Source organism: Aegilops tauschii, chromosome 1 (genome assembly GCF_002575655.3).
Source record: "Aegilops tauschii subsp. strangulata cultivar AL8/78 chromosome 1, Aet v6.0, whole genome shotgun sequence".
In the NCBI taxonomy this organism is placed as follows: Eukaryota; Viridiplantae; Streptophyta; class Magnoliopsida; order Poales; family Poaceae; genus Aegilops; species Aegilops tauschii.
Genome location: NC_053035.3, coordinates 24,748,482 through 24,820,329, shown reverse-complemented (window position 1 = coordinate 24,820,329; position 71,848 = coordinate 24,748,482). Strand labels below are relative to the sequence as shown.

The 71,848-nt window shown below is 45.8% G+C and overlaps 4 protein-coding genes across 4 annotated transcripts; 1 reads left to right on the top strand and 3 right to left on the bottom strand.

Moving 5' to 3' along the window:
* Positions 1-43,307: 43,307 nt before the first annotated feature.
* LOC109787351 (uncharacterized) lies at positions 43,308-44,922 on the bottom strand. Its single transcript, XM_020345911.4, has one exon. The coding sequence runs from the start codon at positions 44,617-44,619 to the stop codon at positions 44,053-44,055; it is 567 nt and encodes a 188-aa protein (XP_020201500.1). The 5' UTR covers positions 44,620-44,922; the 3' UTR covers positions 43,308-44,052.
* Positions 44,923-49,048: 4,126 nt separating this feature from the next.
* LOC109787356 (uncharacterized) lies at positions 49,049-53,227 on the bottom strand. Its single transcript, XM_020345914.4, has 5 exons — positions 52,464-53,227; positions 51,776-51,907; positions 51,197-51,359; positions 50,500-50,546; positions 49,049-50,418 (listed from the first exon to the last, which is right to left on the bottom strand). Exons 1-5 carry the CDS (start codon positions 53,159-53,161, stop codon positions 49,251-49,253), a joined length of 2,208 nt encoding a protein of 735 aa, XP_020201503.1. The 5' UTR covers positions 53,162-53,227; the 3' UTR covers positions 49,049-49,250.
* A 124-nt stretch (positions 53,228-53,351) lies between these two features.
* On the top strand, positions 53,352-55,466 carry LOC109787357 (uncharacterized). Its single transcript, XM_020345915.4, has 3 exons — positions 53,352-53,664; positions 53,770-53,827; positions 55,040-55,466. The coding sequence occupies exons 1-3, from the start codon at positions 53,387-53,389 to the stop codon at positions 55,097-55,099; spliced, it is 396 nt and encodes a 131-aa protein (XP_020201504.1). The 5' UTR covers positions 53,352-53,386; the 3' UTR covers positions 55,100-55,466.
* Positions 55,467-56,339: 873 nt separating this feature from the next.
* On the bottom strand, positions 56,340-62,872 carry LOC109787358 (glucose-6-phosphate isomerase, cytosolic). The gene is made up of 24 exons (XM_020345916.4): positions 62,720-62,872; positions 62,497-62,578; positions 62,333-62,409; positions 62,146-62,227; positions 62,011-62,058; positions 61,624-61,779; positions 61,445-61,541; positions 61,298-61,340; positions 60,997-61,064; positions 60,808-60,892; positions 60,674-60,722; positions 60,393-60,465; positions 60,257-60,317; positions 59,114-59,180; positions 58,980-59,036; positions 58,832-58,885; positions 58,614-58,742; positions 58,220-58,283; positions 58,042-58,115; positions 57,906-57,959; positions 57,728-57,796; positions 57,003-57,092; positions 56,762-56,869; positions 56,340-56,617 (listed from the first exon to the last, which is right to left on the bottom strand). The coding sequence occupies exons 2-24, from the start codon at positions 62,545-62,547 to the stop codon at positions 56,570-56,572; spliced, it is 1,704 nt and encodes a 567-aa protein (XP_020201505.1). The 5' UTR covers positions 62,548-62,578; positions 62,720-62,872; the 3' UTR covers positions 56,340-56,569.
* Between the last annotated feature and the right edge of the window lie 8,976 nt (positions 62,873-71,848).

Here is a 71,848-nt window from a genome sequence, read left to right as displayed (position 1 = left end):
TATCATGATCCCATCCTAATATTTGGATACAATTTATATCTTTAATCAATGTGTAGAGCAGTCTTTTACGTGTAGTTTCACTCTCCATCGGTGGTCTCTCACACATGCTCACACACTCTCTCCCGAGGTGTCTTTCTCGCACACAAGCTCTAGATATAACCCTCCCTCCCTCTCGTAACCATTTACAACTGTTTTCACTAACCTTTATCACAAGCACTATTCCTCTCGCAAACATACACACGCACAATCCTCATCGACCCTTTCTATATACATGGACCTGCCTACGTGTCTCATGTACGCACGTTATCTTTACGCCTGTCCCTCACGCATTGTCTCACACCTCTCTTCCTAATCGACGAGTACGATTCTAGCAGAGCATTCTGTAGGATGCCCCTTAAAGTTAGGTTGGATGAATACTAATATCAGAGATAAATGGGTTACCTTAGTCCGAGAACCTAGGGTTACAAATCCTAGCCGGCTTTGTCAGTGGACACAGAGTCCTTCACAATTCTGCTATCTTTGTCTTGTACGACTAGTCATCCATGGGTCTTCCTAAATGCGTCACGGGCCGACCAATGTGGCGCAGTACGGAACCGAATGAAGGGCCTCACCTCGACCCACCGGACCTCACGCGGTGACACACCCTCTGCCCCCACGTCTCATTATCTTCTCACACCCACACATACCAACACAAACACCACACACACAGAAAATTTCTCCTGGTGCCTCTATTCCCTCCCCCCTTGCATATACACACTCAAGGGAATGGAATCTCTTGTCGTGACGTCATATTCGTCTCTCTCTCTAGACCACTCTCATTTCTCGTGCTATCTCTCCCACGCCCCCCTCCCCCGTCGGCCCCTCTATCCATGCCTCTCTCGAATATGTAATACACACGCATACCTCTCTAGGCCCCGCGAAATGCATCAACTACACATTCACACATGGGACGCGGATCGGCTTGGTATACCACTGACACGTGGGACCGCATGTTAGCAAACCGCCAGGACAACGTCCTCCGAAAATAAGAAGCCTAATCCTAGACTTACAAAGGGCTACGTAGCTGCTACGTATACTTTCCATCTAATCTATATATGCCCACCTTATTTTCAGGTGGGGTGGGCCTAATCCTCTCCATTAATCCAATCAAATAGTCCCACATCACATCAGTTCGTAACTTTACGTAAACCATTACGTGGATGTAGCATTGCTCAAATAAGAAACCTCCCCCGCCATCCGCGCAGCAAAATCACCTCCTTTTTACTAATCTTGATTCTATAATTTTTTAGATCAATATAATTGAGATTTGTATAGATAGCACACAGGAGCAAAACCAAGTGGTACGGTTAAGGGCCACAAGCCAAATGTGAAAATAGCTTTTGGCATCGTGGGAATCATTGTGGACGGTGTTGCCAAAGCCAAAAAGATGGAACCGAAGCTCCCTGATTGATTGATTGAAGGAATAGAAAAATGCAACGTCTCTCCTCTTTCTCCCATGCTTGGACGCATGTAGTACAGTATAGAGCACAGAGTCTACTCCCCTGTCCCTTCTATCACAAATCACAAAGCAGTGAGGCGTCAAATCACAAAAGCACGGACGAAGCAACCATCATTTCACTCTTCGCTGACTCCGTTTCTCCATCGTATTCTTCGAGAAACCATCTCACCACACTAGTACTCCTAGTAGTACTAGTAAAGGACTTCCTGGATGCAAATAAGGTGGTTGTCTCGGCTTGCAGGCGGCACTTGCGAACGACTTACCGTGGTCTCCCTCAACGGTGTTCTCCATCGAACGCACTTCGCCAAACCACCAAAAAAAGATATCGTCGACGTCACCGCAATGGGGAAGGAAGTCAAATATAGTTACTACCTCCATTTTTTTGTACACAAGGCCAGTATATCAAAATTACAATTTGCAAAGGGCCACTAACACTAATCGAGGCAAAATTGATGGGGTTAGCAACCAAGGACATTAATATCCCCTGCATGCATGCGAAAGTGAGAAGGTTGGTTTGCATGGCGCTGCATTAATCAAGCGATGAGGAGTGAGATGGTTAGCTCTTTGGTCTTTGGAGAAAAAAATACACATTAATTGACACGTGAAACGAGGATTTGTATCGATTAAATTCCGCGAAGGAAAACCCCGCCTTTCTTTTTTAACACTAGTACTCCTAGTATGTACGTACTTATCCTGTTTGGGTCTAGGCCTTGCATTGCCAAACTTCGCCACACATTTTTGCCAAGCTTGCCTAAAGTTTTCTAAATGAGAAGGAGGTACACTTGCGCACGGCTGTCGCGGTCGCACCGCACCCACACGGTCGCTCCTGCACGCCGCGGTCGCACCGCACCCTCACACAGTCGCTCCTGCACGCCGCAAACCCAACCAAGGGAACGCACCCTCACTCACACGTGTTGTCGCATGTGAACAAACCAAACTCAGCCATCCTATCGCTGACACATAATTTTCGTTCATAGAGTATGTTTATCCAAACGCATGTTGGGGAGTATCCGTACGGCCCGTGCGGTGGTCTGTTGGGGAAGAAGAAGAGGTGAGGAAGAAGGAAAGAAGGGTTAGGAGACGTAGGATATTCATCCAACCGCCTGAAATGGTAGACTGACCCAAGTCAGGCGACTTGCATAACAAATATATGTTTTTACACAGCAAAAGATCCATAAAAACAACAACATAAAGAAAAACTATCACTGCTCGCGGAAAGAGACGGCCTCGTCGTCTTTGGCAGCCGGTGCGAACCAGCCGTCGCTGCCGACGTGTGTCTCCGCACCGTGGTTGTCCTCGGCCTCCAGCTACTCGTTCAAGCGGAGCGTGCGGGCGCTCTGCACGGACGAGAGCATAGCCCGGTTCAAGTCGAGGACGTCTGGTTCCGCCTGCAGGAGGGCCTCGATGGCAGCGGCATCCGAGCGCTCCGCGTCGAGTCGAGCCTCCGCCGCCCGGTTCAAGTCCAGGACGTCCGGTTCCGCCTGCAGGAGAGCGTCGATGAGAGCGGCATCCGTGCGCTCTGCGTCGAGTCGAGCCTCTGCCGCCCGGTTCAAGTCCAGGACGTCCGGTTCCGCCTGCAGGAGGGCCTTGATGGCAGCGGCATCCGCGCGCTCCGCCTCAAGTTGAGCCTCCGCCGCCCGGTTCACATCCACGACATCCGGTTCCGCCTGCAGGAGAGCCTCGATGGCAGCGGCATGCGCGCGCTCCGCGTCGAGTTGAGCCTCTACCTCCCGGTCCTCCTTTAGTATCGCCATGTTGAACCGCTGGTCCGCCTGCACCATGCGGGACTCGGACGCCGGCACGAAGTCGACGTCCATCTTCTCATACCCATCGGGGGCCTTCTGCGCCGCGACCTCCGCCATGAACATTGGATCGGCTTCCTCCTCCTCGTAGCTTGGCTCTAGAGAACTCGGGGATTGGCCCGCCGCAAAGCGAGCTTGGGAACGGAGGTCTGTGGCGCCGACCGCCGCCGTGATTTCTGCGCGGCGCTCCGGCGTCAGCATCTTGTAGTAAGTGATCTTGCGGCGCACCATGGCTTTCCGGCGAACTAGGGGACGCTTGATGCGGGCTAGGGGATCGAAAGGTGGGGGAATGGGCTGGAGATTTGGTGTGGTTTTAGGGCAGTGGCTGGGGTAGGCCGAGCAGCGAAGGTTCTGGTGTGAATAGTGGTTCCGGTGACGACCGGTCAATCGGTTTTGACTATACATTGCTCTTGTCGCGTTCGCGTTGCAGCCCGGCACGCTGGACCCTCCATGTCGCTCACCGAATGGAACGCGCTTCGTATTGCGTTTTCGCTCGCTTGTGGGACCGCAGTTGAGAGCAAACCGACGTCCCTCCCCCTCCCCCGCCCGCGTCATTTATTATACCACCACTCCCTCCGTTTTATGCAGAGTAAATAAAAACAGAGGGAGTATACTACGGATGAGGATCCCCTGATGTGGCTGAACCCATTGAGTAACTGACATGCGGGGCCTAGCAAGCATGGGGTCCGCCAGTAAGTGACCGAAAGGGAGGGTAAGGCAGGGATACCTACGTCAGAGGATCCACTTCCACTATACTACTTTGACCAAATGTTAGAGTAATAATATATGACATGCAACTTACACAAATGTTAGAGTAATAATATATGATATGCAACTTACACAAAGCATACATGGTCTAATGCATTTTTCGAGGCTAAATTTGACCAAACGTTAGAGTAATAATATATGACATGCAACTTACACAAAGCATACGGTCAAATTCGTATGTGAAAGGAGTTTCCAATGATATAATTTTCACATTATACATCTCATGTACTATTAATCTTGTCAATAGTCAAATTGGAAACCATCTCGAGTACAAATCTAGGAGTACATACGAATCTAACAATATTGATTGGGCATTGTTGAATGTTGATACCTTTTTGATCAAAGTAGACATACTTTGACTACACATAAAACTTATATGTAAACTAGAAAGGATAGGGGGGTATATTGTACGTTCAAAAACGAAACGAACATTGAATACCCTTTATATATGATTTGCGGATGCTATGATCACCGGTTCAAAATTTTGAATCCGCCTTAGGTATCACGTGCCCCCACTCGTTCCCTCTCGATTTCATCTCGGGGTCTGGAGATCTATTGAAAGAGCACTAGGGTGGGTACATGCGAATGATACTCGGCGGAATGTTCAAATGAGGCATGCGGGAGGATGGACTCGACTGGAGGGCGACATGATCGATGGAGAAGAGGGTTGGAGATGAATGAGAAATAAGCAAACGCCACATGATTATACTTGAACGGCTCAAATAAACAATAAGTTGTTCTCGCTTGGCCTACATAGTGAAAGGCCTAATGCGCAACGCGGAGCACTGACGCTCGAATATGGCCGGGAAAACAAGGAAACCGACATGTGGGGCACACCCGTCGGGACGACGTAGCGCAGACTAGTCCAATGGAGGAGCTAGCCCACGACCTCCTCGCCACCGACAACCGTTCATGTGGGTCGTTGGGGCCAACAACGGGGCGCAGCTCCAGCACCGCCTCTGGACATGGCGACCGCGGTGAGCGACACGCTCATATCGTCGCTAGACACGGTCGATTTCAATGTGCCGAGGGTGGCGTTAGTGCTGTGGCACGACCAACGGTATGTTTGGTTTGTGCCCAAGGTTGCCCCATCAAAGCATTGGGTAGCCAAAATTTTGGTTGAGGTATTGGTTGCCCATGATTTGGCCGACATTGGCAAGAAAAATGAACTAGAGTTGGCTAGAGTTCATTGGCATGCCAAAGAAATGGCAACCATCCAAACAAAGACAAATCTTTGGGTCATGACCAAAATTTTGGTTGAGGTATTGGTTGCCCATGATTTGGCCGACATTGGCAAGAAAAATGAACTAGAGTTGGCTAGAGTTCATTGGCATGCCAAAAAAATGGCAACCATCCAAACAAAGACCAATCTTTGGGTCATGACCAAAATTTTGGTAAGGTGCACTTTGGCCACAATCCAAACACACCCCAACACCCGACTCATCGAGGATGCACGGGGCGCCGCGACGCGTCCGCGAAGTGGTGTAGCGCGGCCAACTGCATCCTCTAGACCTGAGACCATGCCGGGTCGTCTTGCTTTTTCAATGACATGCGGGGATCGCATGTGAGCAAAGGGCATCTCCAACGTTGCCACGACCGCAACTGACTACCCTGGCACACCAAAACCCTCGTCCCTCACGCCGTCGCGCGGTGCGTTCCCAGCCAGCGCCAGCTGCCCGCATTCATGCCGTCCGTTTGTATGTCGTCGTTAAGAGGCTCGGTGCCTGAGGAACCAACTCCGGTGACTTAATGACGCACCCGGACGCTTGGCCTCACCGGAATGCGCTACTTAAAGCGGCAACGCTCAGCTAACCTCCACACCATAGCGCATCATCCTCCTACCAGGCACCACATCCCCCACGACCGCAAGTGCGAACGCTCTGCGGGAGAGCTTGTCTTCGGGGATGAAGCTCGAGGTCACCGCCCTCGCTCAAGTCGCCTCTCGCGACGCAATAGCGGCGTAGCCGGACGCAGACGCGACCGCACAAGCGGTGGCCACGCTGGCGGCCGACGACGGGAGCACCGCCAGCCACGCGTCCTACTTGTCGCTGTCCAACGTCCGGCACCGCCGAGGTCGGGGACTCCTCCGAGGATGAGTAGGGCATGGGAGGCGGCAGGGCATGGTGTGCCAACTAGCCGGTCTGTATCCCGTGTTCTACTCTTCCTCGCCGGAGACCGCACCTTCACTTCACGGGTCTTGAACCCCGCCCCCGTACATAGAGATCGCACATGGAGGACGTCGGTCGCCGCCGTAGAATAGGTTTAGGGTCGGGTTTCTTTTATTTTTCTGTCCTATAAAAGTTCGAAATGTAATGAAAACCTGTCGTGTTTGCATTAATCTCGGCCGGTGTATATGAACTTTCACAATAATATACATATTGTAGGAGTACTAGCAAGATGCCCGTGCGTTGCACGGACGATCAAGATCTTGTGGGAGAAAAGGATGAACGAGGGAAAGCCTTATCTGCAAATGTGGAGAGGAGTGCGGGTAAATTTTCATAGTTTCCTTCCTATCCGTTAGATATAGATCGGGCGGCCTATATTGCAGGATGACAGGCACACCATCATCACCAACTCTGCTTTTTATTGAACCGAGACAAATCTAACATGCGAAGTAAAATAAACACATAGGGTCTATACATACACAAATTATCCTAGGCACTCCAATAGTACGTCCACTACACATTCACGCATTTCACATCTTTCTACATCTACGGGAACCTACGAAAGGGTTAACGTAAATTGCCTCTCTCTCTCCACCCCTGATTTTCATGGTGGTGGGCCACTCCCTCCCCCCAATCTACAATCAACAGCTCACACGTTTCACATTACGTTAATTACGTAACTGGGATTACGTAGGTGTAGCATTACTCGTCCTAAAAAACCCAACTAAGCCAACCTCCCAGCATATCGCGCGGGAAAAGACCCGGCCGCGCCGTTTTAGTCGGGATTACCGGATTACTAGTAGTAGTATCGATGGATCGCGCGAAGCAACAGATTTTTCTTTTGAGGGGGCAAAGCACCTAGTTTAAAAGGAAAAAAGGCGGTACACTCACAGCACTCCTGTCGCGGTCGCACTGCACCCCACACACGTTCGGTCCTGCACACGACTCACGCAAACGGAACGCGCTTCGGGTTGCCTCTTCACTAACACGTGGGACTGCACTTGGAGAAACCGACCATGCGCCAAACCCCCCCGCCCACCGCGCGAAAATCCTCCCCCCCCCCCACACCCAAAAATTCCCCCCAAATCCGATTCAACCGCCCTTCGGCCAACTAGCCAATAATATTCCCCAAACCCCCCTCTCCCCTGTCCCCCTCCACTCCATTCGCTCCGCCAAAGCCGCCCTCCCCGCCGCGCCGATATGTCAGCGCCGCGGTTCGGCGATCCTCTCGCTCCCACAGTACGCTCTCGTAGACTGCCGTCCTCTAGCCGCGCCGCCACCTCTGGCTACGTTCTTGTGGAGGCGCACGGCGGTCAGCGCTGCCACCGCTAACGACGTTCGTGTGGAGACGCACGGCGGTCAGCTTCTCCCACGGTACGCGCATTCTAGACTGAGGCCCCGTTCATGTCGGTGTAGCGCTGAATGTTAGCTGATAGACGCTGTTAATCTCACTGTTTGCCGAAGTAGTTTACTGTCAATATGCTCTGCTTAAGAAGGTTCCTTGCCCTGCTCTGCACTCAATCTGCTTAGCTGAGATGGCATGCCAAGGCCGATTAGTTGCTAAAATATCCTGCCATATATTTATTGTGACATAGATTGCCATGGTCTAGTAGCCAATCTGTTAGGTGAAATAGCTCTACACCGTTTTATACTCGATCCTTGTTGCTGCGATGTCCTTCGATAGTTTGATGGCTGTGTGCTCGGCCTCATTGACTGCTGAAACAGCCTGCCATAATTTGGCACTCAAATCTGTTTGCTGAATTAGCTTTGCATATATTTCGTTACTTAGATCTGCTCGTCCAAATATCTTGCCATAGCTTTAGTCATCAACCTAGGTATTTTTTTCTGGACTTCATAAAAAGCATATATGTTTTTCCTATAATATCTAGTAGAAGAACTAATTTGTATGTCTAACAGATGGACAGGACGTGGATAACTTCTGCTCGAAGATTCTCCGCTGCATATGTCGAGGGGGTTGAAAACTTCATGAACTTTATCAGAGCTGAGTACGGTGGTCCGAAATCAGATGTGCTCTGCCCGTGTAGCAGTTGTATGAATTCAGTTACAAGACTCCAGTCAACTGTGCAAAATCATCTACACTTGTATGGGATGTCGGTCACATATACTAGGTGGGTTCATCATGGTGAAGCTGTGAACGTCAATGTTATTGACTACGTGGAAGCAGCAAATCACCATCTTGATCTGCCTGATGCTCAGGTGGAAGAGGAGGAGGAGGTGGTGGTGGCGGAGCCAGTGAGTTTGACCAACATTGAAACAATGCTACGAAATGCTCGTGCATTCCGTGAACTTTCACCTGCAGAAGAAAAACGGTGGGCCCGCATGTTGGAACAATGCAACGTTGTTGTCACCCCAGGAAATAAGCTGTCAGTATTCTCAGCTATGGTCACCTTTCTTCAGGTGAAGACATCTGAGCGGATGACCAACAAATCATTCGATGCGATGTTGGCTGCTTTCCGCAAATCTTTCCCATATGCGTCTGAGCTGCCACACACCTACAGTAAAATGAAGAATTTCCTTCGTGCAGTTGGAATTGGATATGATATGATCCATGTTTGTAAGAATAATTGTGTTATGTTCCGGAAGGATTATGCCAACTTAAGTGAATGCCCGAAATGCAAATCATCAAGATGGAAAGATGGCGATGCTGTGAAGAGGATTCCTCATAATGTTCTGATACATTTTCCAATTACACCAAGATTGCAGAGGTTGTTTCATGATGCTGAAACAAGAGAGGATGTACTGTGGCATTCTAGGAACCAGGAGTACAGAGATCAGAATGTAATGAGCCATCCATCTCACGGTAGTGAGTGGAAAAGCTTCAATGATAAACACAAAGAGTTTGCTGCTGACCCGAGAAACATTAGACTTGGCTTAGCTTCAGATGGATTTAACCCATTTGGCCACCAGAGCGCCACATATAGCATGTGGCCAGTGCTTGTTATCCCTTACAACATGCCTCCAAATGTCTGCACCAAAGATTCAAACTACATGATGGCCTTGCTCATCCCAGGTCCAAAAAGTCCTGGAAAGGATTTTGATTTGTTCATGGAGCCTCTTGTGGAGGAACTTCAACAGCTATGGAAGGGTGTTCTCACTCGAGACCTATATAGCAGCCCACTAGCTGATTTCTTTCTGCGTGCTGTTATAATTTGGTGCATCCATGATTATCCGGCTTTGGGCACTATGTCAGGGCGAACGACACATGGTTACAATGCATGTGTTCGCTGTGACAAGAATCCGTTGTCATACGCAATACTTAGCAAGATCTGTTACATTGGACACCGTCGTTTCCTTGCCAAGGACAAGCCGCATCCTAGAAAATACCGAAGACATGTGTTCAACGCAAAGCATGAAAACCGTGATGCGCTAAAGAGGCTCACCGCCGATGAGTTGCAAGTGGAATTAGAGAAGGTCAGGCATATTACACCAGGAAACCATCCTGGTAATGGTAGCGGGAAAAGGAAGCGTGGCAGGGTAGAAGAGAGATTATTGTTTACCCGCAGGTCCACTTTGTGGGACTTGGAGTATTGGAAAGATTTGGATCTGTGGCATAATCTTGATGTGATGCACATCGAGAAAAATATATGTGATAGCATTATCGGCACACTTCTTAATATTGAAGGCAAGACGAAAGATACCTTAAAATCTAGGATTGATTTGACACACCTGGGTATCAGAAAGGATTTGCAGGTGCAAGATGAAGGTAAACCATGGGATATGGCACCAGCTGTGTACGTCTTGGACAAGGTAAAAAGAAAAGAATTCTGCGAGGTCCTGTCACGTGTGAGATTCCCACATGGATTTGCTTCAAACCCTGAAAGGAGAGTCAGTGCAGATGGAAACAAGGTACAAGGGTTGAAAACTCATGACTGCCACGTCCTACTTCAAAGGGTTTTACCTGTTATCCTTAGAGGATTGGGCCGTCCTGACTTATACAGAGCAGTTGCAGAGTTGGGACAATTCTTCAGGGAACTCTGCAGTAGGAATATCAGGATAGATGCTTTGGAGCGTCTTAGAGACAAGATACCGACTATCCTATGCGACCTTGAGAAGATATATCCTCCAGCCTTCTTTGATGTGATGGTGCATTTGGTTGTTCATCTACCTGATGAGGCACTACTTAGAGGTCCAGTACAGTATGGCTGGATGTACCCTATTGAAAGGCGGCTAGGCACGTTCAAGGGCTATGTTAGGAACAGAGCTAGACCCGAGGGTTCCATTGCAGAGGCCTACATTGCTACAGAAGCGTTGACATTCTGCTCAAATACATTGAAACAGCTGATCAGCTTAGCAAAGAGGTGGGTGAAGAGAATCCCGGGCTCAATGTTTTCGATTATTCTGTTCGAGTTACAGGGAAGAGTTGACAAGAGGACAAACCTAAAGATTTGGACAAAATGGTTTGGTATGTGTTGAATAACTGTCCTGAGATACTACCTTATATCAAGTAAGTGCAGTACTGCAGCTTATACATCGTAATCTACTAAACTTGCAGCACATTCTTATATATTTAGATGTTTGACGCGATCACTATGTTTTGCAGCATCTACAAAGAGGAGTTACTGCCGCAAAATCCAAGAAACATTGACAAACTGGTTATGGCAGGGTTTGCGAAATGGTTCAAGAACCATGTAAGCTTTTGAAGTGCACTGTCAGTTTTTTTAATATACTGAGTACATAAGATGATCAGCTTGTCTATTTTCTAACCATATGTTAAGAAGATGCGGGAGGATGGGCAGGCAGTTGATGATGCCCTTTACTCACTAGCAATGGGTCCTGATACTCGGGTAAGACATTATGAATCTTGCATTGTTGGAGATGTGCGCTACAACACCCTTGCACGAGACGAAGGCAGGAAGACACAAAACAGTGCCATCATGAGCACGGATACGTATGACAAAGAGAAAACTGAAATGTATGCTAACATAACAGACATTTTTCAGTTGCAGTATATCTCCAGTTTCGAGGATCATCGGTGTGTGGTTCTGTTGTGCTTTCGTTGGTATAACCTGTTTTCCAGGATCGCAAAACCCAGAGCTGATGATTATTTCAAATCCATCAATGTCAAGGCGGCGTACCAGACCAACGAGCCTTTTATTTTGGCAAATCAAGCAACACAGATATTTTTCCTGGAAGACACATTTGCACGTAGCGATGACTGGAGAGTATTGCAAAGGTTTGGGCAGAGGAATTCATTTAATGAAGTTGCACAACAAGATGATGCTTACACTGCTCCTGATGTACAAGATAACACAGATGTTCCTAATATCTTTGAGAACCATCACGTCAATGACGCCGGCGAAAAGATTGCCTTTCGTGTTGTGGACATACAAGAGTTGATCAAGAAGCCAACGTTCGAGGACGTTGAGGACGAAGAAGAAGATGACACCATGGGGAATTACGATTCAGACTGATACACATGGCGAAGATGTTGACGCTGCTGTTGCGGATGATGATTACATTGCTTTTGTCGTATTTGCCTGTCAGAAGACGTTTTTTATCTACTATGTGAAATTGTGTTTGCTATGACAACTGAAACCTGATGAACATGTTGTTTAGTATTTTGTTGTGAGAACATCACTTGTTATGTATGCTGATTTGTGTTTGGTGATTGAATGACAACTAAAACATGATGACATTGTTCTTTAGTTGTACTCATATTTGGCTGTGAAACTTGAATTTGATGACATAGTTTGTTGTTGGACTGCAATTTGCTCGACGTCTTCGAATGAGAACAAAGCTGACCCGACATGGCCTCTGCTATTTATTTATTTATATGAGAAAAAGGGGATACCCCCTGATTTCTGTTAATAGAAATCATTAGATGTTCACAACACTACGCCCAGTCTGCTACACAGGTTTCATTCATTACTAGTTTCAGCAAAGTGCTCATGTCGTAGCCACTGAATACATCACGAGTGCTACATACACTGTAAATAAAGAGACAATCATCCTAAAGAGCACATCGATTTTGCCCATTATCTTCACAAGCTCTTTCATCTCCTCATTGCTGTCAAGGCCGTTCAGCAGCTGCTGCTTGGCCATGATCAGAGGAACTGCATCTTTAACCTTCTGCTCTGCATCTTCCTCTTCTGCCGTTCCTTCAGTTACTTGTCCAACACCCCAACCTGCTGGTATTGGGATTCCTCGGCTAACCAAATAATCAGCGTAGTTGCATTCCCCCATATCAGCGACAGATGACTCTGCATGATTTGCAGCAGTGGCACCACACCAACGGCAGCGGGTTGCGATGAGCAATCGGCTGCGGTGCACGTGCCGGCGGGGGTGTGATGAGACCCACAGGCGATGGTACGGGTGGCGACTTAGCGCATATCTGGTTGTTGCCTGCTGAAGAGCAGGTGGATGAGCAGCCAGCGGACATAGTTGCTGCGGCCAGAGATTCTGATGCTAGGCAGAGTAAGTAGAGAAGAGGAGAAGCGAACGTTGGATATGTCAGTTTCATTACTTGCAGAGTAGCATAGCACCATATATAGTCATAGTCTAGGTTTGGATTCGAACCAGCTACAGGAGCACGTCTTTCTTTTTTCTAAAACTCGGCAACGTCTCTTTACTGGTACACTAGCTTGTTCTGTACGCCTTCCCAAGTCTTTGATTTTTCTTTCCCTTTTTTTGCGAGGAAGGAAGGAGGACAAAATTGAGAGTTCCTGGGACTCGAACCCAAGACCTCTCGGTTGAAAACCAAGGGTGCTAGTCACTTATGTGGCGAACGTTCCCTGTGAGGAGGACGGCACACGAACGCATTTTCCTCGCAGTTTTCTTCCTATATATAAAAAAGTATGCTACTTGGTGTCCGCTTAGTCAACAAACAATTGTGCCAACCTTGACCGTTGGATTGACATTCAACATATGTCGCGTTTCTTCAGTCTCTTCTTCCTCGAGCCGCCAAAGCCAAACCAGCGCCGGCGGGACCGCCTGCTCCCGCCTCCCACGGCTGGCTGTGATCTTCCCCGGCTCCTGTTCTTTCCCGTCCGAGGCCTCACCATCGTCCTCCGCCTTGGTTCGCTCGCCGCGGCGCCGCCCTCCGGTGTTGTCAACATGGTCAACAACCGAGAGGAATAAGGAGATGACTGTACATGGTGAGGATGACAGTAGGGACCCAGCAGCGCGCGCAGTAATTTTGTTTTTTCGGGACGGAGAAGGGTATCAACTGGGTTGTGCGGGACCCGTGGCCCGTCTAGAACAGGCTTTTATTTCATATGTTTAGCACATGACCAGCCCAGTTTATTTTTTTCCTTTCTGAAAATGGCTAGCCAGCTATTTTGTTTTTTGCAGAATAACCAACGTAGGCCTACTTGCTTTTCTACGCCCTGTTGGGCCGGAAATCTTTCAAGACGAGGAGGGATGCATTTTGCCCAAAAAATGGGCTATAAGTAATAAGAAATGGGCTATAAGTAATAATAAATGGGCTGTAAAATGAAAAAATACAGCAAACAGGCAATTAGTTCCAAAATACTGTTTTCTTTCGGATTTTGATATTTTAAATTTCATTGTTTTTGTGCGGGTAAAATTTCATTGAATTTAAATTAAGGTATATTTAGATTTAAAATTAATTTCAATCTGGCTAGAAATTTCGGGCTGTATGCTGTTTGGGACAGATTTGGAGGCTGACTTGTGGGTCTACTAGGTTGACGTGTACTTTTGCTTTCTCATCTTAGTCCACAAACAATTCTAGCAGCAGTGACCGTTGGATGTTAATCCAACAGCCATGCTGCTTCTTCAATATCTGATCTTCTTGCTCCAGCCGCCCAAACCAGCTCCGGTGGGACTGCCTGCTCCCGCCTCCCGTGGCCGGTTGTGCTGCCGCACAGGCCGCACCGCCCCACCCTACTTCATTGCTGGCCAGGCCATTCCTCTACTCACCCACACCTCCTGTTATTTTCCAGCGACGGCAGCCGGACCAGTAAACCCTCGTACTCCCCACCGCGTGGGCAACCATTGCCGAGTCTTCCCCGGCTGCGTGTCGTTCCCTTCCTAGGCCTCGCCGTCGTCCACCGCCATGGTGCTCTCGGCGCGGCCTGGTCAACATGGTCAACGAACGACATCCATCGGCCGTGGACTGTACGCGCAAAATAATGATTCCTCCACCTGACAGATGGGACCCACCGGAAGGGCCTCTGTATTTTGTGAAAAAAACGTTCCCCTGCTGACATGTCGGACCCACCAGCTATATCTTCGCACGCAAGGAAGTGCCTCCTTATTACGCACAAAAAAATGAATACCCCCCTGCTAGCTGGGACCCACCATAGTGGGAGGATGACTTGTGGGCCAACTAAGTTGACGGGGGCGGAGGGCTTTGTCAACTTAGTCAATATGAACGATTCTAGCTCCAGTGACCGTACGATGTCCATCCAACGGCCGTACTGCTTCTTCAACCTCTGGTCTTCTTGCTCCAGCCGCCCAAAGCAGCGCCGATCGTGCTGCATGCTCCTGCCTCTCGTGGCCGGCTGTGCTACCGCGGAGGCCTCACCGCCCCCTACTCTTCCCACCGCTGGCCAGGCCCTACGGAGACGGTAGCCTCACACCGCAGCCGAACCAGTGAACCCTCGTACTCCTCTCCGCGCGGGCTTCCACTGCCGCGTCTTCCCCGGCTCCGTGTCGTCCCCTTCCTAGGCCTCGCCGTCGTCCACCGCCGTGGTGCTCTCGGCGCGGCCTGGTCAACGTGGTCAAGGAACGACTTCCATCGGACGTGGACTGTACGTGGAGAGGCTGACAGCTGGGTCCACGGCCGCAACAAGGAAGTGCCTCCTTATTACGCGGAAAATAATGATTCCTCCACTTGACAACTGGGACCCACTGGACGGGCCATTGTATTTCGCGGAAAAAACATTTCCCCCTGACTGCTGGGACCCACCAGCTTCATCTTCGCATGCAAGGAAGTGCGTCCGGGCAAAAAAACGATTCGCCCTCGAGACTGCTGGGACCCACTAGCTACACCTTCGCACGCAAGGAAGTGCGTCTGGGCAAAAAAAACGATTCGTCCCCCTGATTGCTGGGACCCACCGGCTACATCTTCGCACGCAAGGAAGTGCGTCCGGGCAAAAAAAATGATTCGCCCCCCTGACTGCTGGGACCCACCAGCTACATCTTCGCAGGCAAGGAAGTGCCTGACAGTCGGGACCCACCTGGTCGAAGCGTACATAGCGTTGTCATTCTGGTCACGAACGTGTATGTACATACTGGTCGATGTAGAGGCGCGCACGTGTCGTAGTAGAGGCGCGCACGTAGCATGTACACGTACGTACAGCGGGCAAGAAAGAAAATACGGCCACGTATGTGTACATACGGGCGGGGTCTCGAACGCCTACTTGCGCATACGTATGGCCAGGGCTCGTGTACATGGCTGGGTCGGAACGGTGAAACAGTGTCGTCGTCGTGTTCATGGGGAGGCAATGGAATGCGTCGTGTTCATGGGAGGCAACGGAATGCGTCGTGTTCATGGGGAGGCAACGGAATGCATCGTGTTCATCGGGAGGCAACGGAACGCGTGGGAGCCAACCGGCTGGGTCGGAACGGAATGCGTGGTCGTGTTCATCGGGAGGGCTTGGACGGAACAGGCGATGGAAACGAGGCCTGGCGTACCGCAAAACGGAGGAAACGGACCTCCTACGTTCGGAACGGGGTCCTGTTGATCGGGAGGGGTGTGGTGTACCGCAAAACAGAGGAAACGGACCTCCTACGGTCGAAACGGGGGTCCTGTTGATCGGGAGGGGTGTGGCATACCGCAAAACGGACGAAACGGACCTCCTACGGTCGAAACGGGGGTCCTGTTGATCGGGACTAGTGTGGCGTACCGCAAAACAGACAAAACGGACCTCCTACGGTCGAAACGGGGGTCCTGTTCATCGGGAGGGGTGTGGCGTACCACAAAACGGACGAAACGGACCTCCTACGATCGAAACGGGGGTCCTGTTCATCGGGAGGGGTGTGGCGTACCGCAAAACGGGACTCCACGGGATACTGTTCATCTCCACCGTCGACCTCCTCCAGCCTCCACGGGCTACCGTCGACCTCCTCCAGCCTCCACGGGCTCCTGTTCATCCAGCCTCCACCGCGCGCTACTCCACCGTCTACTGTTCAACCACCCCTCCACCGTCTAGTGTTCATCCAGCCCTCCACACCACGGGGTCCTATTCAACCACCCGTCCACGGGCACCCCTCCACCGTCTACTGTTCATCCAGAGGCAATGCCACCGCTCACTGTTCATCCAACCCCCCCCCCCTCGGCAACGCTCACTGTTCATCCAATCGATCGGCTTCAGTTAGCAGCAGTAGCGAAGGAATCGCTCGATCGGGTTCAGTTGATAGCCATCGATCGATCGCTCGGGTTCAGTAACGTGTAGCCTGCAGTGCAATCGCTCGGATTCTGTTAGAGCCCAACGCCTCACTCGGGTTCAGTTAGAGCAAACGCCTCGCACACACGCGCGTACATGTATGAGAGAAACACACATCGCTCGGCCCCCGACCTCCCACCGTAACCGGGAACTCCCCGAAATTTTCCTCCCCCTCGCTTCTACCACGGTTTTTTCCGTCATGGATGGCCCAAAGAATGTCATGCAGCTGCGTCTCCGGCCCGCGCAAGACGAAAAGCCCATTTTCTGTCATGATTTTTTATCATAGAATTAGGAGCCCACCACATCTATGATGATACCGGGTTTTGTCACAATTATCGTCATAGAAGTGTCATATGTATGACAGAAAAAAAATTCGTTCGGCCCAAAATGTTACGGATGTGTCTTTTTTTTCTAGTGTATGTCACAGAGCTGATCGGTCATGAGGGAGAGTAGGCAACCCATGGCCGTGTCCGAAGACACCTCAAAGTCACGTTGTTGGTCCTGCGTGAGTGGCCTCTCAACGGCGGGTGAAATCACCCACCACAAGTTCATGCTCATAAGCCAAAACTTCACATGGGTTTGCCATCTTTTGAAGTTCTCACCCTCAAACCTCTCAGGTTTCATCACATCGCTTGGTCTAGCCATTGCACAGTTATAATGTTTCTGGACTGTTGGAAATATAGCATGTACTACAATTAATATAATTCCGAATTTATGTGATACTGATGACAAGGACAGATCTAAAAGATTTATACATGCAATCACGTAGATGAAATCTAATAGAGTAAATGAAAATGACATGGACTGAAGTCCCACAACAAGATCACATAAAATATGACCGATCTCAAAAGGATTTCTAACAGCGGGGTTGATGAAAAGATCGCAGTGATGACGGAGATGTCGATGGAGAGTTGATGATGAAGAGATCGCAGTGCAGATGGAGATGTCGATGGAGAGTTGATGATGGAGAGACCGCACTGCAGACGGATGTAGTGGAGGAAGATGGAGCAGTCGTGCGGATGCACTGCCCAGAAACTTTATCGCCCAGCTACTTGTGCAGGTCGCCGATGCCGGGGAAAGTCCGGAGACTACTGCTCTCCTCGCCCTGCTGCACGACAGGGAGAGGATCGGTGAAGGTCGACGGCAGCGGCGCAGATGAGAATGGTTTAGGGTTTTGTTTTGCTTGAGTGTCTCTATCGAGAAGGACGTCTCCCTCTTATAGACTCGGATGGATAATCCCCATGCAGCACGATTTGCCTATATCCTAGGATCCGCCCCCTGGGATATCTCCATCACGAACAATCCTGTAACTGCACGTAAACGTGCAAGTCTATCCTCGGTTCGTGCATGAGATAGACACGGGTGGATAAGAGTAAAAACTGCGCGATGAAAATAACAAAAAATATTCATTTTATCCACAGTCGCGCTCGCCCAAAGTCACAAGTCATGCGTAATTAAACACGAATGAGCACACGCGCGTGTGTGGTGTACACTTTGCATCTTTAGTCATCCTAATCAAGAGAACCATGGAAGGCCCCTTATATGCAGGTCAAACTCTTGCTGCCTTAGCAATGTGGGACTAAACTCCCACATGGCTGTCCACCCCCTTGACTTCTCTCCAATTCTGAAATGAATTTGGGCTCAATCTAAGTAGAAGGCCCATTAATTCCAACAGTCCCCACCAAGAAGTCAAGGTCTGCAAATTGTTCTCATCTGGCTTTTATATACTAGTTTTAAAGTATAGACCCGTCTCGATTGAACTATACCTAGCACTCCATGATCCACTCATCTTACAACTAGGCAATGGACAGTGCCTTGAATTGCCAATCTGGTGTAGAAAAGATTCACCTGAAGGCATCACTAATACCAGGCCGCCTTGATCCACGCCTAAGGTTTGGAGCGTTACGGTCGTCCTCCCTAGTCCTTTAATGAGCTCATTAGAGATCACCCAAATCTCATGTACTGCGACCTCACAGCTAAGCTCACATAGGTGTGTTCTTTCAAGAATACCCTGCAGGACGGTATCTTTCCGAAGTGTTTCGGCCTTAGAACATATTAAGACAAAAGTCAGCCTCCCATGCAGTACTTAGAGTACTCATCTCTGCTAGAAATGGAAGATACATATGTACTCTCTCCACATCACTCAAGAGTTCACGCAGCCACTCTGCTTCATTAGTGGCTGAGTCAAGTGCTACAAGTTCAGCCTCCATAGTAGACCTCGTCAAGATAGTCTGCCTGCGAGACCTTCAAGAGATTACAGCACCTCCAAAGTCACAAGTCACGCGTAATTAAACGCGAATAAATGCGAAATGCGAGCGCGCGCATGTGTGGTGTACACTTTGCATCTTTAGTCATCCTAATCAAGAGAACCATGAAAGGCCCCCTGATATGTAGGTCAAATTCTTCCTCCCTTAGCAATGTGGGACTCTCCCACATGGATTTTTTTTAGACAATCTCGCGGAGCTTTATTGAAACTGCATCAATGTTTACAGGGATGAAAGAGAGATTGCCGAGGTATCCTAACCAAACATGGCGACCCACTCCTAGCTTGAAAACATGCTTCACTAGATTGTGAGCTTCGAAATTCGAGCTCCTAAACTCATGACCAATATTACAAACTGTGAAAGTGGCACTATGCTCCATGATTTCATGTAGAATGGCACCATAGCTTGTTGGGTTCCTTTGCTTGAGATCATCAACTACAACTTTACAGTCAGAAGCAAGTTGAACGTGCTGTAAATTGAGAGCATCCGCAAGTGCAAGCCCTTCCCTTATCACAAGGGATTCCAGAGTTGGGGGATCGTTCACTCCCCTGACCATGATCGCTGATGCTCCCTGATAACAGTCGTTTTGGTCGCGGCAGATAGCAGCCGCTACCCCTCTCCCTCGAGCAACAGCGGCATCCATATTTATCTTGGCACAACCATCCGTAGGAGGAATCCCACATGGCTGTCCACCCCCTTGACTTCTCTCCAATTCTGAAATTAATTTGGGCTCAATCTGAGTAGAAGGCCCATTAATTCCAACAGTAGCCACATGAAGCAGTATCTTGAATCTGATACTACCTAGCCTGTGATGCGCTCACTCACTTGCCAACAATGCTGGCTGGCTGGCTGGCAGTATCAAGAAAAGGACTCTTCCAGTTTCTGGCTGTTGGGGAACGTAGTAATTTCAAAAAAAATCCTACGCACACACAGGATCATGGTGATGCATAGCAACGAGAGGGAAGAGTGTGTCCACGTACCCTCGTAGACCGAAAGCGGAAGCGTTAGCACAACGCGGTTGATGTAGTCGTACGTCTTCACGATCCGACCGATCCGAGTATCGAACGTACGGCACCTCCGAGTTCAGCACACGTTCAGCTCGATGACGTCCCTCGAACTCCGATCCAACCGAGCTTTGAGGGAGAGTTCCGTCAGCACGACGGCGTGGTGATGGTGATGATGATGCTACCGACGCAGGGCTTCGCCTAAGCACCGCTACGATATCATCGAGGTGGAATATGGTGGAGGGGGGCACCGCACACGGCTAAGAGATCCAGAGATCAATTGTTGTGTCTAGAGGTGCCCCCTGCCCCCGTATATAAACGAGAAAGGGGGGAGAGGCGGTCGTCCAGGGAGGGTGCGCCAAGGGGGGAGTCCTACTCCCACCGGGAATAGGACTCCTCCTTTCCTAGTAGGAGTAGGAGAAGGGGGGAAGGAGGAGGTGGAGAGAAGGAAGGAGAGGGGGGGCCGCCGCCCCCTTCCCTTGTCCAATTCGGACTAGGGCAAGGGGGGCCGCGCGCCACCTCCTGGCTGCCCTCTCTCTTCTCCACTAAGGCCCAATAGGCCCATTACTTCCCCGGGGGGGTTCCGGTAACCCCCGGTACTCCGTTAAAATCCCGATTTCACCCGGAACACTTCCGATATCCAAATATAGGCTTCCAATATATCAATCTTTATGTATCGGCCATTTCGAGACTCCTTGTCATGTCCGTGATCATATCCGGGACTCCAAACTACCTTCGGTACATCAAAACACAAAACTCATAATACTGATCGTCATCTAACTTTAAGCGTGCGGACCCTATGGGTTCGAGAACTATGTAGACATGACCGAGACACGTCTCCGGTCAATAACCAATAGCGGAACCTGGATGCTCATATTGGCTCCTACATATTCTACGAAGATCTTTATCGGTCAAACCGCATAACAACATATGTTGTTCCCTTTGTCATCAGTATGTTACTTGCCCGAGATTCGATCGTCGGTATCTTAATACCTAGTTCAATCTCGTTACCGGCAAGTCTCTTTACTTGTTCTGTAATACATCATCTCGCAACTAGCTCATTAGTCACAATGCTTGCAAGGCTTATAGTGATGTGTATTACCGAGAGGGCCCAGAGATACCTCTCCGACAATCAGAGTGACAAATCCTATTCTCGAAATACGCCAACCCAACAAGTACCTTCGGAGACACCTGTAGAGTACCTTTATAATCACCTAGTTACGTTGTGACGTTTGGTAGCACACAAAGTGTTCCTCCGGTAAACGGGAGTTGCATAATCTCATAGTCATAGGAACATGTATAAGTCATGAAGAAAGCAATAGCAACATACTAAACGATCAAGTGCTAAGCTAACGGAATGGGTCAATCCAATCACATCATTCTCCTAATGATGTGATCACGTTAATCAAATGACAACTCATGTCCATGGCTAGGAAACTTAACCATCTTCGATTAACGAGCTAGTCAAGTAGAGACATACTAGTGACACTATGTTTGTCTATGTATTTTCACATGTATTATGTTTCCGGTTAATACAATTCTAGCATGAATAATTAACATTTATCATGATATGAGGAAATAAATAATAACTTTATTATTTCCTCTAGGGCATATTTCCTTCAGTCTCCCACTTGCACTAGAGTCAATAATCTAGATTACACAGTAATGATTCTAACACCCATGGAGTTATGGTGCTGATCATGTTTTGCTCGTGGAAGAGGCTTAGTCAACGGGTCTGCAACATTCAGATCCGTATGTATCTTGCAAATCTCTATGTCTCCCACCTGGACTTGGTCCCGGATGGAATTGAAGCATCTCTTGATGTGCTTGGTCCTCTTGTGAAATCTGGATTCCTTTGCCAAGGCAATTGCACCAGTATTGTCACAAAAGATTTTCATTGGACCCGATGCACTAGGTATGACACCTAGATCGGATATGAACTCCTTCATCCAGACTCCTTCATTTGCTGCTTCCGAAGCAGCTATGTACTCCGCTTCACACGTAGATCCCGCCACGACGCTTTGCTTAGAACTGCACCAACTGACAGCTCCACCGTTCAATATAAATACGTATCCGGTTTGTGACTTAGAGTCATCCGGATCAGTGTCAAAGCTTGCATCGACATAACCATTTATGACGAGCTCTTTGTCACCTCCATAAATGAGAAACATATCCTTAGTCCTTTTCAGGTATTTCAAGATGTTCTTGACCGCTGTCTAGTGATCCACTCCTGGATTACTTTGGTACCTCCCTGCTAAACTAATAGCAAGGCACACATTAGGTCTGGTACACAACATTGCATACATGATAGAACCTATGGCTGAAGCATAGGGAATGACTTTCATTTTCTCTCTATCTTCTGCGGTGGTCGAGCATTGAGTCTGACTCAACTTCACACCTTGTAACACAGGCAAGAACCCTTTCTTTGCTTGATCCATTTTGAACTTCTTCAAAACTTTGTCAAGGTATGTGCTTTGTGAAAGTCCTATCAAGCGTCTTGATCTATCTCTATAGATCTTGATGCCTAATATGTAAGCAGCTTCACCGAGGTCTTTCATTGAAAAACTTTTATTCAAGTATCCTTTTATGCTATCCAGAAATTCTATATCATTTCCAATTAGCAATATGTCATCCACATATAATATCAGACCCACTCACTTTCTTGTAAATACAAGCTTCTCCAAAAGTCTGTATAAAACCATATGCTTTGATCACACTATCAAAACATTTATTCCAACTTTGAGAGGCTTGCACCAGTCCATAAATGGATCGCTGGAGCTTGCACACTTTGTTAGCTCCCTTTGGATCGACCAAACCTTCTGGTTGCATCATATGCAACTCTTCTTCCAGAAATCCATTCAGGAATGCAGTTTTGACATCCATTTGCCAAATTTCATAATCATAAAATGCAGCAATTGCTAACATTATTCGGACAGACTTAAGCATTGCTACGGGTGAAAGTATCATCGTAGTCAATCCCTTGAACTTGTCGAAAACCTTTTGCAACAAGTCGAGCTTTATAGATAGTAACATTACCGTCAGCGTTAGTCTTCTTCTTGAAGATCCATTTATTATCAATCGCTTGCCGATCATCGGGCAAGTTAACCAAAGTCCACACTTTGTTCTCATACATGGATCCCATCTCAGATTTCATGGCCTCAAGCCATTTTTCGGAATCTGGGCTCACCATCGCTTCTTCATAGTTCGTAGGTTCACCTTGGTCAAGTAACATGACCTCCAGAATAGGATTACCGTACCACTCTGGTGCGGATCTTACTCTGGTTGACCTACGAGGTTCAGTAGTAACTTGATCTGAAGTTTCATGATCGATATCATTAGCTTCCTCACTAATTGGTGTAGGTGTCACACGAACCGGTTTCTGTGATGAACTACTTTCCAATAAGGGAGCAGGTACAGTTACCTCATCAAGTTCTACTTTCCTCCCACTCACTTCTTTCGAGTGAAACTCCTTCTCTAGAAAGGATCCATTTTTGGCAACGAATGTTTTGCCTTCGGATCTGTGATAGAAGGTGTCCCCAACAGTTTCCTTTGGGTATCCTATGAAGACACATTTCTCCGATTTGGGTTCGAGCTTATCAGGTTGAAGCTTTTTCACATAAGCATCGCAGCCCCAAACTTTAAGAAACGACAACTTTGGTTTCTTGCCAAACCACAGTTCATAAGGCGTCGTCTCAACAGATTTCGATGGTGCCCTATTTAACATTAATGCAGCCGTCTCTAAAGCATAACCCCAAAACGATAGCGGTAAATCAGTAAGAGACATCATAGATCACACCATATCTAGTAAAGTACGATTACGACGTTCGGACACACCATTACGCTGTGGTGTTCCGGGTGGCGTGAGTTGCGAAACTATTCCGCATTGTTTCAAATGTAGACCAAACTCGTAACTCAAATATTCTCCTCCATGATCAGATCGTAGAAACTTTATTTTCTTATTATGATGATTTTCCACTTCACTCTGAAATTCTTTGAACTTTTCAAATGTTTTAGACTTATGTTTCATTAAGTAGATATACCCATATCTGCTCAAATCATCTGTGAAGGTGAGAAAATAACGATACCCGCCGCGAGCCTCAACATTCATTGGACCACATACATCAGTATGTATGATCTCCAATAAATCAGTTGCTCGCTCCATTGTTTCGGAGAACGGAGTTTTAGTCATCTTGCCCATGAGGCATGGTTCGCAAGTACCAAGTGATTCATAATCAAGTGATTCCAAAAGTCCATCAGTATGGAGTTTCTTCATGCGCTTTACACCAATATGACCCAAACGGCAGTGCCACAAATAAGTTGCACAATCATTATCAAATCTACATCTTTTCGCTTCAACATTATGAATATGTGTATCACTACTATCGAGATTCAACAAAAATAGACCACTCTTCAAGGGTGCACGACCATAAAAGATATTACTCATATAAATAGAACAACCATTATTCTCATATTTAAATGAATAACCGTCTTGCATCAAACAAGATCCAGATATGATGCTCATGCTCAACGCTGGCACCATATAACAATTATTCAGGTCTAAAACTAATCCCGAAGGTATATGTAGAGGTAGTGTGCCGACGGCAATCACATCGACTTTGGAACCATTTCCCACGCGCATCGTCACCTCGTCCTTAGCCAGTCTTCGCTTAATCCATAGTCCCTGTTTCGAGTTGCAAATATTAGCAACAGAACCAGTATCAAATACCCAGGTGCTACTGCGAGCTCTAGTAAGGTACACATCAATAACATGTATATCACATATACCTTTGTTCACCTTGCCATCCTTCTTATCCGCCAAATACTTGGGGCAGTTCCGCTTCCAGTGTCCAGTCTGCTTGCAGTAGAAGCACTCAGTCTCAGGCTTAGGTCCAGACTTGGGTTTCTTCTCTTGAGCAGCAACTTGTTTGCTGTTCTTCTTGAAGTACCCCTTCTTCTTCCCTTTGCCCTTTTTCTTGAAACTGGTGGTCTTGTTGACCATCAACACTTGATGCTCCTTTTTGATCTCTACCTCTGCAGCCTTTAGCATTGCGAAGAGCTCGGGAATAATCTTATCCATCCCTTGCATATTATAGTTCATCATGAAGCTCTTGTAGCTTGGTGGCAGTGATTGAAGAATTCTGTCAATGACACTATCATCCGGAAGATTAACTCCCAATTGAATCAAGTGGTTGTTATACCCAGACATTTTGAGTATATGTTCACTGACAGAACTATTCTCCTCCATCTTGCAGCTGTAGAACTTATTGGAGACTTCATATCTCTCAATCCGGGCATTTGCTTGAAATATTTACTTCAACTCCTGAAACATCTCATATGCTCTATGACGTTCAAAATGTCGTTGAAGTCCCAGTTCTAAGCCGTAAAGCATGGCACACTGAACTATTGAGTATTCATCAGCTTTGCTCTGCCAGACGTTCTTAACGTCGTCAGTTGCATCTGCAGCAGGCCTGGCACCCAGCGGTGCTTCCAGGACGTAATTCTTCTGTGCAGCAATGAGGATAATCCTCAAGTTACGGACCCAGTCCGTGTAATTGCTACCATCATCTTTCAACTTTGCTTTCTCAAGGAACGCATTAAAATTCAATGGAACAACAGCACGGGCCATCTATCTACAATCAACATAGACAAGAAAAATACTATCAGATACTAAGTTCATGATAAATTTAAGTTCAATTAATCATATTACTTAAGAACTCCCACCTAGATAGACATCCCTCTAATCATCTAAGTGATCACGTGATCCAAATCAACTAAACCATGTCCGATCATCACGTGAGATGGAGTAGTTTTCAATGGTGAACATCACTATGTTGATCATATCTACTATATGATTCACGCTCGACCTTTCGGTCTCAGTGTTCCGAGGCCATATCTGCATATGCTAGGCTCGTCAAGTTTAACTCGAGTATTCTGCGTGTGCAAAACTGGCTTGCACCCGTTGTAGATGAACGTAGAGCTTATCACACCCGATCATCACGTGGTGTCTCGGCACGACGAAGTTTGGCAATGGTGCATACTCAGGGAGAACATTTTTATCTTGAAATTTAGTGAGAGATCATCTTATAGTGCTACAGTCAATCAAAGCAGAATAAGATGCATAAAGGATAAACATCACATGCAATCAATATAAGTGATATGATATGGCCATCATCATCTTGTGCTTGTGATCTCCATCTCCGAAGCACCGTCATGATCACCATCTTCACCGGCGCGACACCTTGATCTCCATCGTAGCATCGTCGTCGTCTCGCCAACTATTGCTTCTACGACTATCGCTATCGCTTAGTGATAAAGTAAAGCATTACAGGGCGATTGCATTGCATACAATAAAGCGACAACCATATGGCTCCTGCCAGTTGCCGATAACTCGGTCACAAAACATGATCATCTCATACAATAAAATATAGCATCATGCCTTGACCATATCACATCACAACATGCCCTGCAATAACAAGTTAGACGTCCTCTACTTTGTTGTTGCAAGATTTACGTGGCTGCTATGGGCTGAGCAAGAACCGTTCTTACCTACGCATCAAAACCACAACAATAGTTCGTCAAGTTAGTGCTGTTTTAACCTTCTCAAGGACCGGGCGTAGCCACACTTGGTTCAACTAAAGTTGGAGAAACTGACACCCTCCAGCCACCTGTGTGTTGGAAATATGCCCTAGAGGCAATAATAAAATGGTTATTATTGTATTTCCTTGTTCATGATAATTGTCTATTGTTCATGCTATAATTGTATTAACTGGAAACCGTAATACATGTGTGAATACATAGACCACAACATGTCCCTAGTAAGCCTCTAGTTGACTAGCTCGTTGATCAATAGATGGTTATGGTTTCCTGACCATGGACATTGGATGTCATTGATAACGGGATCACATCATTAGGAGAATGATGTGATGGACAAGACCCAATCCTAAGCATAGCACAAGATCGCGTAGTTCGTTTGCTAAGAGCTTTTCTAATGTCATGAGATTGTGCAACTTCCGGATACCGTAGGAATGCTTTGGGTGTACCAAACGTCACAACGTAACTGGGTGGCTATAAAGGTGCACTACAGGTATCTCCAAAAGTGTCTGTTGGGTTGGCACGAATCGAGACTGGGATTTGTCACTCCGTATGATGGAGAGGTATCTCCGGGCCCACTCGGTAATGCATCATCATAATGAGCTCAATGTGACTAATGAGTTAGCCACGGGATCATGCGTTACGGAACGAGTAAAGAGACTTGCCGGTAACGAGATTGAACGAGGTATTGGGATACCGACGATCGAATCTCGGGCAAGTAACATACCGATGGACAAAGAGAATCGTATACGGGATTGATCGAATCCCCGACATCGTGGTTCATCCGATGAGATCATCGTGGAACATGTGGGAGCCAATATGGGTATCCAGATCCCGCTATTGGTTATTGACCGGAGAGGTGTCTCGATCATGTCTGCATGGTTCCCGAACCCGTAGGGTCTACACACTTAAGGTTCGGTGACGCTAGAGTTGTTATGGGAAATAGTATGTGGTTACCGAAGGTTGTTCGGAGTCCCGGATGAGATCCCGGACATGACGAGGAGTTCCGGAATGGTCCGGCGGTGAAGATCGATATATTGGACGAAGGGTATTGGAGTCCGGAAGTGTTCCGGGGGTACCAGGCTATGGCCAGCATGACCGAAAGGTGTTTTGGGAGCCCCGGCAAGTTTTGGAGGGCCTCATGGGCCAAAGGGGAAGGGGCAAACCAGCCCACTAAGGGGTGGTGCGCCCCCCACACCCTTTCCCACATTACTTGGGGAGGTGGGGCGCCTCCACCTGGCTTGGGAGGCAAGCCTCCACCTGCTTGGCTTGGGGGGCAAGTCTCCCTAGGATTTTCCCTAGGGAGATCCAATCTGCTTGGCCGCCGCCCCCTAGGGGAAACCCTAGGGCGCCTCCTCCTCTCCCCTTGCCCTTATATATAGTGGAGGGGTGGGAGGGCAGCCGCACCTCTTCCCTGGTGCAGCCCTCCCTCCTCATACATCTCCTCCTCCTCCGTAGTGCTTAGCGAAGCTCTGCCGGAGAACCACGAGCTCCATTGCCACCATGCCGTCGTGCTGCTGGAGTTCTCCCTCAACTTCTCCTCTCCCCTTGCTGGATCAAGAAGGAGGAGACGTCCCCAGGCTGTATGTGTGTTGAACGCGGAGGCGCTGTCCGTTCGGCGCTAGATCGGATCTTCCGCGATTTGAATCGCCGCGAGTACGACTCCATCAACCGCGTTCTTGTAACGCTTCCGCTTAGCGATCTTCAAGGGTATGAAGATGCACTCCCTCTCTCTCATTGCTAGCATCTCCTAGATTGATCTTGGTGACACGTAGGAAAATTTTGAATTATTGCTACGTTCCCCAACAGTGGCATCATGAGCTAGGTCTATGCGTAGATTCTATGCATGAGTAGAACACAAAGTAGTTGTGGGCGATGATTTGTTCAATTTGCTTACCGTTACTAGTCTTATCTTGATTCGGCGGCATTGTGGGATGAAGCGGCCCGGACCGACCTTACACGTACTCTTACGTGAGACAGGTTCCACCGACTGACATGCACTTGATGCATAAGGTGGCTAGCAGGTGTCTGTCTCTCCCACTTTATCGGATCGGATTCGATGAAGAGGGTCCTTATGAAGGGTAAATAGCAATTGGCATATCACCGTTGTGGCTTTTGCGTAGGTAAGAAACGTTCTTGCTAGAAACCCATAGCAGCCACGTAAAACATGCAACAACAATTAGAGGACGTCTAACTTGTTTTTGCAGGGTATGCTATGTGATGTGATATGGCCAAAAGGATGTGATGAATTATATATATGTGATGTATGAGATTGATCATGTTCTTGTAATAGGAATCACGACTTGCATGTCGATGAGTATGACAACCGGCAGGAGCCATATGAGTTGTCTTAATTTATTGTATGACCTGCGTGTCAATGAAAAACGCCATGTAATTACTTTACTTTATTGCTAACCGTTAGCCATAGTAGTAGAAGTAATAGTTGGCGAGACAACTTCATGAAGACACGATGATGGAGATCATGATGATGGAGATCATGGTGTCATGCCGGTGACGAAGGTGATCATGCCGCGCCTCGAAGATGGAGATCAAAGGTGCAAGATGATATTGGCCATATCATGTCACTTTATGATTTGCATGTGATGTTTGTCATGTTTACATCTTATTTGCTTAGAATGACGGTAGCATAAATAAGATGATCCCTCACTAAAATTTCAAGAGATGTGTTCCCCCTAACTGTGCACCGTTGTGAAGGTTCGTTGTTTCGAAGCACCACGTGATGATCGGGTGTGATAGATTCTAACGTTCGCATACAACGGGTGTAAGCCAGATTTACACATGCGAAACACTTAGGTTGACTTGACGAGCCTAGCATGTACAGACATGGCCTCGGAACACAAGAGACCGAAAGGTCGAACATGAGTCGTATAGTAGATACGATCAACATGGAGATGTTCACCGATGATGACTAGTCCGTCTCACGTGATGATCGGACACGGCCTAGTTGACTCGGATCATGTATCACTTAGATGAATAGAGGGATGTCTATCTGAGTGGGAGTTCATTAAATAATTAGATGAACTTAATTATCATGAACATAGTCAAAAGGTCTTTGCAAATTATGTCGTAGCTTACGCTTTAGTTCTACTGTTTAAGATATGTTCCTAGAGAAAATTTAGTTGAAAGTTGATAGTAGCAATTATGCGGACTGGGTCCGTAAACTGAGGATTGTCCTCATTGCTGCACGGAAGGCTTATGTCCTTAATGCACCGCTCGGTGTGCTGAACCTCGAGCGTCGTTTGTGGATGTTGCGAACATCTGACATACACGTTTTGATGACTACGTGATAGTTCAGTGCGTAATGTTTAACAGTTTAGAATTGAGGCACCGAAGACATTTTGAAACGTCGCGGAACATATGAGATGTTCCAAGAGCTGAAATTGGGATTTTAGGCTCGTGCCCACGTCAAGAGGTATGAGACCTCTGACAAGTTTCTTAAGCCTGCAAACTAAGGGAGAAAAGCTCAACCGTTGAGCATGTGCTCAGATTGTCTGAGTACTACAATCGCTTGAATCGAGTGGGAGTTAATCTTCCAGATGAGATAGTGATGGTTCTCCAAAGTCACTGCCACCAAGCTACTAGAGCTTCGTGATGAACTATAACAAATCAGGGATAGATATGATGATCCTTGAGTTATTCACGATGTTTGACACCACGAAAGTAGAAATCAAGTAGGAGCATCAATTGTTGATGGTTAGTAAAACCACTAGTTTCAAGAAGGGCAAGGGAAAGAAGGGGTACTTCATGAAATGGCAAATCAGTTGCTGCTCTAGTGAAGAAACCCAAGGTTGAACCCAAACCCGAGACTAAGTGCTTCTGTAATGAGGGGAACGGTCACTGAAGCAGAACTACCCTAGATACTTGGTAGATGAGAAGGTAGGCAAGGTCGACAGAAGTATATTGGATATACATTATATATTAATGTGTACTTTACTAGTACTCCTAGTAGCACCAGGGTATTAGATACCGGTTCGGTTGCTAAGTGTTGGTAACTCGAAATAAAAGGCTACGGAATAAACGGAGACTAGCTAAAGGTGAGATGACGATATGTGTTGGAAGTGTTTCCAAGGTTGATGTGATCAAGCATCGCATGCTCCCTCTACCATCGAGATTGGTGTTAAACCTAAATAATTGTTATTTGGTGTTTGCGTTGAGCATAGACATGATTGGATTATGTTTATCGCAATACGGTTATTCATTTAAGGAGAATAATGGTTACTCTGTCTATTTGAATAATACCTTCAATGGTCTTGCACCTAAAATGAATGGTTTATTGAATCTCGATTGTAGTGATACACATGTTCATGCCAAAAGATATAAGATAGTAATGATAGTACCACATACTTGTGGCACTGCCATTTGAGTCATATATGTATAAAACGCATGAAGAAGCTCCATGTTGATGGATCTTTGGACTCACTCGTTTTTTGAAAAGATTGAGACATGCGAACCATGTCTATTGGTAGATATGCATGAAGAAACCCCATACAGATGGATCGTTTGGACTCACTTGATTTTGAATCACTTGAGACATGCAAATCATAACACATGGGTAAGATGGCTGAAAGGCCTCGTTTTCAGTAAGATGGAACAAGAAAGCAACTTGTTGGAAGTAATACATTTTGATGTGTGCAGTCCAATGAGTGCTGAGGCATGCAGTGGATATCGTTATGTTCTTGCTTCACAGATGATTTGAGTAGATGCTGAGTATATTTACTTGATGAAACACAAGTCTGAATTATTGAAAGGTTCAAGTAATTTCAGAGTGAAGTTGAAGATCGTCGTGACAAGAGGATAAAATGTCTGTGATATGATCATAGAGATGAATATCTGAATTACGAGTTTGGCACACAATTAAGAAATTGTGGAAATTGTTTCACGACTAATACCGCCTGGAACACCATAGTGTGATGGTGTGTCCGAACATCATAACTGCACCCTATTGGATATGGTGCATACCATGATGTCTCTTATCGAATTACACTATCGTTTATGGGTTAGGCATTAGAGACAACCGCATTCACTTTAAATAGGGCACCACGCAATTCCGTTGAGACGACACCGTATGAACTATGGTTTAGAGAAACCTAAGCTGTCGTTTCTTAAAAGTTTGGGGCTGCGACGCTTATGTGAAAAAGTTTTAGGATGATAAGCTCGAACCCAAAGCGGATAAATGCATCTTCATAGAATACCCAAAACAGTTGGGTATACCTCCTATTTCAGATCTGGAAGCAAAAGCGATTGTTTCTAGAAACGGGTCCTTTCTCGAGGAAAAGTTTCTCTCGAAAGAATTGAGTGGGAGGATGGTGGAGACTTGATGAGGTTATTGAACCATGACTTCAACTAGTGTGTAGCAGGGCACAGGAAGTTGTTCCTGTGGCACCTACACCAATTGAAGTGGAAGCTTATGATAGTGATCATGAAACTTCGGATCAAGTCACTACCAAACCTCATAGGACGACAAGGATGCATGCTACTTCAGAGTGGTACGTAATCCTGTCTTGGAAGTCATGTTGCTAGATAACAATGAACCTACGAGCTATGGAGAAGCGATGATGGGCCCGGATTTTGACGAATGGCTCGAGGCCATAAAATCCGAGAGAGGATCCATGTATAAAAACAAAGTGTAGACTTTCGAAGAACTACTTGATGGTCGTAAGGCTGTTGGGTGCAGATGGATTTTAAAAGGAAGACAGACAATGGTGGTAAGTGTCACCATTAAGAAAGCTCGACTTGTCGTTAAGATGTTTTCCGGCAAGTTCAAGGAGTTGACTGCGATGAGACTTTCTCACTCGTAGCGATGCTAAGAGTCTGTTGGAATTATATTAGCAGTTACTGCATTATTTATGAAATCTTGCAGATAGGATGTCAAAACATTGTTTCCTCAACGATTTTCTTGAGGAAAGGTTGTATGTGATACAACCAGAAGGTTTTGTCAATCCTGAAAGATGCTAACAAGTATGCAAAGCTCCAGCAATCCTTCTAAGGATTGGAGTAAGCATCTCGGAGTTGGAATGTATGCTTTGATGAGATGATCAAAGATTTTGGGTTTATACAAAGTTTATGAGAAACTTGTATTTCCAAAGAAGTGAGTGGGAGCACTATAGAATTTTTGATGAGTATATGTTGTTAACATATTGTTGATCAGAAATGATGTTGAATTTCTGGAAAGCATACAGGGTTATTTGAAAAGTGTTTTTCAATGGAAAACCTAGATTAAGCTACTTGAACATTGAGCATCAGTATCTATAAGGATAGATCAAAAACGCTTAATAGTACTTTCAAATGAATACATACCGTGACAAGATTTTGAAGGAGTTCAAAATAGATCAGCAAAGAAGGAGTTCTTGGCTGTGTTACAAGGTATGAGTATTGAGTAAGACTCAAGACCTGACCACGGCAGAAGAGAGAGAAAGGACGAAGGTTGTCCCCTATGCTTTAGACGTAGGCTCTACAGCATGCTATGTTGTGTACCGCACCTGAAGTGTGCCTTGCCATGAGTTAGTCAAGGGGTACAAGAGTGATCCAGGAATGGATCACATGACAGCGGTCAAACTTATCCTTAGTAACTAGTGGACTAAGGAATTTGCTCGATTATGGAGGTGGTAAAAGAGTTCGTCGTAAAGGGTTACGTCGATGCAAACTTTGACACTAATCCGGATGACTCTGAGTAGTAAACTGGATTCGTATAGTAGAGCAGTTATTTGGAATAGCTCCAAGTAGCGCGTGGTAGCTGCATCTACAAGATGACATAGAGATTTGTAAAGCACACACGGATCTGAATGTTGCAGACCCGTTGACTAATAACCTCTCTCACAAGCGAGATATGAACAAACCCCATGGGTGTTGGATTCATTACAATCACATAGTGATGTGAACTAGATTATTGACTCTAGTGCAAGTGGGAGACTGTTGGAAATATGCCCTAGAGGCAATAATAAAATGGTTATTATTGTATTTCCTTGTTCATGATAATTGTCTATTGTTCATGCTATAATTGTATTAACTGGAAACCGTAATACATGTGTGAATACATAGACCACAACATGTCCCTAGTAAGCCTCTAGTTGACTAGCTCGTTGATCAATAGATGGTTATGGTTTCCTGACCATGGACATTGGATGTCATTGATAACAGGATCACATCATTAGGAGAATGATGTGATGGACAAGACCCAATCCTAAGCATAGCACAAGATCGCGTAGTTCGTTTGCTAAGAGCTTTTCTAATGTCAAGTATCGTTTCCTTAGACCATGAGATTGTGCAACTTCCGGATACCGTAGGAATGCTTTGGGTGTACCAAACGGCACAACGTAACTGGGTGGCTATAAAGGTGCACTATAGGTACCTCCGAAAGTGTCTGTTGGGTTGGCACGAATCGAGACTGGGATTTGTCACTCCGTATGACGGAGAGGTATCTCCGGGCCCACTCGGTAATGCATCATCATAATGAGCTCAATGTGACTAATGAGTTAGCCACGGGATCATGCGTTACGGAACGAGTAAAGAGACTTGCCGGTAACGAGATTGAACGAGGTATTGGGATACCGACGATCGAATCTCGGGCAAGTAACATACCAATGGACAAAGAGAATTGTATACGGGATTGATTGAATCCCTGACATCGTGGTTCATCCGATGAGATCATCGTGGAACATGTGGGAGCCAATATGGGTATCCAGATCCTGCTATTGGTTATTGACCGGAGAGGTGTCTCGATCATGTCTGCATGGTTCCCGAACCCGTAGGGTCTACACACTTAAGGTTCGGTGACGCTAGAGTTGTTATGGGAAATAGTATGTGGTTACCGAAGGTTGTTCGGAGTCCCGAATGAGATCCGGACATGGCGAGGAGTTCCGGAATGGTCCGGCGGTGAAGATCGATATATTGGACGAAGGGTATTGGAGTCCGAAAGTGTTCCGGGGGTACCAGGCTATGGCCAGCATAACCGAAAGGTGTTTCGGGAGCCCCGGCAAGTGTTGGAGGGCCTCATGGGCCAAAGGGGAAGGGGCAAACCAGCCCACTAAGGGGTGGTGCGCCCCCACACCCTTTCCCACGTTACTTGGGGAGGTGGGGCGCCTCCACCTGGCTTGGGAGGCAAGGCTCCACCTGCTTGGCTTGGGGGGCAAGTCTCCCTAGGATTTTCCCTAGGGAGATCCAATCTGCTTGGCCGCCGCCCCCTAGGGGAAACCCTAGGGCGCCTCCCCCTCTCCCCTTGCCCCTATGGAGGGGTGGGAGGGCAGCCGCACCTCTTCCCTGGCGCAGCCCTCCCTCCTCATACACCTCCTCCTCCTCCTCCGTAGTGCTTAGCGAAGCTCTGCCGGAGAACCACGAGCTCCATTGCCACCACGCCGTCGTGCTGCTGGAGTTCTCCCTCAACTTCTCCTCTCCCCTTGCTGGATCAAGAAGGAGGAGACGTCCCCGGGCTGTATGTGTGTTGAACGCGGAGGCGCCGTCCGTTCGGCGCTAGATCGGATCTTCCGCGATTTGAATCGCCGTGAGTACGACTCCATCAACCGCGTTCTTGTAACGCTTCCGCTTAGCGATCTTCAAGGGTATGAAGATGCACTCCCTCTCTCTCGTTGCTAGCATCTCCTAGATTGATCTTGGTGACACGTATGAAAATTTTGAATTATTGCTACGTTCCCCAACACTGTGTGCAAAGCACGTCGGTAGAACCAGTCTCGCGTAAGCGTACGCGTAATGTCGGTCCGGGCCGCTTCATCCAACAATACCGCCGAACCAAAGTATGACATGTTGGTAAGCAGTATGACTTGTATCGCCCACAACTCACTTGTGTTCTACTCGTGCATAAACATCTACGCATATAACCTGGCTCAAATGCCACTGTTGGGGAACGTAGTAATTTCAAAAAAAAAATCCTACGCACACACAGGATCATGGTTATGCATAGCAACGAGAGGGAAGAGTGTGTCCACGTACCCTCGTAGACCGAAAGTGGAAGCGTTAGAACAACGCGGTTGATGTTGTCGTACGTCTTAACGATCCGACCGATCCGAGTAGCGAACGTACGGCACCTCCGAGTTCAGCACACGTTCAGCTCGATGATGTCCCTCGAGCTCCGATCCAGCCGAGCTTTGAGGGAGAGTTCCGTCAGCACGACGGCGTGGTGACGGTGATGATGATGCTACCGACGCAGGGCTTCGCCTAAGCACCGCTACGATATTATCGGGGTGGAATATGGTGGAGGGGGGGACCGCACATGGCTAAGAGATCCAGAGATCAATTGTTGTGTCTAGAGGTGCCCCCCTGCCCCCGTATATAAAAGAGCAAGGGGGGAGAGGCGGCCGGCCAGGGAGGGCGCGCCAAGGGGGAGTCCTACTCCCACCAGGAGTAGGACTCCTCCTTTCCTAGTAGGAGTAGGAGAAGGGGGGAGGAGGAGGTGGAGAGAAGGAAGGAGATGGGGGCCGCCGCCCCCTTCCCTTGTCCAATTCGGACTGGGGCAAGGGGGGCCGCGTGCCACCTCCTGGCTGCCCTCTCTCTTCTCCACTAAGGCCCAATAGGCCCATTACTTCCCCATGGGGGGGGGGGGGGGGGGGTGGGTTCTGGTAACCCTCAGTACTCCGGTAAAATCCTGATTTCACCCGGAACACTTCCGATATCCAAATATATGCTTCCAATATATCAATCTTTATGTCTCGACCATTTCGAGACTCCTCGTCATGTTCGTGATCATATCCGGGACTCCGAACTACCTTCGGTACATCAAAACACAAAACTCATAATACCGATCGTCATCTAACTTTAAGCGTGCGGACCCTACGGGTTCGAGAACTATGTAGACATGACCGAGACACGTCTCCGGTCAATAACCAATAGCGGAACCTGGATGCTCATATTGGCTCCTACATATTCTACGAAGATCTTTATCGGTCAAACCGCATAACAACATACGTTGTTCCCTTTGTCATCGGTATGTTACTTGCCCGAGATTCGATCGTCGGTATCTCAATACCTAGTTCAATCTCGTTACCGGCAAGTCTCTTTACTCGTTCTGTAATACATCATGTCGCAACTAACTCATTAGTCACAATGCCTGCAAGTCTTATAGTGATGTGTATTACCGAGAGGCCAGAGATACCTCTCCGACAATAGGAGTGACAAATCCTATTCTCTAAATACGCCAACCCAACAAGTACCTTCGGAGACACCTGTAGAGTACCTTTATAATCACCCAGTTATGTTGTGACGTTTGGTAGCACACAAAGTGTTCCTCCGGTAAACGGGAGTTGCATAATCTCATAGTCATAGGAACATGTATAAGTCATGAAGAAAGCAATAGCAACATACTAAACGATCAAGTGCTAAGCTAACGGAATGGGTCAAGTCAATCACATCATTCTCCTAATGATGTGATCCCGTTAATCAAATGACAACTCATGTCCATGGCTAGGAAACTTAACCATCTTCGATTAACGAGCTAGTCAAGTAGAGGCATACTAGTGACACTATGTTTGTCTATGTATTCACACATGTATTATGTTTCCGGTTAATACAATTCTAGCATGAATAATAAACATTTATCATAATATGATGAAATAAATAATAACTTTATTATTGCCTCTAGGGCATATTTCCTTCACTGGCTTCATCCAGCCGAAAAGCCACCTTTAAAACTACTGTTAAACTGCTAATAATTACGGATATATTATCTGGCCCGTGCCAAGCAGCACATCGTAAACTAATTTTATGCGTTTTCGAGAAGTTGTGTCAGCTGAAAATTAACTTCTACAAGAGTGTTCCCAGAAAATAAATTCTACATGAGTTTTTTTTTCTGTTCTGCTGAAGACTCGTTCACTACAAATCGAAAGTGTTCCTTTAATTAGTCTTCATGCAAATTGAGAACTTGTCCCTTTAAGTATCCGAGTTTTCCTATCCGCATCAAAGAAGCTCGGGAATGATGACTAAAAGGAGACCGGATCACTCCGGGAAGCGCGTAAGTCTAAGAAAGAGAATAACAATAGAGCCAATTGTTGACTATATGGTGTTGTCGTGTCATTTATAGTTAATCTTATAACTATCATGTATAGTAGATATATATACTCCCTCTGTTCCTAAATATAAGACGTTTTGGCGGTTTAATTTAAACTGCCAAAATGTCTTATATTTTTATATTTAAAAATGGAGAAGTACTATTTTATTAATACATGTTCCACCTTACTCTTTCACATGATTCTTGAAGCACCCGTTGGAGCTGGCTCTTATTTACAGCCCACTTCTCTTTTGTTTTGGATGGACTTGTTAGGAAACACTCGGCTTTCTAGACAATATTCACGCCTTTTCAACCTTGTGACAAAAAAAACTACGGCAGATGTCATAAGCACTGGCCCTGACTAGGTCCATCAAGAGAGAATGCAGTTAACCGTGATACGTGAGCGCCGATTGAATCTTCATCAAAACGGGGCTTTCTACATGCGAAATTACTCTGGCATGTCGATTGTTTTCTGAGTGTTGTCTGCCATTTTTTTTTAGAGAAAAGTATGTTTTTGGTCCCTCAAGTTCCCACAAAGTATAGACTTGGTCCCTCAAGATTTTTTGGTATACATTTGGTCCCTCAAGTCTCAAAACCGGATAAGTTTGGTCCGAAACCAGATTTTGAGCACGTTGACCGGTTTTGACCGCCACAAAACCGCCTGATGAACAGTAATTTAAAAAGAAACTTCAAAAAAATCTGAAATTTTTTGGGGGTCGAATATGCTTACATGCGCAAGATGGGAACAAAATTTCGGGCTCTTTCAGCACTCGAGGAGCTCGTGGCAAAAAAACAAAAATATCTGCCTGATGAATAATAAATTAAAAAAATCAAAAATTCTGAAATTTTTTAGGGTCCAATATGCTTACGTGCGCAAGGTGCGACCAAAATTTTGTCATGAAATGACATCGGACGGGCTCTAGTAAAATTTTGTCATTTTTTTGAAGTTTTTTTAAATATAGTATTCATCGAGCGGTTTTGTGGCGGTCAAACCCGGTCAACGTGCTCAAAATCTGGTTTAGGACCAAACTTATCCGGTTTTGAGAATTGAGGGACCAAATGTATATCAAAAAATCTTGAGGGACCAAGTCTATACTTTATGGGAACTTGAGGGACCAAAAACATACTTTTCTCTTTTTTTCGAAACTCAGCCTCTGATGATCTTGATTTCTTCAAAAAAGCAGAAGAGAATTGCCCGGTTAACTTATGAAAAACCGGGCGAAAGCCGTTACAACACGCCTAGAAAGAAGGGCACCCGGCCGACCTGGTAACCACAAAGACCCACAAACACCGTCGAGGAGAGGACACCGTCAAGATTGCCTGCAATGTCATTGTCATCACCTCTCCACGAGCAAGCAACTCCGACTTCAGCACGGACGACCCGTCAAGACCCCTCCGAATGAACGAGACACGAGGGCCCTGCTGGCCAAAGCCAAACAATCGACCGGCGACGTCGAAGAACAGGAAGCTCCGACTTCAATGACGAGCCTCGCAGGAGAAAAGGAGCCCACCTGGCGTCGACGGACTCCGAACTGCCAATCGCTTGGTATCATTGCCACCGTATCGGCCTGCAATGCCGCAACTCCGACTTCACGCTCAGGAACTGACCGGCTATTGAGGACAAAGACAAGTCGCGACCCTGCACATCTTGCCACCATCATCGTCGGCTTCGTCGCCGCACAAGACGCAACGCCACAACCTCCCACACCGTCGGTCGGGCACCTGCCAACCGCGATGTTGTGCGTGTCCAGCCTGCAAAAAGTGCAAATGGGACCAAGATCTTCAAGACGGCGCCCCCAAGAGGACAAACGACATTAGAACATGTTCTCGCCGCTCGATCCAACGGATTGTCACTTTTGCCCGTAGATCATGGTCCGAGAGTTGAGGACGGGTAACCTCCACGACAGCGCCTCCAAGAAGGAATAGCGACGCCCACGGGCGCCTCCACCGCCAGCCGGCAAGGCTTACTCCTGGAGAAGCATGACCAACACCCCCGCGTAGGCCTCCACTGGCCCGACACCTCCACCGTTGCGAATGCGCCATCGCCACATAGAGCCACTGCATTCCTCGCCAACTGTCAAGGCAGACGGGCCAGAGCCACATCTGGCACCCACCACCACAGAACCACCCAAGTGAAAGCCAGGAGGGAGGGTTGCCACCCCGCCTAAACCTGTCGAATTAACGCAGTCGTCAGACGCCCGCGCCGCTACAGCCGCCCAGGAAGGACCTGGATCTGGCTGCGGCCGCCCAGATCTGGCGAGCAGCCGCTGGCCAAGCCGACCTACACGAAGACCATCTCCAGGTAGAAGGGGGGCCGCCACCCCGCCTTGGCCGTCGGAGAGGATCCACCGGCCAGAGCTCCGCATGCACGCATTGGCGCCGTAGCAGCCGGGAAGCACGCAGATGGAGCCGAGCCTCCCCACCATGAGCTCCTCCCCGCGAGAGGGAAGAGAGCCCAGCCGCCGTCGTCCGCCGCGCGGGCTTAGCCCCACAGCATCCTCCGACGAGGCGACGACCGCGGGGAGGGGGAGGGGGCGAGGAGGGGGTTCCGGCGACGGCAGAGAGGCGACGCGGGGGCGAGTGCTATCTGCCATGAACATGTAGGGTTTTTTTAAACGACATTTGTTGAATAATAATAAAGATGGCTGTATGCATCGATTGATGGAAAGGCCGGGGGTTTTAACCTCCTTTTCCAAAAAAAGGTACAGCTTTAGACACCATCTTTGCATGGCATCGACGTCACTTAGTCTGTTATACAGTTCATGCATGCATGCAGCTTTTTTTTTTAAGACAACCTCACGAAGCTTTTATTCAACCGTCTCAATGTTTACATGAACGAAGAGAATCCTTCCGGCTGGCCGAACCAAACATGGCCACCATGCCCTAACATCAACGTGCATGCATGCAGTTTTGCATCAGTTTGGTAGCATGTGTGATGTGTGAGCCTTTGGGCCATGTCCATCTCAACCCAAACCTGCAGTTGAGTTGAGCCTGATCTGCCATCAACATTAGAACTTAGTATGGCTTTGTTAATTCAAAGCCGGGCTCATCGCGAGCCTTCGTTTAAAAAAAAAAAAACATTAGAACTTAGCTGCCTTCGACGTTAGCAGCCAGCAGTTGTCTCAAAAGAAAAAGAGCAGCCAGCAGTTTATTAATCAGCTCGAACATGCTTGAACAGCTTCACTTTTATGCATACGTATGTACACCACCATTTATCAATCATACGCGTAAAGCTGCAAGGAGAGTTGCAATGCAAATTTGCTTCTTCATAAACACTTGTTTAACCTTGGGCCAGAAGGTATACTTATTTTCATGCACACATGAGAAGCACTACTGTGGACTAAACTACTTAACTAGCTAGGAAGATTCAGCTAAAAGAAATCATTAAGAAAAGCTAGCTAGGATAATTCAGGCCTCAAGATTCCATCGCTTTAGTATAGTAAGTAACAATTCTACGCGCTTCTCCTTGAAGGTGGAATCACCAAGGCATCAATTCTTGTGCTAGAAAATATTAATTAGGGATGCTCTGCATTTGTCAATATTTGCGTGCTCATCTTAACCTCATCAAGCATTGCATCATTAAGGGGAATACTAGCTTTCTTTACTACTACATGCTACTACCTAGAGCAGGAGAAGGGTAGGATAACAACGAAAGTGTTGTTCCAAGCCCGAGCTCATTTGAGCTCAGGTGAACAGTAAAAAAACTGATTATTTTTTTTTGGTGCGAAACATTGACAAATGTTTTCATAGCTTGTAAATTTTCATCATGAAATGATGTTGGTGGAAATGTGACAAAAAAAACAAAATTGATGCTCCAAAATGCGTTTGAAAATAACATTTTGGAGCATCGATTTTTTCCTCGATTTCCACGAATGCCATATGATGATGAACTTTTGCAAGAAAACAAACATTTATCAATGGTTCACATGAAAAAATCCGAACTTTTTGAATTTGTTTCCATGTTTTGATTTTACTGTTCACTCGAGCTCACGTGAGATTACGATTAGAACAGCTGCATCCAGGATAACTACTACTACTACTGGTTTTGTATTTCAACTTATAAGGCACCCGGTATCCAATTAATTTTAGGAATCAGTGAAAAAGTATTGCTTTTAGGGATAAACCAACGGTTTTATTTACAAATAATTTTTGGCAATAAATAAATCAACGCTTCAAATATCACCATGCGTCCACGCCTATACGGGGACAAACTGTAAGTTATCTCGCAAAAAGGAAATAGAGTAAGTCACAAAGTTTTCTTAGAGACCTTGTCTCCACTTTAAATGTATATGTAATAAAATAAAATAAGGCTAATTAAACTTACGATGACAAGAAATTTTTTAAATTTTCTTGTTCTGCTAATTCACAATGCCATCTCTAAACATTGTCTCTATGAAATGGTTTTAAAATAAGGCCTATACTCAAATTCATGTCCTCACAACATACATACTAGTCTTCAAAACTACTACTGCCAATTAATTCATGAAGCTTTGACAAGATTATGTAACAATCCATACTTCTTGCTTTGACGACGAGCTATAAAGACGTTTTTTTGAAAAGGGGGTTTGCCCCGGCCTCTGCATCAGAAAGATGCATACGGCCATAAAGACATGCATTATTGTAGAACTGTTTGTATATATAATGGAAAATCTAGTCATTTGTCTATTAGAATATCTAGTTGCATAATTGTGTGGGTAATTCAGCTTGTAACTACAAAATTTATTTAAGATAACCATGTTACCATGATAAGCATCAATATAGGATTACTAGCAATGATGACTTCATAAAATATATTTTTATTAAAAGGAGGAGAACATTGATGCAAAAGTATTGATAATCTAAAACAATTTAATCTGTATTTTCTCTAAGTAAATACAGCCAACTACTCCCTTCTTTCTGGTTTAATGACACATCTCAAACTTTTTTGATTTTCCATTTTGTTAGTCTTGTTTCTATTGCTCTCCATAATTTGTTGATATTTCCAGGTGCATTAAATCTATGCATGCAAGGATTAAAAGAAAACTCACCAATGCATGTAAAATTCACGCTCGTTTAGTGGCCATGCAGGCATGTATTGCAGGTAATGCGAATAAAACGAGTGTGCTAATTTCGTACTTTCGCAAACTACGGAATTTACTCCACCACTCAACATTTGCCTAGGTTGGGGTGATTTTTGAGTTGGGCCCTCTAGACTAGAGAGGGGAGGAGGGAGTAGCTAGCACTGATAATGTGCTAAAGTTATATTTTAATATGTATTTCATAATTATATAAGTTTACCATAACCATAACCCTCGAATTATGGTGCTTGGTCCATCTTGAACCTGAACTATGAAAAAATAAATATTACCCTAAACTTTCTAAAACCGTTAAACTTGAACCTAACTTTGTGTTGGATAGTGGTTTTGGCATTTGGGGGTAATCACAAAATGTGAAAATAATTCATTGATTTTTAGGAATGCCACGATATTATATCCAGCAAATGTTTATCCAGAAATATGACCATTCGTGTCATGTGCAAGAACAACAAGAGATACCTATTCCCTTTTTATCGTATGGATGATGAGATAATTGTTACAATTTTTGATGATTTTTTGCAGGTTCCGAATCCATAGCCATGTCTTGTTTTAGCGTTTTTATTCATGTTCTGGAAACTCCTAACTTGAACAAAAATACTACATACCGGGAAAGATTGGAGGGTGGCTTCGTCTACCAAAAATATTTCTAGAAAACCTAAGAAACGTGGGGCATAGAGAAATAAAAAAAAGATGGGAAAAAAACTAATGTGATCCATATGTGTTCCATGCAAACACCCAAGAGATAAATGAACTTTCTTGATTTGTACACATGACATAAATTGTTATATTTTTATGAATTTGTGTGGATTACCATGTCCTAGCGTTTCCTAAATATTTGAAATATTTCGCCGTTTATTGGAAGGCCATAAATACAAATCACTCTTGGAAACCAGGTCTGAGTTAATGTTAAATGGTTTTAGAATTTCCATGTTTTTTAATAATCGAATTTACAGGGTTTAATGTAGATAGTTCCTTAATTAGTTGACAGTTCAACTTGGACCTCACACGATAATTTTTTATTCCAAGTGGAAATTATTCAAACATCAAATTTGTTTGGTAATAAACGAGCACATACTAAAAGAGGTAAGATGACGTCGGGCCACCAACTGATAAATCACAAGCTCCATATATACTCTACTACAATTGGATAATTACATGTTGAGCCATTTTTTGGCGGGGAAAAAAAGTGGACCAAAGGTTCATTTTTTGTCAACAATAACCGGACAAATTATAACCGGAATACCTGAGGTAAGCTCTGGTGAGCCTCCGAAGCCACCAAATTAAGCACTAAATTAATCATCTCAAAGAGAAAAGAGATGACTTATGTACCATGGCATATCTTCCAGGCCACTCATCTACTGCTACAAAATATGGATCTCTCCATGCATAAAAAAGAAAAAGAAGAAGAAAAAGGGTAAAAAGGAAGTTACTGCCAAAGAGCACAAAGGAAAAATATTGTACTATTCGGCAAAAACCCGGTAATAGGTGGAGAATGGGGTAGCTAGACGCAGTCCACCGCCATGGTGCCGATATCCAGGAACTGGTGGAACGTGTACCCGGCGGCAGCTGCATCGTGGCCGCACTCGTCGTCGCCCTCGCAGCTGGCGCCGTACTCGTCGCAAGGTGGGTGGTTCAGGTCGAGCCACAGCCCGCGTTTCATGCCGACAACAGCGCCGTTGCCGCCACCATGCTTCTCTATCGCTGCTGCCGGTGGCGTCATGGCCATGAGGCCACCGCCTCCGCCCGCGGCCATGGCGCGGTGGCGCCGCATGTGGCCGCCGAGCGCCTGGCCGATGGCGAACTCGAGGCCGCAGACGGAGCATCCGTGCAGCTTGGGCTTGAGGTCGCCGCCGTCGTCCAGCCGTGGCTTCTTGTGGCTGGCCCGGTGCCCGCCCAGCGCCTGGAACGACGGGAACACGCGGTCGCACGTCTTGCACACGAACACCCGCTCCAGGGCGCGGTCACCGTGCACTGCCACCGGCATCGGCATGGGCATCGGCTGCTCCCGCGACACAAGCAGAAGCATGCGTGCCATCTCCTTCTCCTCGAAAGCGAACCTATTCGTCATTGCTCTGAACCCAATTGATCGATCTCTGAAACTCTAAAGATGATGAGGAGGAGGAAGAAGAAGCTGATGAAGAAGAAACGCATCAAACCGCAGCTGTATTTATAGTCCATTTACACCATAAAATAAATCACACAGTAGTAGCTAGGCAGTAGTGACACTTATTGTAGTATATGTTTCGCCAGTTAAAGAAATGCACAACTTGGCCCTAGAGATAGATGAAGAGGGAAGCAACAGCGTCGAGTATCGCTGCTCGCCTCAGATGCAATGCAAGTGGTTCGAAATCGAGTCACTCTAGAGCCACACGCAACGCGTAGCGAGCTCAGTGCATCCCTTGGATTAACAGAAAATATATGTAGCATGATGATGCAGGTACCTGTGCATGCATGGCCGCTTCAGTAGTTCAGTTTAAATCAACCAAAGGGGCTTATTCAGGTTTGACCTGTGCACATTACTCATGAGGGCCTTTATATATTATCAAGGTCAACTGTTTCTCCTCTAGAGTCATGTCTTGTTTTGGAGGGACTGAAAATTTCAAGAGCAAAATCTTTGAAATGTTATAGGATAGGATATCAACAAGTGCACTTCATATCAGAAAGCAAAAAAGGATCAGTTGAGAACTGAGATTATGACATGGTACTTTGTGTCTACATTTTTTATTCTTATTTTTTTTGGTAGATTATGACGGAATGGTACTATGTGTCAACGAAGATCCCATTTTCCTTTTCTTAGGATAAATTGTGGCCCACTGAATCCTGTAGAGTTTACTTGTGTCAGTACTCCCATCCGTTTTGGTCATGACTAGCTAGGCTGATTGGTAGGGCAACCTGGAATTGCAATTAAATTAGTATCACACAGATGATCGATGAAGATCACCCTCTTAATGATGATCTTATCAAACATCTTATGCCTGCTCCAAATGCCACATGAAACAGTATCTCCGGATCTCTTTATTTTCCTTAATTTTTTCGTGAGGGGCATCTAATACCTTTTGCACTTACTTGCAATGCTGGTATAGTGTCATAGATGGCTCTTCCAGTCAAAAGTAGCGGCATCTGAGACTGGACATTAAACAAATCCAACTCTTCATATTAAAATTAGCGGTTATCACCGATGATTGGTTCTCGGGGTTGCTTGCGTCTACACCGCACTAGCTGATTGGACTGAAATGATCAATAATTGCTGTTTGATGTCAGCAAGAAAGTAGCTTGGCTTAGCTGTGCATCCTCTACTTTCTAGTTTTTAATTTGCAACTTGTGTTAAATAGTGCCTTCTGTTGCTACTTCAGGACTTGAGAGTTTGTAGCGTCTCGGTTTGTTCCACACAGTGGAAGTGTTTGATGGGGATCAAATGGAATCTTGCCCTTCACATTTCAGAGATAAGAAAAGAAATTTACTAAATGAAGATTCTATGCCATGGATCCGATCAGACTCTTGGTAATCTGATCTCTAAACCTTTTTTGAGAGTAATTAGTACTTAAGACTAAATCAAAGAGTCTGGGAAATCCATCATGTGCCTGCTTCTCAGTACTTAAGATTCTTCAGATAAGTAGGGGCACTGCTAGTAGTACACAGACGACAACGCACATTTTCTCGAATCTGTCCGCTGCGTCTCATAATGCTGGATGCAATGCAAAAGAATTCGCAAAGGCCAGTAGGCAAGATAGTCCTTTGTACACCCTCAAGCAACATGATCCCTCGGTGCCAACGATACGCTCAAGCCAGCATTATAAAAGGAGCAATTATTCTCTGCTCACCAACTGTCCAGTTGATATAGAAGATTCAGATAACTTGCTGAGCGCACATTTGCCTGAGAAACAGAAATGGCCAATTTGTAGTTTGCTACACAGGTAGAGCTATTATCTAGACCTTGCTGATGATTGGTGTTTCGAGGATGGAGTTCTAGTCGTCTCGGCAACTTAAGTCCATTGGGTTAGTAATAATAATCACCCTGACAGCACATAACATGTTAACATAAGTTACTTCTGTGTCCCTCCCAAGTCTGAATCTGATCTTGAAGCTTGCGCTGCGTCTGCCGTTCCCCGCATAATTGAGCAAAGATACAACTTTGCTTCCCTCTCAGCAAAAACAACAAGAACAGACCCGCTATTTGCCGCATAAAATGGTCAAAAGTAGAAGTTTGCTTCTTGGTTTGCCTCAAGATTCAGCAACATCTGAGATTCTCAAACTCCTGTATCATCATGTCAAACCTCTGCGGATTGTTTAACTGGCACACAGCTTTAGCGCCCAATGCTCTGAATTGCTTGTGTTGACTTGCTTGCTATGCTGGTTATATCTGATTTCTTGGTACCGCGGAATCAAAGCAAATGTTTGGTACCTTTGCGGTAATTGTTTTCTCACTTGGTGAAGCATGCCAGACACAACATACATCAATAAAACATAAATTGGAGAAGCAATGTCAACCATCATTTGTGAATAAAAAAAATACTAAAAAGGCCGGTAAGAGCGATCGAGGCATCGAGCGGTTCCAGTTTTCTGCATCTACTTTTTTGAGTAAGCAGTGTGCTGACCACCGAATGCATATGAATCAACCCTCAAAAAAAATGCATATGAATCTTCCAGGGAAGGGGCACTACTTTAGATACTGCTGACTGATTCTAAAGGTTAGCCAGTACACAATATGATATTAGGCGTGCGTCACGGCTTGAGATTGCGGTTTGGGGTCGCGAAGGGGCAGTATATTCCTTGATGATTCAGGGGGCAGAATTAGCACCACTAATTGCAACCCCTTGCTACTTTAGAGCCAGCACCCTCCTAATTTTATGAAGAATAAGATTTGAGGGATCAGGACAGCTATAGTTCTCATTGATTTTCTCCAAATCTTGAAATTTTGAACTGGAATGGCAAATCAGAAAACAATGACCTGCTATAGGCTAGGCAGTAGTGCCCTGTTCAGAACCCTAAGATACTGTTTTGTTGATTCAGTTACTTGCCACGTTCTATCCACTTCGTTTCTGTGGTGCAGCTCTAATCTGCACCAAATAAAATTAGTGTGGGAGTTTTAAAGCAACTGTGAGTTGTAGTTGGAGCTAGTAGTGCTGTGATGCAGCTAAGCATCAGTGCAGTTGTTTTATCCGTTGAAAGAGAAATATCTGATTAGCACAGCACAGAGGATAACAGAGATGCATGGCTTTTTTTACTAGAATCAGTCGTAAGCAAGGATTTCAAAACAGGATTCCAGAAAATACCAGTTAATTATGGGCGGTAACCTCTTTTCTTCTTTTTTGGTACCGAATAGTTTCAGCAATCAAATTCAAACTCAAAATATGGATTTCTGCTGTACTGTTCAGAATTCAAGTCCAAATATATTTTTCTGGTGTGTGTGTTGTGAATACAGTGCATTTGATCTTTGCAGTGTTCGGAACTTCCCAAATAAATTCAAGTCATAGACACAACATACATCTATCACGGTACAAATTTTTGAAGCATAGCATATAGCATGAAAAAGGGAATGAATCCAGTGCTAACAAGGAAAATAGGATAAATTCACTGCCCGATTGGAACTCGCTACTATTCACACAAGGTTTTCCTTTTTTGTTTTGTTTCTCGAGCTATGTTTTAAATCAAGATTTGAAATCTTGTAACGTTGGCAGAAATACGTTTTTTCCTCATCCATAGTTTTTTCGGAATTTTTGGACGCTTCTAAATAGGGCAACCTAGGTAGGGTGCACCGCAAGCCCCAATGCACCAGATATGTTCTCAGTGCCCCAGATACATCTCACCTCATTACAGCGAAATGGAATTACGTGCAATGTTTACGAGGCGTCGACAACCCCACGGGTTAACCGAAACCATCTACCCAAGTAATAATCCAGGGCAAAAACTTTTTTTTTTTGCCCCGCCAATGGATAAAGAAGGCAATCGAAATTTGACAAACAACACAAATCATTGTCATGAACAAGCTGTTGCTGTCATGAGTGACAAACTGAAACTTGCTTTTTGAGAAAGAGTCAAGTCACTGTCAGAGAAAAGAGCAGCAGCGGGTTGCTGCGTTCAGGGCTGGAACTCACACAGTTAGAGCCTCCCTCCCTGCCTGGCAGAGGGAGAGAGAGCACTTTGCTTCTGCCTGGTTTTTCTAGGGTTCTTGTCGCCATCTCCACGTAGGTCGCCACCGGTGTGATGCAGACGGCACTGCATGTTGGGAGTATCAGGCACAGTTTGTGCAATGCACCTAGATATACATACATGTCATCACACACATACAAAGCAAGTGGCCAGTAGTGATTGATTCAGTCAGCATCCAGTAGTAGTAAGCACATTTATGTTGACATCCTAATGCTTTGTAAGATCTCACGTCTTTATATTTTTGTTTGGTTCTCCATTTGAGTTAATGAAGCAAGCAATTCACCCGTCAGCATCTACATTTTTGAGTAATAATCGGATATAACTGCTTCATAACACAGGCAAAAAAATTCACACAAAAAATGAAGCATTCATAAATTGACAAGGGTAAATGAAAGATACAGCATGTGTCTACTGCCATACAAGATTGCTCTGTAAAACGTCTCATGATCATCCTAGTGAGGAACCATTTCCTCTCCTTTATAGGAGAAAATTCTTCATGCGGCTCGAACGAAGGGCACTACCTATCAAAAAACAACTGGTCCACCGTGATCATTTGGCCTTGTTGGGGCATTCTGATGAGAGATGACCAGCTATGCCGCATTCATAGCACGTCCTTCTCTTCTTTTTCTTTGGAGGCGCAGAGCTTGTGTCGTCACTAGGTTTATTTTCACCAGAAACGGCTGAAGGTTCCGTACTTGAGCCACCAACAGGTTTAGCTGCTTCCTCAGGATTAATCTCAGTGGCCTTTTTGTTGGGGCAAGCTGACGAGAGATGACCGGAGACGCCACATTCATAGCATGTCCGTCTCTTCTTCGACGCTGTTGAGGCAGATTCAGTATTGGCCTTATTTTCATCAGCTATGACTTCAGGAGCACTTTTATTTGGGCAAGCAGATGATAGATGACCAGGAATGCCACATTCATAGCATGTCCGTCTCTTCTTCGACGCTGTTGTGGCAGATTCAGTATTGGCCTTATAGTCATCAGCTATGACTTCAGGAGCACTTTTATTTGGGCAAGCAGATGACAGATGACCAGGAATGCCACATTCATAGCATGTCCGTCTCTTCTTCGATGCTGTTGTGGCAGAGTCAATATTGGCCTTAGTTTCATCAGCTATGACTTCAGAAGCCTTTTTGTTGGGGCAAGCTGACGATATATGGCCAGGAACGCCACATTCATAACACGTGCGCCTCTTCTTCGACAATGCTTCAGCTGAATCAGTATTATCCTTATTTTCACTGGATATGACTTCAGAAACCTTCTTATTAGGGCAAGCAAAAGATAGATGGCCAGGAGTGCCACATTCATAACATGTACGGATGTTGTTCTTTGATGAATCTGAAGTTGCCGCATTGTCATTTGGTTTCTGGTTTTCTTTCTTTGGAACGGCACATCTGATTCTGGCTGGTCTCCCCTTAATCACGTTCTGGTCAAGCTTCAGAGCAATAGCAAGAGATGTGCTATCAGAAAAATCAACATGCGCGAAGCCTTTGAATTCACCTGTCTCCTTGTCTGTTCCAAAACGGACGGATGAGATCTTGCAATCAGAAAAGAATTTCCTCAGATCATCCTCTGTTACGTCCCAAGCTAGGTTTCCAACATATGTCCTATTGTATCCCTCTATCATCTTTGGTGCAAAATCTTCCTTCTCATGGTTAGATTTGACCTTTTCGCGGTTAGCTTTGTAAGGCTGGACTTTCAAAAGGAATCCTCCCCTGTGATTGTTTAACAAAATGCTGTCACTTATGAATCACAACTGAAACAAACAAGGGGTAACATTAAAGAGATGTGCTTACATATCTGCACCATCAAGAGCCAATGCCCTTTTTGCAGCGGCATCAGTCTGCACAAAAAAACTCTGTCAGGTTTCAACTTACAAACAACTCTAAAAGCATAATGCTGATGAGTCATGTGAATTACTCATGACTCGTGGTAACAGATTAATTAAGAGCATCTTGCGGTGGTACCAGCTGACTCCAATGGACTAAAACAAAACTAAATTGTAGATAAGAGCGCTGCGCATAAGTTGTACCACAAGATTCAAGCTATAGGCACATCCTCCAAACAATGACAATGACTGAAACACGCTACTGATGAGTCATGTGCGCTACCAAGCAGACTAAGAGCATCTTATGTTGGTATCTAACCAACTCCAATGTATTGCAAAAAATTAAATGGTCGATGAGAGTTCTGCTCAAACGTTGTAGTAACATAAGACGCAAGGGTACACCACCGCTTACCACCAAAAGACCTTAAAGATGAATGCCCTAGAGGTTTTGGAAATAAAACCAAGAATTTCTACACCAGAACAGTGAAACAAGTCAGACTGCCATACATAGAGTTAGTTGCATCAAAACACCAGTGTCATCAAACCTTAAACATTCAGTACACTAAGAAGATATCTTAGGTTGTTCAATATACTTGTAAATTAAGCATGCTTGCATGAACAGGAACGCACAACTAGAACAAAGGATACTACGTTTCAAAGCTGACCTTGAATGTGAGAATGGCAATACCCCTGAATTTCCCGGTGTCAGGAAATGTCATGCAGTCCAGCGCAGTGATACTTCCACATCCTTCAAAGAAACTTCTAATGTCATCCTCAGATGAATAGTACGGGATGCCACCAACATACACCTTCTTTATACTTTGCTCACTGGAACAAGGAAACAAATTATTAAACAGCTGCCAACATCCTATAAGAAGCTGATCTGCACCATGTCCACCGCACTCCTTACCAATTAAATAAACATATACTCCCTCCATTCTTAAATATAAGTCTTTATAGAGAGTCCACTATAAACCACGTACGGATGTATATAGATGCATTTTAAGTGTAGATTCATTCATTTTGTTCCGTATGTAGTCCATTTAGTGGAATCTCTACAAAGACTTATATTTAGGAACGGAGGGAGTACAACCATAAAGCAATGAAATTGCCATATCATTCCACACAGACCAGACAGTTTTCTCTTGGAAGAAAAGAACTCAAAGTAAAGTCACAACTTCTGCAGGTACAAATAGCATCTACTTGGAGCACCACAACTTTTATCTTGTAAAGCTTTAACTCACCTATCATGCGGCGCAATTGGATTGTCAGATACACCTGCCTGGCCAGGCTCTTCTGACTTGATTTTCTTCACCTCTTCTGACTTAATTTCCTTCGCCTCTCCTTCCACCTTTGTGGCGTCTAGATTGTGTTCACTGAAACAAGTTCAAAAAACATTACATAATGAATGTTAATACAAGGACCGGAACAGGTAAACACCACCGTCTTACACCTCATCGAGATTCAGCTTGCCAAAAACAACCCTAGAAATCAATTAAAGTGCCACTTCACAAAATGAAGTGTTGTCTTCCAGCATGGAAGGCAAGCAAAAGGTGCTTTTCTCATATCAAAACCAAACTAGATAACCAGATAGTTGCTTGCGTACTACAGCTCTACCAACATGATAAAGTTACCAAACTAGATGGATGAAGGCATTTACAATGTTATGGCTACTTCTGAATGATAAAACTAAACAATCCAAGCCTCACTAGAGCATTTACAATGATCCGTCGCCTATATGACTATGAGGCTACTCTGAGCTCACCTCTACCAACGTGCTATGCAACTATCTCCGATTTTCTCTTTGCAGCAACGGCATCTTAGCATATAGAGTTCAACACATTTCTTATCTACATGGCATGAACCTAACAACAAATGAGGTATTCTAACACAAAAGCACCAAATTCGACCAAATTCGGAGCGTTAACTCACCTGTCGTCTGGCACGGCCGGATCAGCGCCGGCCACTTCCACGTCCTGCTCCTCCGCCTCTTCATCAGACTTCTTGTTCGCCGCCGCCTCCGCCTCCATCAGTCTCCTGACCCTCCTCTTCTCCTTCTTCTCCTTCCTCCTCTCCTCCCTCCGCCGCATCACCTCCGCCTTCTGCGCCAGGGCCGCCTCGTCCACCTCCAGCTCCTCCAGGTCCTCAGCACCGTCAGCTTCAAGGCCCTGCTTCCCCGGCTCTTCCTCGGACTTCTTGTTCGCGGCGGCCTCCGCCTCCGCCAACTTCCTCGCCCGCATCTTCTCCTTCTTCTTCTTCCTCTTCTCCTTCTCCTCCTTCCTCCTCTCCTTCCTCCGTCGCTCCAGCTCCGCCTTCGACGCAGGTTCCCCCTCGCCCACGGCCGGCTCCTCCAGGCCCTCCGCAACGTCCACCGCCGGCTCCTCCTCCGCCTTCTCCTCCGGGTCCTCCACGTCCACCGCCGGAGCGGGTGACTTCTCCGGAGACGCCTTCTTGTTCTTGGCACTCTTGGTCCGGGGAGGGCGGGGCCCCGGACGCTTGGGCCGGGGCCGCTTGGAGGCCACCAGCCGCACCTTTATCTTCCTCGCCTCCGCGGCGGCCTCCCCCTCGGCGCCCCCGCCGGGGAGGAGCGTGTGGAGCTTCTGCTTCAGCTTCTTGCGGGCGAGCACCATGGCGGCGGCGGCGAGGTTTTTGGTTGAGAAAGAAAGAGTGGGGAGAGGAAGAGAGGGCGAGACGAGACGAGACGGCAAGGTTTATATTGGGCCGGGCTGATATGGGCCGTACACGAAACATGCGGCTCGGCCCATCAAGGCCCGACGGGAGATCGATCTCTTCTCAGCTCTCCTCTTACCCTAGCCGCCGCCGCCGACGTGGAGCAGAGCAGCAGAGCGAACACGATGACGGGGGGGAAGATGGCGGCGGCGACGGCGGCGAAGTGGGCGGAGGGGTACCCGTGGAAGGAGAAGCTGGCCAAGTACAAGGGGGAGCTGAGCAAGGGGGTGTGGGGGTACTGGGAGCTGGGCGCGTGGAAGCCGCTGGGGATCAGCGGGCGGCAGCGCGCGCGGCTCCGCAAGGAGGTGCTCCTCGCCGGCGAGGACTGGGCCTACGACCCGCCCCGCGGCGAGATGCGCACCAAGCGCAAGGGCCACAAGGTCGACCGCATCGCCGCCGAGAAGTGAGAAGCCCTGCCCCCCATTCCCTCCGTTCCTACTCCTCCTCGCGATCTGCTGCCGTTTCTCTTCTCGATGCCTGGTTGATTTGGTTTGGTTCGTTTCTGCAGGCGTGCCAACACCGTTGAGCTGATGAAGAAGATGCCCCAGATGCTCCTCGACTACAAGGTTCGCCTCCTCGCCCCTCATCCTTCCTGTTGTTATCCATTTGCCATCCAGTGCCTGCACATTGCAGTTGCGTAGCAATCAATCCTCGGTTGTTCATAATCAATGCCGTGCCGAGCAATCCTTGTATGCAACCATGTGTGTCCCAGCTGATGCCAGTAGCTTGGGTGTGCCGTGCTGTTGTACTCGTCAGTGTTTATCGCTCTGCATTACTCTGTATAGTGAAAACCCTTTATTTGTCTGGTTGGATGAGAAAATACGAATTAGCGGTTTTAGGTTTGTGGGGAAAGAATGTTATATGGATCTTTCCTTTTTTTTCGTTGAGTTCAAGCCTGACGAGCGTAATATTCTACAACTAATAAGCCATTTATTTTGTGACCTGCCCACTTTCTGCCTAGGATTTTATTTACTAGTCCTTTATATTTCAAAGGTGTTGAATGTCGAATGCTTTGGCAATTTGCCCGGGTCAGATGAAGTAATATAATAATAATATTGAACCAACTTATCAGTGTCTTGGATAATCGGCTGTAAGCATAGCCATGACTGGAGTCATGCGCACTGCAGCGGACATTGCTTAGATAAGCCACAACAAGTTAAGTAGAATGGATTTCAAACCAACTAGTGTGATGATCTTTCTCGGCGCTTACTCGTGGATCTTCTTTGAAAATCAACATTTATCTCAGCATGAGATACTTAGGCTGCAGCTGGACCTTTAGTTGCTGGCATAGCATTCGAATCAGCGTGATTCAGCATTCGGGACATATCTAAACACTTAAAGAGTTTGCTCCCTGGTCTTATGAGTTCACAAGAGCTTGCACTATAAATTTTGTGCAACAATGTGTAAAGCCCAATAAGCTTGCTTGTAAGATGAGAACAACATATTCTGGTTAGGCTGCTAGGATGACTATGGACACTGGAAATAAAGATCTGTATGTGCTGATAATTAAATTCCTGGGCAACTGCTAGTTATAGCCCGTCTTATCATCGAACATGGATAAAATGGCCTGATTTGAGACCGTATGTTTTCCGAAAGGTATGCTGCTAGTTTAGTTTGAGTTCTTACTTAACTGTTGCATACCTTGTATGCTTTAAGGCTAAATGTTCTGATCACTATCGTGATGATTAATCTGACTGGATAGAACTTTGCATGCCTTGAAAGCAAACATCTGACTGATTCTCCTTCTCCTGTGTTTGCTCGAACTGTTGTTTCTTCAGAAACGTAGGTGGGATAAAAAGATGAAAGACGAGGAGGCAGCGGCAGCAAAGGCTACTTAGGGGGACTGGCCTGCTGGTGACTCAGCCGTTTGTTGTGGCAAACGGGAAGGAACTCATGATATAAAGATATTCTCCATACAATGAAACTAGTCTCCCGTTTTGTTTGACAAGGCCAAGCTGTTGATTAAGCATGCTGCTCTTCCTGAATAAGGTCGAAGGGAGTGTAATGTAGGAAGTTCATAGGCTTATTGGCTTGCGGTCTTTTTCGCCTTGCTGCTTTCCAGCTCTAGTGCCACCTGCCACACTTTGGAATGCATTTTTTTCTATAACATCGGTCATATAATCAGGATTCTAGCCTGGCCCAACCTGCATTGAACCCAACTTGTTTGCTGAAACAGATCAAAATTATGAGTGTGTTTGTTAGTTATTCTCATGTATCATTGGCACTGCAGGGTTTCTTTCGGTGTGACAGAAAAGGCCATTCAAGTAAATATAGACAATACTAGAATAATATGAGAACTGGATTATAAACACCATATTACATTTTTCCTTTTTCTTGAGATTTAACACCCACGTTTGCATTGCATTGCATCTAGTGCTCGAGATGCTGTCGCACCATGTTTGATTGCATGCATCATATTGTTTGTGGTCATCTTTTCTCAAGAGTGGTGAGCTTACCAACAAATAACAGCACAACACTAATATCAAATAGCAAAGGCGATACTCTAGTCTATGCTAACCGTTTGCATAAAAAACACATGCTTGAAAAAAACAGTGGATCGTCTCTATGGATCTGTTGGGGACACTGTGAAAGTGTGAATCACTTACAAGAGGAAGGAACATTGCAAACTTATTTTACACATTTGTGTGTCAGGCAAAACCCTACAAGGCAGGGGAAATGTGGCTCCTCTCACCCAAAGCATGCTAAACAGCCTCAACATCATCATAGCTGTAGACATTGCTCAGGTTGACGTACCGAACCTCGGCACCTCGCCAAATAGAGCAAAACCACACATCAAGTTGTAGTGGGTGTCCAACCTCTGATTCAAGTCAGGGCGTCGAGCATGCAAAAACGTCCACATTTACACAACTATAAAGATTGCTTACAAACATACAAAAAAGGAGAAGGAAAAATTATGCAACATTGCTATGCAAGAGGCGCAACAGCACACGCGGACGCCACGGCCCTTAACATCACATGTTGTCCACATGACCGTAACGGCGTTTTGCTTCCAGTCCAACAACAAAGAAAAGAGAAAAGAGAACCATTCATCCTCGGTATTGCCAGGGTACTTTCCACTTTTGGTGTCACGAGTCGATATATTTATTTCATTATATCGTGATAGTTTACTTGTCTTTCTCCAAGCTGAAGCAAGAGGAACTTCAAAATTACAGTACAACCAGACTGGTTGTAACAAGTCGCAAGAAAGAAGGAAGAAAACTTGTTATGCCACAAGCTCAACCTAGCTTGTCGATTATCATCTCAACCTCAGGTTACACTTCTTTTTTTAAGACTAAACCTCCCTCAGCTTACACTTTTGGAAGCACTGTCGTGTCATATGGGGTGGATGGTTTAACCTACAAAAACAAAAATAATAAACTCCGGTGTAAGAACAATCAATTCCCATAGTGATCGAAGAGCATTTCATAGTCTTATCGGGATTTGAGATATTTAATACGTAATAGATGACATAACATGGCAGAACAACCAAAAGGGCCTACCGCAAGAAACCGTGTGAGCAAACTTGCGCTGCTGGGGTTGAAGCCCTCGACGGGCTTTCCTTCCATGCGTGATGCATGCAACTGTTTCCTCACTGTAGAAGCCAGTGACTGAAACAACAAGTTCCATAGATATATCACAGGTTTAGATGAAGTTAAGCGACGAGCCAAATGGAGCCCAAAGACTATGCTTTTGAATGAAAAATGGAAATATTGGAAGAAGTGAAATATATCATGCACAGACCTTGCCCAGCTCCACTCCCCACTGGTCAAACGAGTTGATTCCCCATATGAAACCCTGAACTGCGATCCGGTGCTCATAGATGGATAAAAGCTGAAAGGTACAAACTGTATTAGTACATTTATGAAAACAGTGACAAGAGGATTTTGACAGCACTGTGCAATCTTGGAAAGGGCAAATAGAAGAACAGAGTGCATAGTGACAGGATTGCTGATCCAAATCTTATGAAATAATTTATGATATAGGCTTCATGAAGGTGGAACAAAAACAGCCACTTCAATCACCTTGCATAGCAAGATCATAAGCAAGAAAAAATGAGGCAGCACAAAGTTTGTGGTGGAAAACATGTGCAGCTTCCACCGGCAGAATCTGCCCAACAGCTATCAGGTCATCTCAAATTTGCTTTCTTAAGTTCTACTCCCTCTGTCCTAAAATAAGTGACTCAATTTTGTACTAGCTTTAGTACAAAGTTAGTACAAAGTTGAGTCACTTATTTTGGGACAGAGGGAGTAATATTTAATCAGGGAAAGAGACCAATCAACACAACCATGATTAGAACCCATTGTGAAAACCAAAATCCTAATCCCATGTTATTATTTTTAAATGATGCATGATTCATACAACATAATCAGAATCTTGCCACTGAAAAAGAAGAGGATGTACTTTACTGAATTCAGGGTTGAACACCTTGCAACTTCAGATGAGTATAGAGAATATTATCAGCATACCTGTCCAATCTCATAGGCAGATAACGAAGACAGCAAGAAACTCAGTGATGGCCGGTTGCCCTGAAAAGTCTGAAGACACCAAAACGACAAAAGAATGCTCAGTCAGAAAGGCAACATTTATGGTGACAAGCTTGATGCATTGGAATAACCATATTAGAAATAAGGGAATAATCATCACCTTGTGAGGGATAAGATTTTCGGGAACTTTCTCGCTGTGTAATTGCTCAGGAGTCTGAAAAGATGCAGTCAACTCTAATAAGAAAACATAACAGTTCATGAAAAACATGTGTGCAAAATGCTGTTGAGCTATTTACCTTTCCATAGGCAAGCGCATCAGGCTGAGCAAAGAAATTGGACATCAACTCATCATGATTGCTAACAGTTTCCCCTGAGAAAGATGTACCATGTTTGAAAGGGCATTTGAGAAAACTATGAGCCTAACAAGCTGCATCTTATGTCTTCAACTCCAAAAGAGATATTTCAATGCCATACCTTTCAGGTAAACGGGCTGCTGGCTTTTTATGACGCCAATAAAATCACAAGGAATAACTCTTCCCTGGCATTGGAGGTACAACCATTATCAACAATGGTGCAGATTCACTAAAATATATGGTTGTTATAATTTACAACGCATAAAGTAATCAAGTACCCAAGAAGACAGATGCAACACACAAATCATTATGGTAATAACAGTGAGCATAGGAAATCCTAAATTGTATGGCCTTTGCAAACTTTAACAATCAAAATGTTGACCCAATAACTGTTAAGGTCATGACTTTACAGAAATACCAACTGTGTCATCCAAATCTCACCATACAGTTTAATTGCAACAAATCGCAAACCACTACAGCACTTGATTACTAGCGAATGTGAACCTAGTATTTACCTGATGGATTAATTGATAGAAGCTGTGTTGCCCGTTTGTTCCAGGTTCACCAAAATCAATTTCACCAGCCTCAAATGGAAGTCGAACACCATCAATGGAGACACCCTTTCCATTACTCTCCATGCTAAGCTTTAAAACATAAAAATGCACATGTCATGATTAAGAACAAAAGAGAATCTCCAAGATGGCAGCTGTTAAAAGCAAAGCTAGTAATGTACCTGCTGAATATGTGGTGCTAGTTTCTCAAGTGCTTGACAGTATGGTAATATTGCCTAGAAACAATAGAGAAAATTGAAAGTACTCAGATGGAGAATTAGGTATAAATTATAATAGGAAATAAAAAGAAAATGGGACTGAGTAGCTCACCCTAGCCGGATATCCGAGAAATGAAACATTCCACACACTCAACAAACCAAGGAGTACCTACACAGAAACGAAAGACCCTGTTACAAGAATGGTTAATGGTTGACATCACTGATCTCCATAAACAACTCACTTACAGGTATATTTTTCTCAAATGAAGATGTATGGACATGATTGTCAATGCTAGAAGCACCCTCCAGAAATCTTCAGAAAGAAAAGAAACCAGAGCAGGATCAATTATCATCTTTGTTTACAATGCGAATGAACATTTCCAGACTTCGGCATTGGCATTGGAATTGTCATTCACATTTTGAGGGTAAAAATGTTAAACGCAGATTTTTTTTTACTTAAACCCTCTTTGAGGCTTCGAGGGACTTGATGTATCCTAAAACCCACCAAATCAAACCTTGAAAGGACGAGGACAAGAGTTTGACCTTTCTAGTTAAGTGTAGTTTTATGGCTTTATGTTACCTGGATAAGTTGTCCCAGAATTAAAATCATCTAACATGTGTTTACTTTGGATGCTTGAGTACTAAACTATTCAAGATCCTCCAAGCAGTAGATGCTCGTAGTGTTCGAGCAGAAATTAACTTGTCCTATCTTTCAATTTCTACTTGTGATTAACACAAAAATATCATGTCTTACACAAATTTCCATAATACTATAAAAGAATAGTGCAGCTGTCTCGATAAATTTTGCTGGGAAATGGTATCAGGTCCAGTTTTTTTTTCCTCATCAGAAAAATCTTCGAATCTTTTTTATACCCACAAGGATTGGTCAATGGTGATGAACACAGATGTGTAGTATCCTTTTTGTAAAGCACCCGTAATACTGTGACAGTTGTCATGAATGATTATGTATGAAGTACCTGCTCTAGTCTGAAACAGCAAAAGTTCATCCTGATTTAAGCAAAGATAATTCTTAAGGAAAACTTCTTATTTTCTAATGAGACGAAGTGATACAATCATGCATTGGAGATTTGGAATTTATCTCAAGTAAGAACGGCTTGATAGAATTTAGGCAATGACACTAGGCCAATGGGTCATGGTACTCACTTGTTGACCAGACAAGTGAGATGGGCACCTCTGAGGTTACTTTTCTTAGAATTGTTTAGTTTGCTGCCATGATCCCCCATCCACTGAGGCATAAACTCGTTTTGCAGTCATGGAATTGAACCGATGTTTTAAAATTGAAACAACTGTTGTCCTTTATATTTCTATTGCCTATTGCCAAAACATGAATTTCACTTCAGAGTGTAAATATAGGTTAAGATAACATACTTCTGAACAATTGGAAATCCATACTGAAGAGATAAGGGCAGAACACCGACAGCACTGCAAACTAAAATATTGGACTGGAGTTATGATGCAGAACATAAGATATATTAGTAACTTTATTGAAAAGAACAGTTCTCACCACTATAGCGGCCGCCAACCCAGTCCCAAAACGCAAAAGCGTTGTTAGGGTCAATTCCGAACTCCTTGACAAGCTTTTTCAAAAGAAAAAGGTACAGTTAAAAAATTATCACATTAGGATCAGGGTTCTTGACGAAGAATATGGCATGGGGAATGCTCTAACAACTTAGCCACACATGTTACACTTAAAACATGGAAAACGCAACGACAGAACTTCAGACATGTGAAAACAGAATATGATCATGTGAAAATTGGCTGGAAAACTAAAAGGTCGAAAAGTACCTTAAGATTAGTACTGACAGCAATCATGTGTTTGGAAACAGCCTGAGGTCTGAATTAACAAATTTCACATCAATCACTGAACAATGAGGGTTCACAGCACAGCACAAGATGTTTACGGTATTAAACAGACTAACCCAAGAGAAGAGACAATCCACTCCTTGATAGTTCGAGCATTTAACATTGTTTCAGCTGTCGTGAAGGTCTTTGAGACAACCACAACTGCACATTTGTTCGACAATAACAATCAGAACTTCTGATGATATTTGTTGAACCAGAGAGAGTATCTGTGCTGAGAGTTAATACTAGTGAAACATGATGATTACCAAGAGTGGTTGCAGGATCTAAATCTTTGATGCTCCGTGCAACATCAACTGGATCAACATTTGCAAGACTGCAGCATAACCACAATTTGAGCAGATATTACTAGATGAAGAGCATATTGATTGCATGAATGGTATGAAAAGTAAAAAATATAGCCACTCAATCACAATATTAAAGGAGGCACAAGCAGAAAAATTCATGAATGGTACAAAAAGTTAAAACATCTATAGGAAGTGCCAGCACAACAGGTATGACAGGTGCCGAGAAAAGAAATACAGAAACATTCCCCAAGTAGACACTTACAATCTCAGTTGTCGGCCTTTGGCAGCTTCTGCTGCTTCCGGGTCTGAAAATTAGCAACATTTTCATGGCATATCAGATCAAAATCTGGCAGTAAATAATCTTCAGTTTAAGAAACCTAGAAAAAGAGTGGATAACATGATTGTTTACCAGTCTGGAGAGCCGTATGCACAAACAGAGGTCCAAGGAAGCTACCACCAATCCCAACCGAGACAACATTTGTCAATGGTTTCCCAGTTGCCCCAACCTGCATTCCAAGAAGCAGCAGTGATCAATTTTTACCTTTTCTGCTACATGTGACGAGTTAAGAAGTTTGTCTGAAAATTTACCCATGAGCCACTTCTGAAAGTCTCTGAAAACTGCTTGATTTTATCCTTAACAGCCCAAACTTCGGGGACCACGTTCACACCGTCACTGTTTATGACTGCGTCTCTTGGAGCCCTTAGAGCCACATGGAGCACTGATCTGTTCTCAGTGGTATTTATCTGACAGACAAATCAATCAAGTCAACTGAGACATGTATTCCATCCGTCCCAAATTATATGTTATCTAAAAACTGGACACATTAAAGTAGAGAAGTGGTCATGGCTCATCATTATTCTCCCAAAATAATTATTCGTCTGAATAACAACTAGAGATAACAAGCAGTACATGCCTAATAAGGACGTGTGATTGTGATATAAAACTGAAGAAGGGTTGCAGAGGACGACACTGACCTTTTCGCCTTTAAACATCTTGTCAATCTTCTCCTTGAGCTTTGCAGCCTGCAATTATAATTCCAGTACATCCAAAATTGTTCTCGCCACTTACAATGCCGAAAAACAAAATGTAATTATCGATAAAGTGTTCACCTCTGCCAGCTTGAAGAGCTTGTCGATGGTCTCCGTGGTGGCCTGCTGCCTCGAGTAGTCCAGGTAGACGCCTTCGAATTCCCTGCCAATCCAATCCAATCCGATCCAATGAATCGAGCATCAATATCTCAGACACGCGAGAGAGCAGGGGAGAAGATTGGGAGAAGATTGTGAAACGGGGCCATACGCCGTCATTGCCTTGCATCGGTCGGCGTCCGTCATGAGGTCGCGCAGGTGCGTCTTGTGGATCGCGCCGACGTGCGCCTGCGGTCACGAAACACACACAGACGGTGAGAGGCTAGCAATCCAATCGAAACCCGCGGGCGAGGGGCGGGGGGAATCCGCACGCACCTGGAGGGCCTTCCACTGGTCGGTGTCGGAGATGAGCGCCGGCGACGCCATGGCCGATGCCGCGGAGGGAGGTCGGGCGGACCTGGCGGAATTGGGGCGGAGGATAAGCCGATTTTAGTCCCAACAAGAAATAAAAAAGAGATTGGATGGATGGACGGATTGGAGAGGAAGGAAGGAACAAAAGAGGAGCGATTGATTCAGATCGCGGTAGGTGCGTGCGTACCCCTGGAGGATGTCGACGGCGGGCTGCCGGAGAACGGGGCGCGGTCGCGGAGGAGATGACAGATCGGTGGTGGAAGACGGACAGGGGACGGAGGGGAAGAGAGCAGAAGCGGAGAGAGAGGAGGAGGGAGGCCAGGAGGGCGTGTAATATAACCGGCGTGGGCGTGGGGGCGTGTCCGTGCCGTATTTGCGGGGCCCGCCTGCCAGAGAACGGCTGGCCACCGTCGTTCGGGAAAAAAAAAAGGGTTAGAAATCGATGCGGACACCGAGAGAGGCTGCTGCTTTTCTCTACCTTTTTGATTTGATGAAAACGGGAGGCTGCTGCTCTCTTCCTTGTCTTGGGACAAAAGAAAAAGGAGACCAAGGAAACCAAACCGGGGGCTGCCAGCGGGAAGCACACACGGTTACGTGGTGGCCTGCCACGTGTCATGCACCGGCTGCGCCACCTTGTGTTTACGTGGCTATGTCACGTGTTTTCGATCCTTTTGAGAAAGCCTAGGGCCTCTTTGATTCGCAGGATTGTCAAAATGAAGGAATAGAAAAAATGCAGGAATAGGATGTCATGTCCCATAGTAGGCTACATGATTTGAAAGAATGTTTGATAGCGCAGGAAAAACAAAGGAATTCTACAAAGAGGTTTGAGTCGATGGAAATTTTCCTCCAAAATGTAGTACAAATGGATCCCATGGAAAAAATCCTTAGGATGTCAATCCTACGAATCAAACGAGCATCACAGGGAAAAATTCCTAAGGGTTCAAATCCTCCAAAATTCCCATGCAATTCCTTTGAATCAAAGGAGCCCTTAGCGAGATCCGACACTGTTTTGCAAGTTTCGAGATCTGACCCCTTTTTCTACCGTCAGGGTGGATGGCGGTAAGGTATAATAACCTACCGTCAGGGCTCTTGGCGGTAGGGGCGCACACACTACCGCAAATAATTTCTATGTATCAAATACATTGCGTGGACTCATCTACCGTCGGGGACCTCGGCGGTACAGGCTACCACCAGCCTGTTTGGCGCTAGGGCAACAGTACACTGACGTGGATAAGTTGCCTACGGCCAGTGGCCTTGGCGGTAAGCTGGTATACACTGCCGCCATTGACATTGACGATAGGAAAAGGGTCGGATCCTGAATTTTTTTTCAAACCTGGGTCAGAACTCGCTAAAGTTTCGCAAAATGGTCAAAACATAAAATTTGGCCGCCGGTGGACGTGTCACCGTTGAGGGCTTGTTGAAGCATCATCGGCATCTTCACCGGCGGTTCCCGCAAAGACCTCTCCCCGCACACGCGTTGGAGGCTCTTCATCATTCATGCAATCAAATCTTTCCCTAATAATAAAGTGGCTATTGCTTCTACCAGCTCATTGTCGTGGTGTTTTTGCAAAAAAAAACGTCCCTGTAGTTTTGGGTATTCAACCAGCAGTCCTTTTCCAAGTGGTAGCCTGAGAAAATGTTTCGTTCTTGCAAAAAAGACCTTGTAGTTTATTGTATTAAACACGTAGTCCTTTTAAGTGGCAAAACATTCTGTTCCTAGGTTGTGCCTGACACACAGGACCACACTGTAACGCCCACGATGCGGCTATATCTCCCACGTGTCGAGGCACGACTTAGAGGCATAACCGCATAGTGGTTTTGTCGCAAGAAGGGTCATCTTCACACAATCCCATGTAATGAACAAGAATGAGATAAAGAGTTGGCTTACAATCGGCACTTCACACAATACATAAATATCATTCATACATCATCCAAAATACAATCATATAGACCGACTACGGTCAAAAACCAGATGAAAATAAGACAACCCCAAATGCTAGATCCCCGATCGTCCCAACTGGGCTCCACTACTGATCATCAGGAAAAGACACATAGTAACGACCACGTTCCTCGTCGAACTCCCACTTGAGATCGACGCCATCGTCTGCACTGGCATCGTCGGTACCTGCAACTGTTTTGGAAGTATCTGTGAGTCACGGGGACTCAGCAATCTCACACCCGCGAGATCAAGACTATATAAGCTTGTAGGAAAAGATGGTGCAGAGAGGTGGAGCTGCAGCGGCAAAAGCATATATGGTGGCTAACTTGCGCATATGAGAGCGAGAAGAGAAGCAACGGAACGGACGTCCTCTAGCAATGACCAAGAAGTGATCCTGAACACCTACTTACGTCATACATAACTCAGACCGTGTTCACTTCCCGGACTCCGCCGAGAAGAGACCATCACGGCTACACACGCACTTGGTATATTTTAATTGGGTCAAGTGACAAGTTATCTACAACCGGACATTAACAAATTCCCATCTGCCTCATAACCGCGGGCACGGCTTTCGAAAGATAATACCCCGCAGGGGTGTCCCAACTTAGCCCATCATAAGCTCTCACGGTCAACGAAGGATAAACCTTCTCCCGGAAAGACCCGATCAGTCTCGGAATCCCGGTTTACAAGACATCTCGACAATGGTAAAACAAGACCAGCAAAGCCGCCCGAATGTGCCGACAAATCCCGATAGGAGCTGCACATATCTCGTTCTCAGGGCACACCGGATGAACACAACGTACAGCTAAAACCAATCCTTGAGTTTCCCCAAGGTGGCGCTGCAAGTGGCTCTAGTTTGGACCAGCACTCAGAGGAACACTGGCCCGGGGGTTTAAATAAAGATGACCCTCGGGCTCGCGAAAACACGGGGGAAAAGGCTTAGGCGGCAAATGGTAAAACCAAAGTTGGGCCTTGCTGGAGGAGTTTTATTCAAGGCGAACTGTCAAGGGGGTCCCATAAATCACCCGACCGCGTAAGGAACGCAAACTCAAGGAACATAATCCCGGTATAACAGTAACTAGGGCGGCAAGAGTGGAACAAAACACCAGGCATAAGGCCGAGCCTTCCACCCTTTACCAAATATATAGATGCATTAATTAAATAAGAGATATTGTGATATCCCAACATATCCATGTTCCGACATGGAACAAACTGCAACTTCACCTGCAACTAGCAACGCTATAAGAGGGGCTGAGCAAAAGCGGTAACTTAGCCAAACAATGGTTTGCTAGGAAAGGATGGTTAGGGCTGACATGGCTAAAATGGGAGACATGATATAGCAAGTGCTAGGTAGCGGAGCATGGCAATAGAGCGAACAACTAGCATAGCAAAGATAGAAGTGATTTCGAGGGGTGGTCATCTTGCCTGCAAGATTCTCAGAGTTGTCGAAAGCTTGATCCTCGTAAGCGTACTCGACAGGTTCCTCGTTCACGAACTCGTCTCCCGGCTCTACCCAAGACAAGAACACAAACAAACGGAACCACAATCAACAACGAGAAATGCGCAAACACCATGATGCAAAACATGTATGATATGCAAGATATGATATGATATGCGATGCATATGCGTGCTCCGGAAGGAAAATAATGAACATGGCAGTAACTTGGCAAACCAAGCATGCCACTGGAAAGATGAGATGATTTCGGTCGAAATCGATATAAAGATCACCGGAATCGGATGCACGGTTTGCAAATGGCAAGCAAAACAAGAATGACACTAATCTGCGATAAACAGCAAGATCGCACTTAAAATACAACAAGTAACAATGCTACAGCACCCCAACATAGCAACAAAGCATATGACAGTAATCTACAGGAGATGTTTGACAAAAGATGAACACTGAGCTACGGCTAGTTCACAACATATCAAGCTCAAACAAGCATGGCAAAAGTGCAAAAGATTACAGGTTCACAGACTCAGTGAAAAACTGGACATGGCAGAAAACAGCATCAGGTAGCAATGTTCAGAGCACGAAATCAACATGCTACAGGAACTTAATATAGCAAAACAAGGCATGGTAGTGTTCTACAAAATGCACATGAGAAAAGTCCCTTACTGACCATAAGTCAAAAAGGACCAGAAGATCTGATGGTAAGCATGTAAACATAGCAAGTTTCGTTATCAGGTTTCAGACTTGGCAGAAAACAGAGCATGGCAGAAATATTAATATGTAGGCCTTTTTGTGAGCTTGATGCACTCACTACAGAGCAATGCATGACAAACCAAGCATACCTACAGCAAGATGGCATGTTTATGAAGCTATCCATGGCAAGAACAATTACATAGCATGTATGGATCAACTACAATAAGCTTGGCAAGATTGCAAATCATGTCAAGAATCTGCCAGGAATATTTTATAGCAAAATAGAGCAAGATTGAGTCATGCTATGTTACTCTAAAATTACAAACAATTGCTGGAATGGATCAATTATAACTATATCTAAAAAACATCCTTACTGAACATTTCCAAAATATGCATGGATCTCTCTGTAGCATCAAGTTTACATGGCAACAAAATTACAGCAGACAAGGACTTAGAGAAATCACCAAGTCCCTGAAATCAGAAATATTACGGGGCCTACTTTGCATGGTTGTGCTAGTCACCACAGAGATCACAAAAATATATGGACTATACCACTGGAAAGATGGCATGGCATACTTTAAAACATATGTAGAGCTCATGCTCAAAACATACACAGATTAAATGATACAAAAATGACAAATCTCCAACTTCTGCTAAGAACCAGAGATTAACAGCAACTAGCCCTCTTCCAACGAAGATTTGGGCATCAAGATGACCTCTAATTAAAATGGTGCAATTGAACAAAATGAAGAGCATCACGAGGCGAACAATTTAACATATTACACACGCGAATCGAAGCTACATACATAGAGTTATAGCATCGGGAACAAAGCAAGTTGCTGTAGAGTTTCCAGGACTTGGAGAAAAAAACAGGCGAGGGAGGTCAACGCGTACTGTAGCTGGATCGATCGGATCTGGCCCGTTGGAGCTCGGGCTCGCTCGCCGGCGGGACGGCGGCCGGAGGAGGAGAAGGAGGGCCGGAGGCGCGACGGTCGGTGCCGGAGCGGGCGGAGGAGGGCGGCGCCGGCGGGGAGGGACCGGGCTCCGGCGGGCGGGGCACGGCGGGGCCGGGCCGGTGGCGGCGGCGCCCGGCGCGGGAGGCGAGGCGGCGGCGGAGGAGACGGGCCGGAGGGCCGGCGCGCGGGCCCGGCGGGCCGGCGGGGTCCGGGCGACGGCGGAGCGACGTGGCGCGCCGCGATTCGTCGGTTGCGGCGGCGGACGTGTCCGGCCGACGGCGGACGCGTCCGGCGGCGCGGAGGGAAAAACTTAGGGTTTCGTCTGAGATTTCGTTTTTCGGGATGCCCACTTATAAATAGGTAGAGGGAGCTAGGAGATTCCAAATGAGGTGCGGTTTTCGCCCACACGATCGTGATCGAACGACCTAGAGCATGGAAGAGAGTTTGGTGGGTTTTGGGCTGGTTTTGGAGGGGGTTTTTGCTGGACAATCAAATGGACTTTGCGGATGCCCGGTTAACCGATGGAGTACCAAACGACCTCCGAATGGAACGAAACTTGACCGGTAGTCTCCGGGTGGTATATTAAGACCACTTGACAAGCCCCGGTCCATTCCGAGAAAGTTTGACACACGCACACGAAAGAAAACTAGAGGGGTGCACCGGAGGAGATAGGAGCGCCGGATTGGAAAACGGACAACGGGGAAAACGCTCAGATGCATGAGACGAACACGTATGCGAATGCAATGCACATGATGACATGATATGAAAATGCATGACATGACAAAATACAAAACGAAAGACAAAACCCGACAACGGAGGGAAAAACATAACACATAGCCGGAAATGGCAAGAGTCGGAGTTACAAATATGGCAGGTTACATGCGGGGTGTTACACACACCATGGGCTCTCCTGCTTGCATACGGGTACGGCAACGCCGCCGCCGCCATGCGCGGCTGCATGACCGGTCTTCTTCTTCGGCCATCCGTCGCCCCTATTCTCCCTGTCCTCCTCATCCGCCTCCAAATCCCCTCGATCTCCAACCTCCTGCTGCCCTGCCACCGCACGCAACCACCATGGTGCCCACACATCGCACCGCCGTCGGCCGCTCTACCTGCCGAGTGCCCCTCCGCTGCCTACCTCCTACCTCCCATTCTCTGCCTAGTGCACCCACCCCGCTCAAGGCTGAGCTGCTGCGGTTAGCCCGCGGGCGCGAAAGCGGAGTCCAGGACGGTGACAGTGCCAACGATGACTCAGAGATCTACAGGTTGCATCTCTGCTGGCGTTCCACCCCCAGCCCCCTCCGCCTCCGTCTTCCTCCCATAACTTGGAGCAGAAGCCTGCCTCGGTGTTGCCCGTCACCCTTCTTGAGTTCCTATCAGATCTCCTCCCCCTCATCTCTCTCTCTCTCTATGATTGATCTCGATCCGCCCCCTTCTCTTGGTGCTGCGTAGGGGATAGGTCGCTTCTGCGGTGGGGCGGGTGAGTTGGGAGCTGGTGAGGCATATGCCGTTACTAACGAGGTCCGTCATGGCCTGCACCAGCGCCCTCTTCCCAGTGGTCTATTGGTCATAGATGCTATGCATCGGGATCCCACGGCTACAACAACATCGCACGACAACCTCTTGACAAGCTTTAGGTAGGCCAGACCAGGCCGCAGATGATGGACTGACGACAACCACCAGGTATGCCCTTAATAAAGTTCCAACAAAGGATAATGAGATCGCACCCTATGAGAAATGGGCGAAGCGAAGGACAACGCTCTTGTACTTGCGTACTTGGGGCTCTTTGGCGAAAGTCAATGTGTCGATCCCCAAAAAGCATAAGCTTGGACCAAAGACTGTGGACTGTGTTAATTTGGGCTATGCTAAGAATAGTGTTGGCTATAGATTTTTAGTAATGAAATCTGAGGTGCCCGACTAGAAGGTCGGTACAATTATGGAGTCTAAGGATACTACGTTATTCAAGGATATTTTTCCTATGAGAGATATGCAAAGCACTTCTAGACAGGAATCTGAAGAGACTCCTAAGCCTGCCATTCCTATGGAATATTATGAATAAACACATGATGATAATCCCGAGGAGGATGACGAGGAAACCCTTGGTAGGGGCAAGAGACAAAGGAATGCAAAGACCTTTGGTGACGATTTCTTCGTGTACCTTGTGGATGATACTCCCACTTCTATTTCAGAAGCTAACTACTAGAAGGATGCGGTCCGTAGCGAGATGGATTCCATCATGGCTAGTGGGACATGGGAGATTACTAGACGTCCCTATGGTTGCAAACCATTGGGATGTAAGTGGGTGTTCAAAAAGAAGCTTAGGCCCGATGGTACAATTGAAAAGTACAAGGCTAGGCTTGTGGCCAAGGGCTATGATCAGAAAGAAGAGGAAGATTTCTTCGATACTTATGCACCTGTGGCCAGACTGACCACCATTCGAGTATTACTCTCGTTGGCGGCCTCGCATAGTCTTCTCATCCATCAGATGGATGTTAAGACGGCTTTTCTGAACGGAAAGCCCAGATGGCTTTGTGATAGATGGTCAGGAACGAAAAGTGTGTGGGTTGCTGAAGTCTTTATGTGGCCTGAAACAAGCACCTAAGCAATGGCATGAGAAGTTTAATACAACTCTGACATCTGTTGGCTTCGTTGTTAACGAAGCTGACAAATATGTATACTATTGCCATGGTGGGGGCGAAGGAGTTATACTTTGCTTGTATGTTGATGACATACTGATATTTGGAACCAACCTCAAAGTGATTGAGGAGGTTAAGTCCTTTTTATCTCACAACTTTGAGATGAAGGACCTTGGTGTGGCTGATGTTATCTTAAACACCAGGCTACTAAGAGATAATGAGGATGGGATTACACTTCTGCAATCCCATTATGTTGAGAAGGTGTTGAGCCGTTTTGGATATTCGGACTGCAAACCATCTCAAACACCATATGATCCTAGTGTGTTGCTTCGAAAGTTTGAAGGCATAGATAAGGATCAATTGACATACTCTCAAATTATTGGTTCACTCATGTACCTAGCGAGCGCAATGAGGCATGACATCGCATTTGCTGTGAGAAAACTGAGCCGGTTTGTTTCCAAATTGGGTGTTGTACATTGGCATGCTGTTCAATGACTTATGCGCTATCTGAAAGGTACTATGAGCAATGGGCTTCACTATACAGGATACCCGCCGGTACTTGATGGGTATAATGATGAGAATTGGATCTCTGATGTTGATGAGATGAAGGCCACAACTGGGTGTATGTTTACTCTTGGAGGTGGTGCTGTTTCCTGGAAGTCTTGCAAGCAAACGATCTTAACGAGACCGACAATGAAAGTAGAATTAACAACATTAGACACATCTGGTGTCAAAGCATAATGGCTTCGAGATCTTTTGATGGACTTGCCATTGGTTGAGAAACCGATTCCGGATATCCTTATGAACTGTGACAATCAGACTGTTATCACCAAGGTGAAGAGTTCAAAGGACAACATGAAGTCCAACAAACACATTGAAGGAAATATGCCCTAGAGGCAATAATAAAGTTATTATTTATTTCCTTATTTCATGATAAATGTTTATTATTCATGCTAGAATTGTATTAACCGAAAACTTGATACATGTGTGAATACATAGACAAACATAGTGTCACTAGTATGCCTCTACTTGACTAGCTCGTTAATCAAAGATGGTTGAGTTTCCTAGCCATAGACATAAGTTGTCATTTGATTAACGGGATCACATCATTAGGAGAATGATATGATTGACTTGACCCATTCCGTTAGCTTAGCACTTGTATGTTGCTATTTCTTTCTTCATGACTTATACATGTCACTATGACTATGAGATTATGCAACTCCAGAATACCGGAGGAACACTTAGTGTGCTACCAAACGTCACAACGTAACTGGATGATTATAAAGATGCTCTACAGGTGTTTCCAATGGTGTTTGTTGTGTTGGCATAGATCGAGATTAGGATTTGTCACTCCGATTGTCGGAGAGGTATCTCTGGACCCTCTCGGTAATGCACATCACTATAAGCCTTGCAGGCAATGTGACTACTGAGTTAGTTACGGGATGATGCATTACGGAACGAGTAAAGAGACTTGCCGGTAATGAGATTGAACTAGGTATTGAGATACCGACGATCGAATCTCAGGCAAATAACATACCGATGACAAAGGGAACAACGTATGTTGTTATGCGGTCCGACCGATAAAGATCTTCGTAGAATATGTGGGAGCCAATATGAACATCCAGGTTCCGCTATTGGTTAT

Coding starts and splice junctions, on each gene's coding strand:
- LOC109787351 (XM_020345911.4), bottom strand. CDS start 44,619: ATGACGAATAGGTTCGCTTTCGAGGAGAAGGAGATGGCACGCATGCTT.
- LOC109787356 (XM_020345914.4), bottom strand. CDS start 53,161: ATGGTGCTCGCCCGCAAGAAGCTGAAGCAGAAGCTCCACACGCTCCTC. Junction 51,360..51,775: donor CCAATTGCGCCGCATGATAG/GTGAGTTAAAGC, acceptor TCCTTGTTCCAG/TGAGCAAAGTATAAAGAAGG. Junction 50,419..50,499: donor GCTCTTGATGGTGCAGATAT/GTAAGCACATCT, acceptor AAACAATCACAG/GGGAGGATTCCTTTTGAAAG.
- LOC109787357 (XM_020345915.4), top strand. CDS start 53,387: ATGACGGGGGGGAAGATGGCGGCGGCGACGGCGGCGAAGTGGGCGGAG. Junction 53,665..53,769: donor GACCGCATCGCCGCCGAGAA/GTGAGAAGCCCT, acceptor TCGTTTCTGCAG/GCGTGCCAACACCGTTGAGC. Junction 53,828..55,039: donor AGATGCTCCTCGACTACAAG/GTTCGCCTCCTC, acceptor TTGTTTCTTCAG/AAACGTAGGTGGGATAAAAA.
- LOC109787358 (XM_020345916.4), bottom strand. CDS start 62,547: ATGGCGTCGCCGGCGCTCATCTCCGACACCGACCAGTGGAAGGCCCTC. Junction 58,284..58,613: donor TCTATCAATTAATCCATCAG/GTAAATACTAGG, acceptor CTCCAATGCCAG/GGAAGAGTTATTCCTTGTGA. Junction 58,116..58,219: donor GCAGCCCGTTTACCTGAAAG/GTATGGCATTGA, acceptor CATCTTTCTCAG/GGGAAACTGTTAGCAATCAT.